The following is a 70,320-nucleotide window of genomic DNA, read 5'->3' as shown; positions in this document are numbered from 1 at the left end:
GGAGCTTAAGGACAACGCCGAGCAGGGCCACCAAATACACCCCGTTCTTCATGGTCTACGGTTCTGAGGCTATCCTCCCCACAGACCTCGAGTATGGGTCACCTCGACTCAAGGCTTACAATGAGCAATCGAACAAAGAAGCTCAAGAAAACGCAGTCGACCAACTCGAGGAGGCTCGCGATATGGCCCTCCTCAACTCTGCTAGATATCAGCAGAAACTCCGACGCTACCACGACAAGCACGTGCGCAAGAGGGACCTCAACATAGGCGACCTTGTCCTACGACGCCGGCAAAGCAACCAAGGACGCCACAAGCTAACCCCACCTTGGGAAGGCCCGTATGTGGTGGCCGAGGTCCTTAAGCCGGGAACGTACAAATTGGCGGACGAAAAGGGGGCAGTCTTCACCAACGCATGGAACATCGAACAGCTACGTCGATTCTACCCTTAGAAGTCCCAGATTTACGATCCTACTTTTCGTACGAAGACTTTGTAAATGAACGCATGAATAAATAAAGTCTTCCCTTCGAGCAGTTTCTTTGTGTACCAAAAATAGTTACGAATTATAGTCTCGACGTTAAAAGGGGGCGCCGACCATGACCTATCATAGTCCGCACCCCCTCGGGGGCTACCAGAGGGACGACCCTTCCCCAAGCGTCGAAAAAGCCAAAAAGTTTCTCTATTTTCTACTTAGTAAACCTTGAACGGTCGAGTAGTCGAGGCGCCTCAAGCCCCTCGAGGGCCGAGGGATAGCGAGCCCGAGAATACCTACGCCCCCGGGCTATGGAAACTCTACTCACTCCCTTACCCCCGAGGCGATTGAGGCCGTGTTTTACGAGAAATCGAACAAGGAACACATGCGTAGACACAAAGGAAATAAAAGAACCTCGAGTGGAAAGACAAACAAACATTTAACAATCACAAAAGTATTGTATCACTCTGAAACAGGATTAACTAAATTTTATACAAGGGGCCTCAGGCACCCCGAACAGGCTCGCAGGCCTCAGTCCATGGTACGACCCTCGCCACCCTCACCTCCGCCCGAGCTAGCCTCAGGAGGGAGCACCTCAGGCTCGAAGAGCTTGGCCAACCTTTCTCCAGGAGCCTCCGCGTCGTCGATCAAGGCATGGAGCCTCTCCTCGTTCTCCGCGTCGGTCTTGGAGATGTCGGTAACGAAGCCATGGGATACCACCTCCATGTCGTAGGAGAAGCCCGAGCAGACAACCGCCATCGCCCGCTTCACCCCGATGTGGAGGGCATCCCGCACCCGATCTCGCAGCGTCGCGCCTATGTAGCACAACTGGTCGATCAGGGCGTCGCCTCGAGCGTCCTCCCTCGACTCATCCATAGGCTCGACCTCCCAAGAGGTCGAGAGATCGCTTATCGCCGTCCGCACTCGACGGTTCAAAGCAACCTCAGCCTCGAGTTGGGCCTTAGCGTTGCGAGCCTCGGCTTGGGCGGCCAGGAGTTCGTCCTTGAGCCTTATAAACGCCAATACAGAGAAGGCTTAGAAAAAACTCAAACACACCTCGAAGAGGAAATTCGACAAAGGAAACATACCTTTGATGCTCTCCTCTAGAGCCGTGTTCTCGCCAACCAATCTGGTATTGGCGCGCTCGATCTCTCTGTTGGAGCGCGCCAGCTCAGTATTGGCGACGCGGAGATCTTCAATCACCTTGCCGGCCTGGGCGACGGCTCCGCTCTTCTCCAGCAGATCTCCTTTCAGACGCTCGACGTCGTCGGAGAGACTGCGGGATCGAGCTCGCTCCATCTCGAGGTCTTCGAGGGCTTTCTTCTTCGCGTCCTCGGCGGCACCTCTGGCGACCTCATTTTCCACGCAAGCCACCTTCATCTTCTGGAAGGTATCGCGGAGGGAGTCCAGGTCGGTTTGGAGAAGGCCCTTTTCCTTGTCCAGATCGGCGATGATGTTCTTGTGGGACAGGACCTCCTCACGGGCTCTGGACGCGGCCTCCTCGACTGTAAGAGTCCGCTCTCGTAGCCGCACCGCCTCCTCCTCCGCCTTCTTCGAGACCTCTCGGGCCTCGGCCAAAGCAGCCTCCCTCACCTTCTTCTCCTCCTCGAGTGCTATAAGATCTTTGTAAGCTTTAAGCAGCTTTTCCTGCGACTCGAGGAGTTGATCCTTGAGGAGGGGAAGCTGCTCCCATCCGCCCCTCGTGGCGTGAATGAAGCTAGATTTGATGCGAGAAGTCTCTTTCATGTCCTACGAATCAAGAATCAGGAGGATTAGAACATAGAAACCCAAAAGCACCACCAAGATTGGAGCTCGAGAAACGCTTACAAAATAGGCTGGGCCAAGCCCGTTGTTGATGACGTCCGATAGGAGCCCCACCACATGTTTCATCCAAAGGCGGAGCTCCTCGACGTGCTCCCACTTCTCGACCTCCTTCTTGTCGTCGAGGAAGATATTGGGCTCGGACGGGTCGCTGGAAGCTCGGATACGAATCCGATCGGGACACCAGTTCTCCATCTCCCGATCGGCCCGCACCTTGACACCGCGGAGAAAGTTCTCGACGGTCTCGAGAGAACCCCCGTGGCGCAAGAACAGGTCGGCGAGGCAAGGGAACCGCCCGTCGTCATCCACCGTCTTCCACGTACCGTCCTTGCTCCCAGACGACCCGATCTCGTCTTCCTCAGAAGGAAAACGGTCCTCCCACGCTCGACGCTCCCGGAGGAACCCTGGGGCGATCCCGTCCATGCCATAGAGCGTCCCCTTGATCTCGGACTCGGGGTCGGTGGGGGTGCGCATCATGCAAGCAAGCGCCACCACTCCGTCCGCTCGACCCGACTCTGCCCGGATTGCGGCGGGCGCCCCCGGGAGAAGCCACGCTGGGGTGGGAGGCCCGTACACCGGCAGATCTCCCTCTTGATCGCCGGGCTCTTGCGACGCCTGCGGCACCGATCCGGCCAAAATTCGAGGCGGGGATTCGAGTGGCTTGTTCTCTTGGCCCCCCAGCTGCTGCTGCTGCTCGTCCTGCTGATGCAGCAGTTGCTCCTCCGGCTGGGGTTGCTGCTGCTGCTGCTCTAGTGACGGCTGCGCCGCCTCGCGCTCCCGTGCTCCCTCCTCCACCATCTCCCTTTGCGCCTCGAGGGCTCGAAGGCCTACGGGCCAGGGGGTCTGTCCTGCGACGTTGGGAGTCGACGCCTCTTCCTCCATGGGTCGGACGCCCCCAGACGCTTCGTTACCATCAGACGTGTCGCTGATGGTGATGGGTTCCCCCTCGACCCCCAATCGAGGAAGCTCGGGGGCTCCCTCTGACACTCGCGTCTGAGGGGTCGCATCATGAGTTGGTGGCGACGGAGTAGGCGCGGGACGAAGCGACGCCGCCTCGACGCCGGCTGAAGGTTGGGTGCCGGACGGGCCTGCGAAACAAAGGGCAAGGATCAGACGTCATGATAACCGATGTAGTAATATCGCGACACCCAGGAATTAACTACGAACCTTGTTCCGTGGGGGCGGCACCCGTTCTGAGCCTCTTGGCCATCGATGGTTGGGCCTGCTCGGGGGCCCGTTTCAGCCTGAGAAAAAGTAAGCATGTGAGGAAAGGTGAGAGAATGAGGGGACAAAGACCACAACAGCAAAAAAGCTTACCCCACGGGCAGAACGGCTCGCCTTCCGCTACCCCGACCAGCGGGCCTCGAGCCACCCCGCGTCGGGGCGCTAGGCCCCTCGAGGGCAGAGACTGGCCTAGGCACATCGGGTCCCGCTTGGCGGGTGCCGGGACTTGCGCTCCTACGGCCGGCGTCTCCTTTCTCAGAAGCCGCCGCGCGACCGCGGGTCAGCGGCCTCGACGCCTGGGGTCTTGCCGGACCACTCTCCTTGGGCGCCAGGGGAGGGCGCGGTGCGTCCCGGCCCGCCTTGAGCGCGGATGGAGCGTCGGGCCGGGGACGACGAGACCCGCTCGGACCCTCATCCGGCACCTCCGTCCGGGGGGTATCGACGTCATCTCGAGGGGGGCCCTCGAGGAGCCGATCGAGACGCGACGCCATCCCCTCGGAGTCGTCGCTACTCTCGTCGTCGTCGTCGTCATCATTGGGGGATTCTTCCTCAGGCTCCCCCCTCTGCCTGGATTTGGCTCGACGCGCCTCCAATGCTTGGCGCTCGAGATTCTTCTTCTTCTCCCCCTTTTTCGCGGAGTCCTTGGCAGACTTCGACTTCTCGGCGGATTGGCGTCGTTTGTCGCGATCGACCTCGTCCTCCTTTACTGGAGGCCTCGAGGACCGGACGTCAATCCGGCCCTGCCAAAACTAAGGTAGACTTAGAAAAAAGAGAGGGGAGGGGGCAAAACCTAGAATCGAGGATGCGCGCAAGAAGAAGGCGTACCAGATCGATCGAGCCCGCGTCGGGTCGCATGGGGAAGCCGTTGACGTGTTCCGGCTTGAAATCACCGGCGATTGCGGCCCTGACTCGGGCCGCGACTTCATCATCCGTCGGAGGCTCGCTGGACATCCGACATGCCTCGAGGTCCCGAGAAGAGACGCCGGGGCCCATCTCGTCCATCCTCAGCGGTCGCGACATCAGAGGAAGAACTCTCCGATGATGAACCGCCGAGAGGACGAGGGCGGCGGTCAAACCTTCCTGGCGTAGCTTCTTCAGGGCGTCGAGGAGAGGGTCGAGCCGAGCCTGATGAGCTTGGATGACGCCGTACGTCCAGTCCGCTGGGCGCTCCAAGATCAGGCGGCCCGAGTAGGGAGGTAGGAGGTTGTCGTCGTTGCGCAGGTAGAACCATTGAGAATCCCAACCGGCATGGTTGGTCGACAACCCTACCGGGATGTACTCCCGCGGCCGGTCCGTCTTCCCCGTCTTCTGCACCAGGTTGAGGCAACCCGCTCGCACGGGTTTCCTCACGCCCGTGGTTCCGGTAGAGGCGTGGAACAGCTCGCCCCTGTAGAGGTGGAGCCACAGCTCCCAGTGCGGCATCATCCCTAGGAAGCCCTCACACACGGCGGCGAAGACCGCCGCCACGGTGATGGCGTTCGGGGAGAAATGCTGCAGCTCCACCCCGTAATGGGAGCAAAGGGCCCGCATGAAGCGGCTTGGAGGCGCGCCCAGACCGTGGCGGTGGAACTTGGCGAACGACACCACGTAGCCTTCGGGTGGCTGAGGCGCCCTGTGGCTCGCTGGCGGCGCGATCCACTCTGGCGACGACGGCGAGGTGCGGCGGCGCAGCAGTCCCTCCTTCTCAAGCTCTAACAGCCGGCGCTCCGTCATCGACGACGGGCGCCAGTCATCGGCGGCGACGAGTCTTACAGGCATCTTGGCTAACGTGATGGTGGGTTCGCTGCGGCTCGAGGGGGCGCGTGCGCGTGAGATGACGAGAGAGCGAAAGCAGCGAAAGAACGAGAGCGAGAAGGCGGAAGGGAGAGGAACGGCGGTGACGCGACGACATATTTATAGCCAGCTGACCGCCAACGGACAGATCCGAGAAGTAAGGTAACTCCCCCATAAATGCGCCGCCTGACATCTCTCTCTCCCTCCTCACAGGCCGGACTCTCCGAATTCCTCGCCGATACGGTGTCGCAACGTCATCCGCCTAAAAAGACGCGCCCAACGGGCAGAAATGCGAATCGCCACGACCGTTTCCTTCCCTCGTAAGCCAGGGGACATAACCGCAAAAGTCTCGAGAGGTCGATGGCTGGCCCGCCGAAAGGGTTCGACAGCCGATCTCGAGCGCCAGAGTCAGGGATCCCCAGCGAGTGGTCGAGAATCGAGGCCCGCCTCGAGGGCTCGCTGGCGATGTTCAGGGTAGGATCGAGACAGTCGAGAGGAATCCCGCCGAAGGGAGGCATCGAGCCACTGGACTCTATCGAATGAGACCGGTATCCCCGACCACGTCGACCCCGCTTTATGAGGGCGCCTCCGGGCTACAGCTGACCCCCCTCGAAAGGGGCACAGGCTCTCACTTGGACAACCCGCTAGGAACTCAATCTGGGATGAAAGACGCTCGCTCTATCGAGAGTACGTCGAAACCCACGGGCAGAAAACGAGCCGGTCGGAATCTTCCACCGCTGGAGTCGAAAGCATTTCTGCGAATTAGATAACATAACCCTCGAAGGAGTCAAAAACTCCTCCGAGGTCTCGGGGGCTACCCCGCGGGGTCGCTCGCGCGCCCTCACGGAAATTCGACCGTAAATCAAAACCTCCATTCGAGCGCTAGCGCTCGAATGAAGGCTCGGGGGCTACTGTCGAGGGTATTAGTAAGGGGTACCCTCAGCGATGCGCATTATGAGATTGCCTGTACGAAGGTTGGGACTCCCAATTCGACGCCTTAACCTTACTTACGCGTCACCAACGACGGTCGCAGCCTCGAATACGGAAATAGCGTCGAGCGAATCGGTCAGGGCTCGAGCAACGACTACCGTCGAAGACGGAAGCAGGCTCGAGCGAACCGAGATACGTCGAGCGTTAGGACACTGTCCGCCGCCTGACGCGCGCACGCGGGCTGGAGCATTAAATGCACCTGACGCTTCCCACCTAACACACAGGTCATGGGATGTGTGATAGGGAGCAAGCTTCCGTCCCATCGTTCTTTTTGCAGCTTTCCCACCGAACGACCCAGGCGTGTCAGGACGCAAGAAACAAGGATGGAACGTCTAATCGGGACCTCCTCGAGATATCCAAGGTCAGCGCTCCAGATACCAGCGTACTACACGGCATCCGACCCTCGACCGAACAAGGCCCCTACCTGGGAACGAGTTGGGCGTCGACTAACTTCATCACAGCTACGCCGTCGGGTCCGGCATCATACCATACAAGCATGCGACCTCGGGACTGGCACAAGGCGGCTGGCAGGGAAGAATGCAGGAGCACGCGTGATCGTCACCAAGCTATCAGGATGGGACGGCTCGAGGCCACGCCGTACGGAAGCCGCGAGTAGGTCAGCGCTCCATGCGGCTATCGATCCCTACCCTAACATCTATGTATGTACCCTGTGTCTCTCCTTGGAGCTATAAAAGGAGGGACTCAGGAATAGAACGCAAGCACACACACGTAGTAGAGCTACACACTTCATACCACGCTTGTATTCGCCCCTGTACAAGCACTTAGGTGCAAGATAATACAAACTCTCTCCCCCCGCTGGACGTAGGGCCTTCTCTTGCCCGAACCAGGATAAATCTTCGTGTCTTCTTGCATCACCATCCGGAAAGGGAAGCACGCATACAAATTTACTCGTTGGTGTGACCCCCCGGGGGAAAAACACCGACAGATATAAATGCAAAAGCCCTATCTAGAGTATACATTTAGAGTCTATTTTGAACACAGGAATTTACAGATAGGAAATTTACTGGAATCAATTTAATTTCATAGAAAAAACACATGAATAGGGAAGTTTTACCGCATTCCAAACAGAACTCTTGTGCATGCCCTCTGGACTATATAAAGCGAGACATGAGCACCCCAACAACATCTCATGCATAGCAATCCAACACCAGCAACACATCTAATTGGACATAGGGTATTACGCTAGATAGTGGCCTGAACTAGTATAAATAGTTGTTTTTTTGTTCACCATCGAATTCAAGCACACACTAGAGCCCACCAAACATTGTTCCGGGTAGCCCCATAACCTGTTGCTAGTCATTAGACACCGATAACAACTAAGCAGTCAAATAAATGAGGCTAATGCTATGAGAGATGATATTGTGAGGAGGATGTCGATAGATTATGAAAGAAATAGAGGCAAAGAATATGATGTCAATTGTTTAGTTGATAAGCCATATTTATGTACTGATGCTTTTATGAGAGATGGAAATATCCATATTTATGTTGTCTTATTTTGTAGGAATCATTGTAACAACATAAACATGCAAGTTTCTAAGTCACATACTTATGTCCCTTGACATCTTCTTGATACCAAGTTTTCATATTTTATTTCCATCTCATGATTTATTTTGTACCTCTCGCAATTGTTCTTTTCATCTCAGATTCGATGACACAAAGAGTGTCTCATTATTATGGGCAAAATGACTGGTGTACAGAAGGATGGAATACAATTGTGAAGGACTTCAATGGTAACTATCCTGAAGCAATTTTTAGTAAATCTATTCAAGATGACGAGGCTCAACTGAAGAAGATTACAAAGCAATCAAATGCATTTGCAAGTGAAGCATCAATAATTAACATATCGTCTAAGATTTGGGATGAGATAATATATACAAGTTGAATTAATGCAATTAATTTAGAAGTTGTATGTGTGCATCCTGAAAATAAAGACTTGTGTGATGAATTCGAAAATAGTTGCATTGAGCTTTACACACCATTTGTTAAATGCTACTACATTAAACCATATGCACTTATTTGTATTTACTGAGATTACTTAACCTGGCTGTAAGTAAATTTATTATTATTAGGATGCAAAAGTTTTTTTTAGCAAATTAGGATGCAAAAGTTGAGGCATGAAAAGATGAGCTTTCTATTAGTTGATTCCTGGACCTATTGTATGAAGGTAGGCTACACACATTTTCGTATTATCATGAGAGAGATTCTTTGTAGTCTAACTTTGATGTCCTAAAAGACAACTTGCTAAAGGGAAGCTTTTAGTACTTATAATAACCTAATCCAACACCATGTAAAAGTTCTGAAGTTGGATCAACACAGAAGACACATATAGACTTTACGAAGAAAATTAAAACCCATGGCAACAACAATAGGAGGTCACTCTTATTCATCAGATGGTGAGAGACCGTGGTCTCTGTTAAGATTTGATGAGCCTAGCACTCATGGTTGGGAGAGCGAGTTGGTAGAAACTCAATGAATGGAGATACAATCTACTCATCACCAGAAGAAAATATATATCATCTCATCATATGGTCAAATACATTGGTAAGCAAGATGGTGAGGGACCATGGTCTCTATTAAGATTTGATGAGCAACTCATGGTTGGGAGAACGAGTCGGTAGAAACTCAAGGAATGGAGATAGATACAATCTACTCATCACCAGAAGAAAAGATCATCTCATCACATGGTAAAAAACATTGGTAAGCAAGGTTTGGGGACTGGATGGAGACAACATGATCATGACAAAACAAATGATTTTCAAACAATGATGACGATGAACAAAAGCAGCCAAATGAAGACCATATGCAAGCTCAAGGTTAGGGACAACTGAACCAGCAAAAAGGAATAGCAAAGAGAAGAAATGATGGAAATGTAGTGCCACACATACAAGAAACTATGTTAGAGTTCATGTGTTCTAAAATTGAACAAGTTGTTGCAAAAAGCACAAAACTTAAGGACAATAATTTTCAATGACAAGATGCTTAGTTGTGCTAAAGGAGATGGTTGATCTGTAGACGATGTAAAGATCCCTGCTTCTGAGGTTTTAAAGGATGCCCTAAATAGGATATGAAACAAGACTTCATGCTTTGTGGCTAACTAAAGAACTGAATAAGCTTGGAACACAATCAAACACAAGTCTTAAATGAATGATTTTCATTTTCAGTATGTCTACTATAGTTGCAGTAGTTGTTGCAGTGTTTATCTCTAATCTGAGTAGTGATAAAATTGTATACGTGCACATATATGTCACCATAATATTATGCGTTATTTTCTGGATTAAATCAAACATTAAAATGTCTAATTTTCTAACAGTTCGCACCTGCGTCCTCTCCCACCGCTGGCGCGGCGTCTGGAAGCGCCTCGCGCTGCTCTTCTTCGACAACGTTCAGGCGCCCTGTGTGTCGTGCTTCTCGGATCTCATCGACGGCCTCCTGCGCGGGTACGATGCCGACAAAGTTGACATGGGGGACCTGTTCGTCTTGGTCTACCGCCGCGACAGCGTCGACGGCCCCGTCGGCTTCGTTGCCACCTTGGCTGACCTCGCCGTCGCTCAACGCATCTCCGGCAGGTTCGGCCTCTACTTATCCCCTGCCACATTCAACCTGCACCCGGAGGATGACGCCGTGGAGGAAGAGGAGGCGGTGATGCTCCAGCTGCTGTGCTTCCCGAAGGTGACGGAGCTGTCCATCACCTTCATGGGGTTCATCTCTGGCGTCCGGTTCACCGGCAGCGGCGAGGAACTCAGCCAAGTCGTGTCCCTGTGCTGCCCATGCATCGAGAGGCTGGAGCTGCACAGGATTGGTGGCCTGAGAATGCTCACCATCTTCGCGCAGTCACTGGTGAGCATGGTCCTTTCCAGAATCCTGGTGCTGGAGCAACTCCTGGTGGCGGCCGAAAACCTCCGCCACATGCTGGTGGACAAGTGTTTTGTGCTAAGCAACACCGGATAGCAGGGGTTTGCCGTGTGCGCTAGCACACGGCAAAGCTCAAATTACACACGGTGAAGGCTTTACCGTGTGTTACCCACGGCAAAGAACATATGGTAAATTCTTTCACGGTGAATCTTATTTTTACTCACGGCCAAATTATGGGCACACGGACGACCTAACGGCGGGGTTCGCCGTGTGTCACATCTTATTTTTACTCACGGCCAAATTATGGGCACACGGACGACCTAACGGCGGGGTTCGCCGTGTGTCACCATGCAGACACACGACAAAAATCTAAAGTCCTGAATTTTTTTGCGGCCCATGGGATTCAAACCCATGACCTCCCTCTTGTGTTTCTTCATTTTTAACCACTGCACCACACTATAACTTGTGTTTATATTGCATTTGAGTTCCTCAAATATTATATCAAATCATGTGTAAATTGATAATTTAATGTCTTAAATGATTTCAAATCAAAAAGTTGTTAACTACAAAGTTTTATAACTTTTTGTAATCTACAATTTTCATTTAGGGAGTTTCTCCATCCGAGGTCGTTTACAAAATTTGAATTTCAAATTTGAGAAATTCAAACGTAGTTTTTGCATGACAAGATGATTCCAAAATAAAAGTTGTCAACTACAAAGTTTTATAATTTTTTGAGATCTACAAAGTTTATTTAGAGAGTTTTTTCATCTGAGGTTATTTAAAAAATTGAAATTTTAAAATTTTTAATTAAAATGTTGAAAATAATTAAGAAATAGTAAACAATTCCGAAAAATTTCCAAACTTGGACAAGACACAACCTATATGGTGTAGTGCCTATAGAAAAAGTTTAAAATCAAACTCAAATATAAAAGTCGAATCTACTCTAACTCATACTTCTTCACTCATATCTATGTGGAACTTCTTCGAAGATTGTCTGGTTTCTATACATCATACATGACAACTTGTTCGAAATCTTCCCAAACTTTTTTATGGCCTCTATGTATGATAACATGACATATGTACAAGTTTTAGGATTTACGGAATAAAATAGCATTTATTAGAATTTTTGAAAAGTACCGCATGTTCCGCGTCGTGTCTCCTAACCACGGTATTCAAAAGTCATTTCTGTTTCGAATGTGTATTCTCAGACAGGGTTGGGTAATATGAATATTATTTTTTCGATATTTTTTTCCAACTATTTCACTAACTCCTAGTTCAAATTTGAAGGCAACCGGAAAAATGAAAATAAATAATGTTAATTGTAAAAATATAGCAAACATGTTTCAAATTTTATGAAATTTGAGTATGGAGTTACAAATGGTGAATGTGTAGAGAAGAAAAAATTTGAAGGGCAAAAACTGAAAAAAAACAAATTGTTTGTCATGTGTCGCACCCCTGGCACACGACAAAGTTTGTGTTTGCCGTGTGCCAGCCTCAAGCACACGGCAAACCTAGGCTTTGCCGTGTGTCTAACGGCCGCACACGGCAAACGTTGACGGCTGATGGTGGACGTTAGCGTGGGTTAGTTTTTACCGTGTGCTCTGTTTTTGCCGTGTGTTGCTCACGGCAAAAGTTTGAGTTCACCGTGTGTCTGGTGTTTGTCGTGTGCAACACACGGCAAAGGACAGATATACCGTGTGTCTGGTGTTTGCCATGTGCGTAGATTAGACATACGGCAAACTTGATCTTTGTCGTATGTTGCTCACGGCAAACGGAAGCACACATAACAAAGGCCGGCTCTCCGGCTGCGCGCCGGCGTTGGGACAGCTCCTTTGGGAGGACCGCTGCCCCGAGGAGATTCGCCACTGGATGCTACCTAGCTCCATCCGGAGCCTCGTCGTTGCCGAGCTCGAGCTCAATTATCTGATTGGCGCGGGAGGCCGGTCTAATTTCGCAAGGATCCTGCAGCTTTTCAAGAGTGTTGATACTCTACGCCTCGAATTCCCTAACGCACAGGTACGTATATATGGCATATCTACTGATCTCGTTAAACGCACATAAGTTGCAGTTTGCAGTAGCGCTAGCTAGATAGACCGCTAGTAATTTATGTACTATATATGAAATGTGATGCTATTTTGAAAAGAATTTTTTACTTTAATTTATACATACATCGTCTCTGCTTGATCATTATATCTGGATGGTGACAATGATGATCTGTAAGAAAACACTAACTCGACTGATTTTACTTGGGATGCACGTGTGTGTGTGTGTGTGTGTGTGTGTGTGTGTGTTGTGTGTTGTGTGTGTGCGCGCGCGTGTGTGTGTTTGGTACACAGCTAAATAATGTGTCTATCTAATAAGATAGCTATTCATTGTTTAGAACCTCTTTGCAGGATCGTACAGATGAATGAAGACAGTCTTATAGAGAATGTAAACCTTTTCTTGTTATTCAGAGTTGCAGTTCATGGGGAATCACACTAGGCACACGTTTGGCCCAACAATTCTAAACATTCTCAGCACTACCGGTAGGAAATGTAGTTGTGTGAAAAAGGTGACGCTTCAGATGTTCGGTAGAGAGGTACGTATGACTTTTATGGTTATCTATCCTCTTTTTGTTGATATGACTGTGTCTATCAAAGTCAATTCTCAGGTATTAATTAGACTATTGTTCTAACTTTATTGTTTTAGGTTGGGTACATCCCATACCATACCCATCTAACTGCAACTGTCGTCAACTATCAGTCTGGACAGACAATGCCATCACCTTAGACTCTCTAGAATGGGTGGCAATGTATGAGTTTCACGCCACACAAGATGAGAGGAGTTTTATATACTACATTATGAGAAATGCAAAGCGCCTCCGCAAGGTTTCTATACTATTCTCTTTGGGTGTCAATCCAACAAGAAGGTTCTTCCACAAACTCTGCAAATTATGCATTATCAGGATGCAATGTTGAGTGCTACTCCCATTGAAAGTTAGGCCTACATATGCGTGAAGACGAGCTCGATCAGCCTATAAAATAAAGGAACTGAACTGGTGCCTTGTCAGAGTTATCAAGAACTACATAGTCTTTGTTGTTTTCTTGTTATTGGTGCTTGTTGGAGTATTTGTTCTTTTGAGAGATATTCTCAGTCTATTTTGATTGTAAGATCAAACTTACTTTTATCGCTAAGTTAATGCAAAATGGTCTAGTGTGTGCTATATTTGAAGTCATCATGTACCATTTCAATTTGTTCGAATGCTATCAAGCGTGACTCTTGAACATCTACAATGTTCCATGACAGTTGTTGCTTAATTAGAGTAATTTGTGTGCACTTCATTTGAGGATTTCTATGGTGGATCAAGGTATACAAGCTTTGGCGCCTATAGTCTTCAGAAAGGGAATCAATTCCCTGATTATTTTGGGAACATGGATGATTTGGAAGTAGCAAAATGATTCTGTAGTTCAACAGGTTATCACCAAATGTATAGAGAATCCTAACACATATAGAGGAAGCACTGCGGTGTTTAGCTAGAGCAAAGGAGCTTGCACGGCTCTGTGTAGCAAATGATTATTAAGCCCATCACCATTAATTGTTAGTAGTTGGTCGTGTTCACGGGCACGAATGTAACTGAAAGTTAAGGGGTCTTTGGGTGGTGTGCTTGCTGTACTTTAGAGCATCTCCAACAGTTGGAGAAAACTCTAACCCCAAAAATTAGTTATTAGGGAGATACAAAACATGTTTTATGGTTAGTCTTTTCTCCAGCAGAATGAGAAAATTCAATCTCCAATGAGAAAAACAGTGGATTGGGGAAGAAGAAGTATCCCCTTTATTTGAGGGATGGGAGGCTAGGATTTGAGGGTCTGAGAAAAAAAAATTCTCATTAGGGTTGGGTTTGGGAAACTGCTGGAGTTTATAGGGTTTTCAAAATAACAATTTTTTCTCATTAGGGATTAGGAAAGGGGAATTGCTGAAGATGCTAAACTCTTCTTCTTAATGAAATGATACGTAGCTCTCTCCTACATACTTGATTAGAAAAAGTAATTTGTGTGTCACATTAATTAAACTAAGGTGCAAAAACATATGTTGGTCTGAGCAACCAATGGTTAGTAATAAACATCTGATGCAAAATGGTTCAGTAGATGACAACATTGACGATGTAGCTAGCCAGAAGCTAGTATGCATCCGCTTACAATTGAACCTGGTATCGATACTTACATTTTGATGGTTATACATGGTTATAAATGATTGCTAACTTTTATCTGGATACTATAGAATTATATCTTGTCAATAGGTATACAAGTTCATGTGGCTGTTTTAAAATGGCATACCCTAGATTCTTATGTGGTGGCACCAAACTAAAGCTTCCAGCCATCAAACTGATTTGTGCACTGATCCATGCTTGAGAGGGTTCTCAGGTAGAATTCCTGCCCGAAACACAGGTCAATGAAGCCAAGAATGTAGAAGAAGAGGCTGGGCTAGCCGTCCCAACGCAACGCGCATCTAGTAGCCATTTACCGCAAGTGCACGGCTATCAGAGTAGCTTTTCACCAAGAAGTATTCCTACGTATCGAATCCATAGCGAATAAGGAGTGACAAGAATCTAGAATTGATGGTTTTCTATGGGTTGTGGAGATGAAATGAAAGGTGGACTGCTATGGACTATACTAGAACTAATATACTTGAACAAGAGATGGTAAATAAAAGCCATTTACTTCGGGCACAACCGCCTACCAACCAAGAGGGTTAGCTAGACAAGGTCTGCCCTGAGCCTACAATTTAATAATTAAGCCTATTGTGATAGAATACAGAGGATGGATAGGGCTGTCACCACCTGCTACCTATCACAATCTATCTGGAGACTTAGTCGCAAACACATGTAGGGTATAGCCTGAGCACCACGCTTAATCTATGCACTTACTATTCTAATCTGGATCATGGTGAAATAAGACTAGAGCACTCTAACCAAGTTGTGAAACCAGTAAACAATAGAAATGCAACAAAACTTAATGCAAGAATGGGAACATAATTACCATAGAAGATCCATCGAGTAAAAGAAGAAGAGGTTACCGACAAGCTCGGCTCCTCCTCAAGCTTCTCCTCGCCTTCTCTCTCTTTCTACTCTAGAGAATAGTTATCCTATGCTAAACTACTCTCTCTAGAGCTTCTTCGTTTGTGTGTCTTACAAGTGAGTTCACGCCCCTATTTATAGTTGAAATGAGGTAGGGGTACTTATAGGCAGCAAGCAAGGTGGTAGAGCTTACTTGGGCATCGGGCGACCCACAAGGGGCATCGCTCGACATCCATCTCCACTGACCTACTCATCTTCGGCCTTGATACATTCCCAAAGTTGGTTGTTTAGACGATGGCGGTTGAATAGGTCGGTAATAAGTCAATTTGGAGCCCTAAGTGGATGACAAGTGGGCCTTCAATCCTGATGAAGCAAATCTTGTCCATTAGTTGAACCAACCTTGGATCAATGCTCCACAACACTCCAGGACCCCATCTCATGGATCAATGACATAGTAGGGTCCTAGGTGGTGTTGGGTGATGGCCCATGGTGGGCCCTGCCCCCCTAGCCACGTGGATGGCTTTTTGCTCTGTTTTGCCTATTTTGTCCATGCAAGCACAATTATTCAAGTACATGTGGAACCAAGTGGAATCTAAACATAAAATGTTGTTTCTTGCTTGATTTTATGCATTTTACAACTCTTTGTTGATGGCAAAAGATGGTGTTAAGAGCTGTCAACATGTTGCTAGTCATCAGAAACCGACAATATGATTTAATTGAGCTCAAGTTTTCGAGCAAATGACTGACTATTTTCTTCGATGTTTCACTAATACCTTGTTCCCCAATCTTTTCCCTTATGCTAAGAATGTAAACTTGTCACTCAAAGGGGCTATGGCTGCAGAAAATGTGCCGCATCTTTTCAAGCCCCCAATGACCTGCTTATGAAGAATTTTTGAAAGTGTGGGATCTTTTGAATTCTTTACGGGGTGCACAATTTCCTAATGATATGTGAAAGTATATATATGTGGAATTCACTTCATAAATTTAACAAGTTTTATGCTCACCACTTTGCTTCTCTTTAACACCCACTCCTTTTCTTTGGATGTGGAAATCAAAGTTCACGACTAGAATCAAGTTGTTTATGTGGCTCCTCTTCAGGGATCATTTGAACACCCTGAGGAAAAGGAACAAATTTTTGCAGGAAGTCTACAACTATCATGTGTCATGAGGGTGTTGAGGAAACAACCATGCACCTCTTTTTTAGTGTTCTTCCAGCATAACCAGGTGGTTTATGTAATTGTGTTGAATATGCAATGGACAATCCAAGCGAGCTTATTTCAAATGATCACACAATAGAAATCTCACATGGGAGTGTCTTTCTTCATGGAAATCCTTATGATTGCAGCGTGATGCATTTGCGAAGAAATAAATGACTATATCTTCACTAACAAGCAGTCACCAGTTGTTATTTGGAAATTTCTTTTTGCAAGAGAAGTTAAGTTTCACTTTTTCCGGCTGCCATAAACTCTCCTTGAGACCATTATGTTATGGCTTGACTCTTTGTAATAGCTTATTTTCTTCTTTTAGTTCTTGTAACTAGGTGAGTCCTTCTCTCCTAACTTGGGATAGCTCCATTAGTATCTTCCTTCAATGTCGATCACTTGATGTTTACGTTGTTTTTGTTCAAGCCATTCTTGTATCCAAATGTACTAAAATATTGTATACTAGCAAAACACATTGGTCAATTTGATCGTGTTGTCAATTAACCACCAAAATTATATAGGGCTCATGCTAGGTGTTTTTTTCCTTACAACTGTGCTTATCAGAAAAATAAAAGATGAAGCGAGCTTTGGCAGTGCACATTAGATGCTAAACCATTGAGTAAGATTGTCACATCCGGCTTGATTTAGAATTTGACCCGTGGTGGCCGATGTGTATATTATGAGATAGTTGTGGAGGGTTTAGTCCCAACTTGATTGTTAACGGTGGGTTAGACCACCTTGAGGGTTTAGTCCATTTCACTATCCTCGGGTTAATCCTTTTACATGAAGTGAGGACGAAAGCGTAAGTGGGATGGTGGTAGTTGTGGTTCGCTCAGCGTGAAGAGTGGATTTGAGTCATTTGGACTCTGGGGCGTTATAAAGATCTTATCGAAGACTGAGCCGAGCGCCTATTTCACCTATTTTGTGATGAGTATTGAGTTTCCTTGACCAAACAAGCTCTTGGTTGAGATCCTTACTTGACCAAACAAGCTCAAAGGTTGAGATCTTTAATTTTAAACAATCGGTACTTTCTTTTGAAAAAAAACTCTCTCCTATATACAAGCGTGCAGAGCTGTATGGAAAAAGAGAGAATTATGGGCCTATTTGGCACAACTTAGCTTCACTAGTAAAAATTATTTTTTTTTATTACGAGCAACTTTCTAGATTAAGCTGAGCTATTTTAAAAAAATGGTTGGCAAAATAGCTTCATCAACAACTTAATGCTTGCATGAGACAGAGAAATGGGAGAGAGAGTTAGAATAAGCTTTTTTTTAGCTCTATCTCAATTATGTTTGTGCGAGGAAAAGAAAAACAGCTTCATCCATAAAGCTAGATGTTTAATTAAAAAAATAGCTCTATGTAAAAAAAAAGCTTATGAAGCTCCGTGCAAACGGACCTATGTGTATGAACGTGTAGTCGCTCGCTGCACAAAAAAACTTCCCGTTCACACCACACAGCTTATAATACTTCCCATTTTCATCTCAAGAAATACGCGCGTAGAGCTGGATGCAGAACGGACGAACGCCAACCGTGCATCTTAGAACGGACGTCTTCCATGAACCTAACGGCTCCTGAAGATATATGCGGCCGTGCGCGCGTTCCCGCCAACTCATTCCCCAGCTGGCCAGCTTGATCTTGACGTGAGCCGGCTGTTCAGAGTCACACCATACCATTTCTGCTCGGACGCCTCCGCTACAAAAAATCCCTGTGATCTCCCCCTCCTCCGATCCTCACAGCAGCAAGCAGCCGCCACGAAACCCTAGCTAGAAGCTTTCCTACTTCCGATCCACCAAGTAGATCGATCGACCACCGCCATGGCTCGCATTGGTAGAGTAAGATTCTCCCGTTCCGGCGACGGCAAACCGGGAGATAGTCGGGATCGGATCAGCGCGCTCCCGGACAGTATACTCCATCTGATCCTGGTACTGGTACCCCTGGTAGACGCTGTCCGCACCTGCGTGCTCTCCCGCCGCTGGCGCGGCGTCTGGACGCGCCTCCCGCTGCTCTTCTTCGACGACGTCCAGGCGCCCCGAGTGTCGCGCTTCCCGGACCTCGTCGACGGCGTCCTCCGCGGCTACGCCAACGACGACGTCGACATGGTGATGGGGGACCTGTTCGTCTCGGTCTACCACCGCGACAGCGTCGGCGACGACCCCGTCAGCTTCGTCGCCACCTTGGCCAACCTCGCCGCTCAGCGCATCTCCGGCAGGTTCGGCCTCTACCTGTCCCCTGCCGCAGTCGACCTGTACCCGAAGGAATTACTCAAAAACCTATACCCGGACCCGGAGGAGGAGGCCGTGACACTCCAGCTGCCGTGCTTCCCGAGGGCGACGGAGCTCTCCATCACCTTCATGGGCGTGGACCTCCGCATGCCGACCACAGAAACGTTCGCCAAGCTGACCAAGCTGTTCATCTCCGGCGTCCGGTTCACGGACGGCGGCGAGGAAATCAGCCAAGTTGTGTCGCTGTGCTGCCCGTGCATCGAGACGCTGGAGCTGCACAGCATCAGCGGCCTGAGAATGCTCACCGTCTTGGCACGGTCACTGGTGAGCATGGTCCTTTCCAGGATCCTGGTGCTGGAGCAACTCCTGGTGGCGGCCGGAAACCTCCGCCACATGCTGGTGGACAGGTGTTTTGTGCTAAGCAACACCCGAACCGTCATGTTCCTCTCCGTGCCGGCGTTGGAACAGCTCCTTTGGCAAGACCGCTGCCCCGAGGTGATTCAACACTGGATGCTACCTAGCTGCCTCCGGAGGCTCGTCGTTGCCGAGCTCGAGCTCAATTATCTGTTTGCCGCTGGAGGCCGGTCTAATTTCGCAAGGATCCTGCAGCTTTTCAAGTGTGTTGATACTCTACGCCTCGAATTCCCTAATGCACAGGTACGTATATATGGCATATCTACTCTGGTTAAACGCACATAAGTTTGCACTTTGCAGTAGCGCTAGTAATTTATGTACTACTCATTAACTCATATATGAAATGTGAAGCTATTTTGAAAAGAAATTTTATTTACATTTATACATACACGTCGTCTCTGGTTGATCATTATTGTATCTTGATGGTGACAATGATGATCTGTCAATCTGTAAGAGAACACTTACACAATCGATTTTACTCAGGATGCATGTATATATTATAAGCTAGAGCTAAACAATGTGTCTAATAAGATAGTTCATATTGTTTGGTACCTCTTTGCAGGATCGTACAGATCAAGAGAATCTCATAGAGAATGTAAACCTTCCTTGTCATTCAGAGTTGGAGTTCATGCTGAACCACACTAGGCACACGTTTGGCCCAACAATTCTAAACCTTCTCAGGAAATGTAGTTGTGTGAAAAAGGTGACGCTTCAGTGCAGTAGGGAGGTACGAACGACTCTCTTATGGTTATCTATCTTGCTCCTCTTTTGTTGACATGACTTTGCCTATCAAAGTCAATTCAGGTTTTAATTAGATTATTGTTCTAACTGTATTGTTTCAGGTTGGGTACATCCCATGCCCCTCTAACTGCAACTGTCGTCAACTATCAGTCTGGACAGACAATGCTATCAACTTAGACTCTCTAGAATGGCTGGCAATGTTTGAGTTTCGCGCCACACAAGATGAGAGGAGTTTTATATACTACATTATGAGAAATGCAAAGCACCTCCGCAAGGTTTCTATATTATTCTCTTTGGGTGCCAATCCAACAAGAAGGTTTTTCCGCAAACTCTGCAAATTATCTACATCATCAGGATGCACTGTTGAGTGCTACTCCCATTGAAAGTCAGGCCTACATATGCGTGAAGACAAGCTCAGCCTATAAAATAAAGGAACTGAACTGTGCCTTGCCAGAGTTATCAAGAACTACATAATCTTTTGTTGTTTCCCTTGTTATTGGTGCTTGTTGGAGTATTTGTTCTTTTGAGAGATATTATCTTTTTTATTGTAAGATCAAACTTTTATCGCTAAGTTAATGCAAATGGTATAGAGTGTGTGCTATATTTGAAGTCAACATATATCATTTCAATTTGTTCAAATGTTGTCAAGCTTGACTCTTGATCATCTGCAATGTTCCATGATAGTTGGTGCTTAATTAGAGTAGTTTGTGCCATGCTAAACTAAGGTGCAAATATATTGATCTGAACCACCAATGCTTATTAAGATCTGGTGCAAAATGGTTTGGTAGATGACTATGATGACGCTCTAGCCAGAAGCTATATAATGTGCATCCGCTTACAATTGAACCTGGTATTTTTTTTTTCAAATGGTCGACAGCAGATTTGCCAAAATATATTACAAGGGTAAAATGAAAAAAAATGAATACAAATGTGCCCCCTTGAAAGGGACGACTAGATTGTACATACTTTACCACCATACAAGAACCTGGTCGTATCAGTGCTTACAGTTTGATGGTTTTGTTGCAGTTTTCAAATGATTGCTAGCTTGTATCTGGCTATGCTGCAGAATTAGTATCTTGTCAACAGGTGTACATATCATGTAACTATTTTAAAATGGCATGCCCTAGATGCTTATGTGGTGGCACCGAACTAAAGCTTCCATCCATATATAAAACTGATCTCTGCACCGATCCAAGCTTGAGAGGGCACTCAGGCAAAATTGTTGCCCAGAACAAGCTCACATCATCGGCTCCATGTTGAGGTCTTGGAGCAACTGATGTTAGGCGCGCGCGAGGTCTGACATGTGTTACTTGTGAGAAAGTTTCGTGGTGAAGGACACTCCAACGTAATAATCCTTAAGCATGTCGGGCATGTTGGCTGGATCGATCTTCACATCCATGTAGCTTTATTCGTGCTCTATGCTATTATTTTTTTAGTAAGAATGATAGTTTTGCAATTGCAAGAATTAGGAGAGGTCATTGTTAGTTTATATATTTTTTACTAGCTAGTTTATGTGTATAGCTGTGAAAACTACTGTATACAAGTTTTCTAGGGTGATTTTGATGCTTAAACTAACCTATTTGTTAGATCACATGCGAAAATGTGTGCCCTAAACCTATATCATGTAATATTTAGCATTTGTTTGTTAATATTTTCAATTCATGAACATTTATCTATCTCTTATAGTCATTTAAAAGAGGCATGTATGGTGGTAGAAATAGTTTTAACTAATACTACTTGCATTGATGATTTTAGTTCTAATAGTTATATTCTACTAATTCAAACCAATGTACCTTGGATCATTAACCAATTGGCCCACTTGTTAGGCAGATTCTCATTGATCTATTGAATTTTATTGGTTTTTCATTCCTGGTCAAACATATATAACATTATTATATTGATATGCTGGATCCTCTTAGTAACAGGAGCACATGATCCATCGTCAAAAACATGAGAGATAATAGTGATGAACAAGGGTGGCATTCTAAAAGTGCATCTAGGCCCTAATAAGTGGATATTATATTAATGGATTGGATGACAACATGATTAAGGAACTAATGAATTTCATAAGAATTCTAGGTATTTAGTCCTAGGTAAAATCGATATGATTGGGATCAAGTTGCTTGACTACATCTTGGATGCTGCACTAAATAGTCCCCAATGAGAAAAACAATGGATTGAGGGAGGAGAGGTCTCCCCTTTATTTGAGAGGTGGGAGGCTAGGATTTGAAGGGCTGAGAAATTTTTTTATTATTGGGGTTAGGTTCACAAAAAAAATTTGGGTATACATAACGATTTTATCGTGACCTTCTAACAAATCATCACAAAATTTATTCATCTGTGACGGTTTAAATCTAAGGTGATGAATATATGATGATATATTAAATTATCGTCATAACTGGACGTCATGGATCATTTTGGTCATCCATGACAGACTCATTGGAAGGTCATAGATCCAACATCCAACATGTCATGCTGATGTGAGCGTGTACATCGTTCCTACGTGTCCTGCTGAGTGCCATGGGCTTGCACTGGGCTGGTGGGACCTAGCTGTCAGTGAGTAAAATGTGCCAAAAAAATCTGCCGCGAGATTGAACCATAGACCTCTAGGTGGCAAGGGCTTGCACTGGACTGATGGGACCTAGCTGTCAGTGAGTAAAATGTGCCAAAAAAATCTGCCGCGAGATTGAACCATAGACCTCTCGGTGGCAGGGGCTTGCACTGGACTGGTGGGACCTAGCTGTCAGTGAGTAAAATGTGCCAAAAAAAATCTGCCACTACTGTGGATTGATCTGTACGATCCATAGTAAACATGAAAACACACTGGTCTATGGTTTTAACTTATAATTTCCTCGAGTTTTGCATATTCTGTATTTTCCAGGGTTTATTTCAGAAAAGCTGAAAAGAGGGATTCAAGTGTAAAATAAACACGAAACTTATCCGCTACGGGAAACATCACGGGAAGACTCAGGAACCATCTAAAAGACACCTGAAGCAATGGAGGGCCATGTCGCCGCCAGGTGGGGCCGGCCGGCCCCACCATGGGACTGGGCGACGCCCTAGGGTTAGGGTTGCGGCCTCCCCTTCTGGAATGTTCCTCCACCACCTCTCCTGATGCATCTCGGCCCTTGGTTACGTCGGTTTGATCCTGCGGCGCACGCGCATCCCGCCGGACTATAAATACATGGGTAGACCCCCCTGGGAGGAGCCAATTCATTATTCATCAAGGCCTCAAGCCATCAAGCATCAAGAGCCTTCTAGTTAATCAAGAGCCTTCTAGTTCATAGTTTTAGTTAGCTAGATTAGAAGTGGAGGAGATCTAGTTCTTCATCGGGATCTAGAGCCCTTGCGTTGGTCTAGAGCGCAAGAGTTCGGTAATAGATCTAGTTCTTACTTTATTGTATTCATTATATATATTAGGGAGACTTTACTCTTAATAGATTCATATATTCTTAATTAGAATAGTTATTGTCTACTTTGATTATATGTCTAGGATAGTTGGTTTGATCTTATTGAATTCATATAATTGCTCATATAATGTTTACCTAATCGATCGTTGGGTAGACGGTAGACAATATGTAGACGTGGTGTCTAGATATCCTGTTTATCTACGAGTGCACCCTGACGTGCCGGGACGTGTGGTAGTCCGCACAGGTAACAGCTACGTTGGTTCCTCTGTAGTCCACCCTCCGTACGTAGGGCTAGCATGGGCACGGTCGCGAAGGAGGTGACCCTTGTGTCTTAATACCCTCATTAGTTTATGCCTCTTTACATGTGATTATGATGTAGGGTTAACTTAACAATGATTTCTAGATGTAATTGCACTAATTAGAGTTATTCATTGATGTAGTTATAGAATTATCTTAGATCTAACTCCTTAGTTTATCCAATGGCTAACTATGATTATGACTAGTAGATGCTCTGATGATTATCCATAATTATGATACTTGATGATTATGCTATCACCCATATTTATCCATATTTATCTTGTGACCTCTGCCTGTTATGAGTAGATTAGATGACATTGGTAATATCACTTATTCATCCTATATAGTCTTTTATCAATATAATAGATTATAGTTTATTACATAGCTTTCCCAGTAGTATAAATATAAATCGACAACCTGGATGAACTCCCTAGGTAAAATGCTACAATGGTATAATTATTTGTCCGCTTGCAGATCCCATTTATTTTACAATCATGTTATATTCATATCTTAGATTGCCTAGCCACATTAGTACATGTAAATCTATAATAATTTCTTAGCAATATAATTAGGAATGACAACCTATTTCATGTTTATAAATGTTAGTAATTAAGAAGTGGCTAGTTGCTAAATGACAAGTAAATTATATACCGAACATTTCTGGTGTTGTTGCTAGGGGTAGGAGTTATTTCTGCTTTTTAATAATGACGGTAGTAAATGTCAACAAAAATGTTTCAAATTCCCCGTCACATCGAATCTTACGGCTCATGCATGAAGCATTAAATATAGGTAAAAATGGTAACTAATTACACAGTTTGCATATAATTTACGAGACGAATCTTTTGAACCTAGTTAGCCTATAATTGAACAATATTTGTCAAATACAAATGAAAATGCTATTGTTCACATTTTGCAAAAATTTTTGCAAGTAAACAAGGCCTAGGTCTCAACAGCAACGACCTAACCACTGGGACTAATATAGATTATTAGGAATAACATGTATATCATATGCATGCATACTTTCCATGAACCTTATTCTGAAATGTTTGCTCGTTTTGAGCAATATGATCTATGGACTCCAGCCAGCGACGGAGACGTTTACAGAAGACCACCACCGAGCCCCCATACACTAATCCATCATATCTTTTACTTCCTGTAAATACGATTTTGAGTAAGTCTAACCCTCGACTATGCACTACAGGAAACCCAGGCTTCGCCAAGTGCCCCAGAGTTCGCCGAGTGCCAAAAATCGGGCACTTGGTGAAGAAGGCTTCGCCAAGTGCCTGGTTCTTGGCGACGCCAGCACTTGGCGAAGAAGGCTTCGCCAAGTGCCAAGCACTCGGCGAAGAAACGCACTTGGCGAAATGGCCTCTTCGCCAAGTGTCAAGCACTCGGCGAAGAAAGGCACTTGGCGAAGCCTGACGGCATCCATCCCCATCCCTTGCCGTCGGCTTCGCCAAGTGCCTCCGTCTGGCACTTGGCGAAGACGAGGCTTCGCCGAGTGCCATACACGTGGCACTTGGCGAAGAGGGGACCCTGGGAAATTGCCTGGAAGCGCTCTTCGCCAAGTGCCACGTTGCTGGCACTTGGCGAAGACCTCTTCGCCAAGTGCCAACCCTAGCACTTGGCGAAGTCAAAATTTTTCTTTTTGAGTTTTGCTCCCAAATTTTTTGTGGAGGTTTAGTACCATATATTTAGTAACTTGTCAACGTTTGGTGCATTTTGAAGTTTTTTTTCTATATTTTTTCATTTAGTTGCGACTCGTTCCATTTTTTCCGACGAATTCGATTTGAACTGCAGGTGCATGGAATAATAGTGTCTTATGGTTACAACGTTGCTATTCTTGCTTGTGTGGATGCAATTAGGTCAAATCCATGTCCTGGCACCAAATGTCGATGAGCGTGCTCGCGGGGCAACGCTTCCAACTTGCGTGCGCGGGGTTTTTTAATTATAAAAAAATCAAATGAACACGGAAAACCACGAAACTTGTCCACCGTCCTTGATATGGTATGGGAAGGCTATGATAAAAATTTGAAAAAATTTGGAGCAAGTTTGCACGTCGGACGTTCGGAAACCCAACATCTCCACATATGATCTGCATTTCACTCAAAAAAAAAAGAAAACACAACACACACGCCACACACGCACTCACCCGCACACACACCACACACGCACCCAGCGCCGCCCGCCCGGCACGCACGCGCCCGGCGCCGCCCGCCCCGCCCGCTCCGGCCAGCGCCGCCCGGCCACCGCGGCCCTCCCCGCGCCCCGCGCGCCCCTCCCCGCGCCCCGGCCCGGCCAGCGCGCCGCGCCCCCGTGGCCCGAGACCCCGGCCCTCCCCCGCGCGCTGCAGCCAGAGAAGGCAGCGGGGGGCAGCAGAGGTAGGCCGGGAGGAGAAGGGAGAAGGGAGGGAGGCCAGTTGGAGAAGGGAGAAGGGAGAGGCCGGGAGGAGAAGGGAAGAAGGGAAGGAGGGAAGGAGAAAGGAGAGCCGTGCCGCCGTCTCTCTAGCACCGCCGCTCCATCGTCCGACACGTGCAACCTCCCCGGAGACGAAACTTGGTAAAGAACTAAGTTTTTGGTCATTGGGCCCTTGATGTGATTGACGTATATGGTTAACGGCCTTCGTGCCGGGATTGGGGATGTGTGGGCCATCGTGCCCCGACTATGGACGCCGGCCATCGAGCCGGCTAGCTATTTTCTTGCAGGTTTTGAAACATCCCCGTACAGGGGAGGTTCTGTCGAATTTTTTTACTTATGGTGTTTTGTTTGTTCTATTGCTTAGCAGGACCTGTCCGAGCGGAGTCGGAGCACCTAGGCGTTGCGGCTCTACCTGCACCGCACCGACTCGCCACTGCGTCAACTCACCACTGCGCCGCTATCCTTTCAACTCCGACACCTTAGGTATAAATAACCCCTCGACCTTTACCGTTGTATTATGTAGACCGGTTTAGCCCAGTTAGGCGTCTCCCGTCCGAAAGAGATATGGTTGGTGGTATGTTGATCAGTGCATATCCTCCTTGACCGTATCTGTTTCGGATTGTCCACATACTTTGGACAGCCCACGGATGCGTAGATGAGTTAGCTTCCATGCTCAGCTCCGGTCCGAGTCGGAGTTTCGGCAGCACCTCCGCGTTGTTCTCCGGATACACACTCTCCTTTCTAGGACGTGTATCGGGAGAACAGCGGGGAGGTGCTGCCGAAACTCGGACTCGGACGGGAGTAGAGCATGGAAGCTAACCTCATCTACGCATCCTCGGGTGGGATTAGGACCTATCCTTCACCTATTACATTGTAGTGATGCCTTATAGATGCATTTCGTACTTGTATTATTGTCTCACGCATGTGTATGTCAGAGGATGGAAAACCGTGAGTGGATGTACACGGGCTTCGCATGTAGGACCACAGAGTGGGTTCAAAAGTCCATGGCGTTCTTGGAGCATGCATTTGGCGAGGCCGCTAAAGGGTCGAGAAGGATGCCTTGTCCGTGCAGCAAATGCAAGAACATGTCTAGATTCGAGAAGAGTGAGATGTGGAAACATATCTTCAAGTACGGGTTTGTTGAGAACTATACCCGCTGGATCTACCATGGTGAAGCCAGTCGAATTAGAGAGGAGGTGGTGAGAGAACGTCTAGAGGAGTATGATTGTGATGGTGGGGTGCCAGACATGATGGAAGACGCGCATGACGCATATTTTGGGGAAGGAATGGAGGACGAGCCAGAGGAATCCGCAAAAGCGTTCTATGAGATGCTCAAATCGGCACAAAAGCCCCTGCATGATCACACAAGGGTTTCGCAGCTGGATGCCTTGGGACGCTTGATGGGGATGAAGTCGCAGTTTAGCATGAGTCGAGAGCACTTTGATTTCACGTTGACAATTATTGGCACCCTTCTTCCGGAGGGTCACATTCTGCCTAAAAACACGTATGAGTCAAAGAAGCTTCTTCGTGCACTTAAGATGTCGTATGAGCAGATTCATGCATGTAAGGAAGGGTGCGTCCTGTTCAGGGGACATCTTAAGGAAGCAACACACTGTCCGAAATGCAATTCCTCTAGGTATGTTGAGGTAAATAGTAGTGCTGGCAGCTTACAACAGAGCCGTATCCCCCATAAGGTCCTACGGTACCTTCCTTTCATACCGAGGATCCAACGGCTGTTCATGATGGAGGAGTCAGCGAAACAGATGACATGGCACAAGAATGGCAAAAGATACAATCCAGACAAAATGGTCCACCCGTCGGATGGTGAGGCATGGAGGCACTTCGATGGCAAACATCCCGGTAAAGCCATGGAGGCACGAAATGTCCGTGTAGCGCTGGCGACAGATGGGTTCAACCCATATGGAATGATGGCGGTCCCGTACACTTGTTGGCCCGTGTTCGTGATCCCCCTCAATCTCCCCCCCCCCCCCCGGCGTCATGTTTCAACCGAAGAACATATTCTTGTCGCTGATAATACCTGGACACCCGGGGAACAATATGGGTGTGTTCATGCAGCCTTTGTGGGATGAATTGGTCCATGCTTGGGAACACGGTGTACTGACATTCGACCGAGCTACAAAGAGGAACTTCATAATGCATGTGTGGTACCAGTACTCCATGCATGACTTCCTGGCGTATGGCATATTCTGCGCTTGGTGTGTTCACGGGAAGTTCCCATGCCCAATATGCAAGACGGCTGTGAGGTTCACTTGGTTGAAGAGTGGTGGGAAGTATTCTTCGTTCGACCAACATCGTCAGTTCCTTCCTCCTAACCATCCATTCAGACGAGATAACAAGCATTTCAGGAAGGGTGTTCAAGTTCGCGACCCAGTTCCTCACATGATGAGCCCTGCCGAGGTCCGTGCTGAGATAGAGGGTCTGAAAGTTGATGAAGTCAATGGTGGTTTTATTGGATATGCAGATGAACACATGTGGACTCATACGTCGGGCTTGACTAAGCTGCCCTATTTCGATGACCTTCTTCTTCCACACAACATCGATGTAATGCACACTGAAAAGAATGTCGCTGAGGCACTTTGGGCAACACTCATGGACATTCAGGAAAAGTCAAAGGACAACGTAAAGGCCCGATTGGACTTGGAAACGTTGTGCGATAGACCAAATCTAGTGATGAAGCCTCCTGCGGCCGGCAAGAGATGGAAAAGGACTCCAGCTGATTACATCCTGAAACGGGAACATAGGAAGGAAGTTCTACAGTGGATGAAAACATTATTGTTCCCTGATGGGTATGCGGCGAATCTGAGAAGGGGAGTGAACTTGTCTACCCTGCGAGTCAACGGCATGAAGAGTCATGACTTCCACATATGGATTGAGCGGCTCCTACCCGCGATGACTCGAGGATACCTACCTGAGCCTGTGTGGCGCGTGTTGGCAGAGTTGAGCTACTTCTTCCGCCAGCTCTGTGCCAAAGAGTTGTCTCGGGACGTCGTTCGTGACCTAGAGAGTGTAGCACCTGTGTTGCTATGCAAGCTGGAGATGATCTTTCCACCTGGGTTCTTCCTGCCGATGCAGCATCTGATTCTGCACCTACCGTACGAGGCAAAGATGGGGGGGCCCGTGCAGGCCCGTTGGTGTTATCCAATCGAGAGATGTCTAAAGGTTATGAGGAAAAAGTGTAGAAACAAAGCCAGAATTGAGGCTTCCATCGCAGAGGCATCCATTCTTGAGGAGGTGTCGAACTTCACAACCAATTACTATACGGATAATCTTCCTAGCGTGCACAATCCGCTCTCCCGTTACAATGACAACGAGAGTTCGTCGAACCTGAGCCTTTTCAAAGGGCAACTCGAAAGAGCAAGTGCAGGTACCCCCAAGACCTTATGCTATCTTGAGTGGCGCAAGATCATGCTATACTTGTTGCTCAACCTTGATGAAGTGCATGAGTATCAACGACAATTTATTCATGAAACCTGGACCAAGGATTGGGAACCTTCTGCTCAAGAAGAAGATCACCTTCTCAAAAATAATTCGCCCGATTTCATTTCCTGGTTTAGTACGAAGGTATCGTCTAACTTACCATGTTTGATCTTTTTACATTCCACTTTGGTTGTATGAGCAATTACTGTAACGATCTATACCTGTCATCACCTCGCAGGCCATCAAGGATCCTGATATTGATGATGAGTTGAAACAGGTTGCTCGTGGCTGCGCCTATAGGGTCAACTCATTCACAGTTTACGATGTCAATGGGTATCGCTTTCACACGAGAAGTTATGAGGAGAGTCGGCCCAATCGAAGCACCACGAATACCGGAGTTCGTACGCCCGGCACCGATGATCGCGACTATTATGGCATAGTTGAAGAAATATTTGAGGTCACGTTTGAGGGTGCAAAACCTCTCAATGTAGTTATATTCAGATGCCATTGGTTCGATCCAGATGCCGTCAGAAGAGCACCTGAGATTGGGCAAGTCGAAATTCGACATGATCGCGTGTATCATGGAGATGATGTCTATATTGTGGCTCAACAGGCCACACAAGTTTATTATCTCCCATGGGCGTGCCAACAGAATAATAATCTCAAGGGTTGGTACCTTGTGCACTTGGTATCGCCACGTGGTAAAGCGCCTGTCCCGAACGATGACGATTACAACTTTGATCCTAACACATATGTCGGAGAATTCTTTCAACCTGAGGGGCTAGAAGGGAGGTTGGAGATAGATATTCGTTCACTAATGGATATGGAAGTAGACAACGAAGTTGATGAGGACGAGGGATATGAGGTGAATGATGCTAGGGACTTACGATTGCTTGAGCGCTTGAAGTCGCCGAGTGACCATGACGAGGCTGTTAGTAGCGAAGGCGAGGGAGAATCGTTCGACAACATTGATAGCGATGAGGACTAAATTGCATGTAATATTTAATTGTTATTCGTAATTATGTTTATTTCATTTTGCATGTCTTTATAAGTACTTCTTGTGTATTTGTACTAATTGGCTTAATCTTTGTAATTGCAGGCACTCGGCACAATGCCGGGAGGAGGTAGGAGAGCGGGCAGCAGACCCCAGCGACAGGTCGCGTCCCTCTACCAGTCGAGGGACGCCGACGACGGTGCAGAGCCGTCGGTGAGGAGGACGAGGAGCCGCCGCACACGTACGAGGGAGGAGCCGCCCCCGCGGACACCCCCGGGTGACGAGGACGACGACCACCAGCGGGGGGACGAGGACGACGACCACCAGCGAGGGGGCGAGGACGACGACCACCAGCAGGGGGGCGAGGACGACGACCACCAGCAGGGGGGCGAGGACGACGGTGAGACGACAGGTGGAGGGGGTTCCAGTTCCTCTGGTACCCGCAAAGTCTACCTGCGCGGGCCCTCTAGGCTCCAGGCTATGCCCCTCCCGCACCAGCGCCCGGTGATCAGACCCAACGGCAACAAGTAAGTAACCATGTATATTTGTACTATTGGTTCGTACGACATTTTTAAACTCAAACCTCATACTAGCAATTATTCTTAATTACTTGTGCAGGAACTGGATCGTTGTGTCCGGAGAGCGAGGTCGCCACATCAATGGCACGGTGACTCTGCTCATTCGGAAACACTACCCTGGCAAAGTCTTCCATGCCGGGGTGGACGGGCCGCCGTACTCGTGGGAGGCCTTCTACACCGCTCAGGACCAGTCGCTCGGCATCAGCATTGCTGAGAAGATCAAGCAAGACTTCTGGGTGAGTCTTCATCCTACTGCCTTGGTCAATACTACGCACTTGTCGATACTTCTTCAAATAATGAAAGGTTACATCGCGTTTGCATGCAGAACTACTACAAGTGCGACGAGGGGTACGAGGACCAGGCGAATGCGGTGCTGGACGTGGTCGCCAAAAACCGCCTCTCGGAATTCTACCACGAGACGCGGCTCTCTTGCATCATCAAGCACTACGGGGACGTGGAAAATCGACGGGTCGACAAGCAAGAGGCTAGGGAGATGGTGTGTCAGAGGACCGACCTCACCAAGGAGCAGTACCTTAACGTAAGCACAAATCATTTGTTATGTTTTCTTTCATTCCAAATTGGTTGACTTGAATTCACCTTATGATGTATCAAACACTTTTGATGGCATGCAGGTGTGTCCGGACTGGTGCGGTGCATACCACAACTGCTGGGAGGACATTGTGGACAAGTGGCTCTCAGAGGAGGCCTATGCGAAGCACATGGAGCGTCGGGAGTGCCGCTTGCAGATGCCTGGGTTGCCACACCACCAGGGCCCACAGCCCCTCGCCCAGTACGCCGAGAGATGGGTATATTACTTGTGTTATTCATTTTTTAATTCTAACGCTCAATTTTCATTACTTGTGATCGTCTTTGTGTTTTCCTCGCAGTCACGGTCGCACGAGAACCGAGAGTGCAACGAGTACTTGGCGTACGCCCTGGCACACAGGGGCAAGGCGACAGCTCCGGACAACGTGTACGACCCAGCTCACGGGCCCGAGGCGTACACCAACGAGAACGCCTACACCAAGCTCACGGAGTACACGGCGGCGGCTCGCGAGCGCCATGGGGCCGACTTCGACCCGACCGCCCAGCCCCTCGACACAGACCTCGTGATGAGGCTGGGAGGAGGGAAGCAGCACGGCCGGTACTGGATGGCCAACAGCGCCATCTCCTCGTCCTCCGTGGACAACCTCGCCACGATTCGGTCGAGGAGCACGAGCAGCTCCGTGCCCATACGACCTCGGCAGCAGAGCTCGGCGCAGATGGTGGCGGCCTTTCAGGTGACTTCACTTTCTTTCGTTGTCCATTGCTTTATGTATTCGATCATTTCCTTTGCATTGTTTAAACCTTGTGTGTCGTATATTGCAGGCTCAGATGAATCAGATGCAGAGTGACATGCAGGAACAGATCCAGGCCCAGGTACAAGTTGCCACTGCAAAGGTCTTGGAGGAGATGGTTGGCTACTTTGGGGCGATTCAGATACCAGGTGCGGTAATACCTCCCATCCCTCCCTCGTTACTACAGCAACTAGAGGCAGCGCAGGCAGCGCAGGCAGCCGCGCAGGCAGCGCAGGCCCAGGCAGCTTCGCAGGCGCCAGGTGGTGGGCCAGTGGTGTATTTCGGGACCCCGGTGAGTACCTTCAAAGTCATTGATTTCTTTAGCTTTTGCGATCATCTCACAGTTACTAACGGATTCCCTACTTCGTTGTGCAGCCACAGTCAGCGGGTTCGAACCCGACTCCACCAGAGGTGCCTTCTCCACAGGGGCCTTCTCCACAGGGAGGGTTGCACGGTGCCCCTCCTCCACAGTACGTGTACCCTGGCGCTGCTCCGCAGTACACGTGGCCCCCTCGGTGCCCTCCGCAGTTCACTTGGCCAGGGTACTCGACTCGCCCTCCTCCACAGGCCGGGGTCTACGGTGGCCCTCTTCCGCAGGCCGGGTGGCCGACTCTCCCTCGTCCGCCGCCGGGTGCCTCTACTCAGCCGCAGCAGGGTGACCCTGTGTGGGACCAGTGGGCTGATTCACACTCTGCTCACCATGGGGAGCCGTAGGTACCTCGCACGTCTCTTTACTTGTTTATGTGTTGGACTTAGTTGATGGATTGTGATGGACTATGTGATGGACTATGTGTTGGACGTGGTGTTCGTCGAGGATGGACGATGTGTTTATGTGATTGTGATGGATGATATGTGGTTGTGGACATGTCGATGGTTGTATTGCGATATATGTGATATATGTGCTATATTGTGATATATGTGATGAGTAATTGTCGATGGATACGCTGTCCTAATAGCGGATTGCGCGGAAATAGCCCGGACATTTTTTAAAAAAAAATAAAATTTCCCAGCTTCGCCAAGTGCCGCACTTGGCGAAGGCCTCTTCGCCAAGTGCCGCACTTGGCGAAGCTGGGAAAGCCAAGTGTAAAAGTCACGGGCTGAGGGGCTTCGCCAAGTGCCACGTGGCTGGCACTTGGTGAAGGCAGAGGCTTCGCCAAGTGCCTGCCACGTGGCACTTGGCGAAGAATACTTTTTTTAAAAAAATAAAACATTTCTTCGCCAAGTGCCACGTGGCCGGCACTTGGCGAAGCCTTCGCCAAGTGCCAGGGTCCCACTTGGCGAAGAGGACGGAGAAGCCACCTGCCGTTATCTTCGCCAAGTGGGGATTTGGCACTTGGCGAAGGCTTCGCCAAGTGCCGAAATTTGGCACTCGGCGAAGAGCTCTTCACCGACAAGATCTTCGCCGAGTGCTCTTCGCCGAGTGCGGAACTCGGCGAAGCCTTCGCCAAGTGTAAAGTGGCCTTCGCCAAGTGCGCCAGGCACTTGGCGAAGTCCTGTTTTCCAGTAGTGATGTCTGCTTGTTTTTTTAGCTTCTGCAGACAAGTTGACGAGTGTGAACTTGTCTATCTGCCTGCAGGAATAAAGGATCGATGTATTGCTGTACGATTTGAAGCACAGCCTACGTAGTTGGTGAAGCGAGATCTACGGCATGCGGTAAGTTTGTGTTCGTGTTAATTTCACCCCTCATATATTCAATTGTCTTTTGCTTGTTATTACATTATTGGCATAACACAGTTTGGTTCTAAACTCAGTTAACATTAATAGTAGCTAATGTCGTTAGGCATTGTTTGGTTTGGATAAACTGTAACAAAATTTGCAATGCATGTTTTGGTGCTACTATCGCGTAGCGGTAATATTGGATAAGATGTCAAAGCACTGTATTGGAAGCTTTTTGGCTGTTCTATTGTATTTCAGCATTACTAAGATTGGTTTGTGTTTCATGTCTGGTATTCATAAGTCAGTTACAACCTAGCATTATGTGTATAGTTTATTTTATTGAGGAATTTAGAGACATACTTCTGTAAAGGCTTTGTTATTTGCCAGATGTATATCTATTGTGCACTTTAAACATAAAAACTATAAAGGTAAAGTCGAGTATACAATATCTGTAAGATCTCGTCAGTTGTACAATATCTTTTTTACTATTGGTATGATTAGTGTGTCATAAGAGGGGACATTAGTGATTTATTTAGATTACCGGTCCTAAACAATTTGATAGCTATAGCTAAACTCTAAAATTTTGGTTATTCCCTAAACAAGTAAGTACATCGTAATCTAAATTTTGGTTATCGCCTAAACAAGTGGTCCACGGTATTCAAAATTTGGTTCTTATCTGTCACTATTTTATTATTTCGATGGCTAAGAAAAAAATAACAGAAGAAAAAAAAAAGAGACACCTTGGCCTTTGGCGGGCATTCTAAATACACTATGCGCACATCCTGAAATTTTGCGGCGAGCGGCCTTCCCACTTTCAATATTTGGCTATGAATTTACCGTAGCAAAACCACTATTTATTGTAGCAAAACTGCCTTCGAAACTGCTCTAGGGAGGTAAAATGCACGGTTTGAAAAGTTGAGGAAGGTGATTTACCTGGTTTTGGAATTAAGGGAGGAAAAACGGACTTTCGTAAAAATTTAGGAGAAAAAGTAGACTTTTTTCTTTGGTAAAATAGATAGACAAAAATAAATAGGAAAAAAATTGTGCCCCACGACGAGGCCCAACACTCAAGTTGGCCCAGGGTTTGGTAAAATAAATAGGAAAAAAAGTCGTGCTCAGCATCCTACCCATGACGTGGCCCAACATTTGAGTTGTCCAAGCATTTGGTAAACTAAATAAAAAAAGGTGTCCTCAGCATCCTGCCCATGGCGGAGCCTAGCACTCAAGTTGGTCCAGGATTTGGTAAAATAAATAGAAAAAAAAAGATGTGCTCAGCGTTCTGCCCATGGTGTGGCCCAACACTCAAATTGGCCCAGCATTTGGTAAACTAAATAAAAAAAGGTGTGCTCAACATCCTGCCCACGGCGTGGCCCAACACTCGAGTTGACCCGCTATTTGGTAAAATATATATGGTTTCACCTCCTAAACTTCAGTCACTATCGCATTGGATATTTAGACATGCTTGTAGTATTAAATATAGATTAATTATGAAACTAAATACATAGATTAAGACTATTTTACGAGATGAATTAGTTCATGATTTGATAAGATAGTGCTACAATAAATATGTGTTAATATTAGATTAATTAGGCTTAGTAAATTTGTATCGTAGATTACTGATAATCTGTTTTTTATTAGGATCTGAACATCCTACGCCGCACCTCCTAAACTTTAGTCAGTGGATCTATATAGAAAAAAGATACGTTGAGGAAGAATCGAGACCACGGCATGACCCAACACTCGAATTGACCTAGCATTTGGTAAAATAGATAGAAAAAAGGTGTGCTAAGTGGGAATCAAACTCAAACCAAACTTCCCAGCTTACCACTGCGCTAGTTGCTCGTGAGTGTAGAAGAGGATTCTATCGTTATCCTCAACTTAGTTCACGCAGTGGCAGAGCTAGGATTTTGCATCTGGACGTAAAAATTTCAATGCAAATATGCAATTTAATTATTATGTTGCAAAGATTCACTCTAGATTTCGTCAATCAAAATTATTTTAATTTCTTCTAAACTAAAAGAAAATTAAATATCTGGACGTCGCTGGAGTCTAGAGTAGAGAATGGATCTGGGAGATGGGGACATTGGAGCCGCCGAGGGAGAGGGATGCTGGGGACCGAGGAGCAGGGGAAGGGTGCTGGCTGCGCCATATGACTGATGGCTGTTGCGAGCGCTTCCGACTTCTGAGTTGATGCACCGCAACCCTAATTAATTAAGGTGCCATGCCTATATATATAGATGAAAGAGTGTCGAATCACCGATTCGCCAAACAGGAGAGCGGAGACGAGATGCAGTTTTCCAGTGAGGCCTTTTTTTAGTTAAAAAAATTCAAAATTTTCCATCACATCGAATCTGTACGGAGTATTAAATTAAATTAAGATAAAAACAAAAATTAATTACACAGTTTGCCTGTAAATCGTGAGAGTCTATGATTAGACAATATTTACCACAAACAAACGAAAGTACTACAGTATCCAAAATACAAAATTTTTGCCAACTAAACAAGGCCTGACTTCCAAACGAATATCCATGGTTCTTTTCTAATTCAACTTAATGAACTAAATTGATATTTTCTTTCCTTATTTTTTTATTTAGTTTATTAAATTACATTAAAAAAGAATCGCGGTATCCATTTGAAACACCACCCCCATCTCTAACTGATAGTAATTGTGCTTATGGACCAATTTACAACATACTATACAATTATACATTTATACATATATTTGCTTTTATTGCAGAAAACATGGGTATGCCATAGAATACAGAGGCATACCCCCTGGCTCCTGCCCATGAGTTCACGGACTCAATCCAGCGGTGACCATCATGGACACCTGACACGGACTCATCAGACATGTAACATTTGAATTACGCATTTTGCTCATTATGACTTATCTGCAATGTTTGATTACATATAGAAGTTGAATGTATAGCTATTTTTCTCTGACATGGATGGTGTGAAAGAACTTATGAGTTTCATTCAAGGGAAATTCAACGAGAATGTCGAAATTCTTAGCCCCTGTGTAGCAGTATCAATGTTATTGAGCATCCTATTGATATGCATGAACATGTTAGCTAGCTAGTCTAAAAGAAAGTGTAACTCTCACTTTTAAGTTCGATCAATCTATAAAAAAAAATATTAGCATTGATGATACTAAATATATATTATTATATATAAGTTAGTTAATTATAAAATATGTTTTGGAGACATGCACGTCGATAATATTTATTTTCTACTCTGTGTCGGAATCGTACACGCACAGACGATCGACAGACCGAAGCAAATCCATACTGTAATAACCTACTAGGGCACGTCTCTCTATATATGTGGAGGTAACAATTAAGGAATTGAAATCGATAGGACCCGATCGATCGATTATGGGCACCGCCGCCGATCCATCCTCCAAAAGGCGGCTGATGAGAACAACAGATGAAGACGACGTCGTCGGTGGCTGCCGACGGGGAGCCGAGGACCGCATCAGCGGCCTCTCAGACGATCTCCTCCACAGCATCCTGCTCCAGCTCCGGGACACCGCGGAGGCCGCGCGCACAAGCATCCTCTCCCGCCGCTGGCGCCGCGTCTGGGCCTTCCTCCCCGAGCTCTCTTTCGGCTACGACGGAAGCGAGTCGGTGCCGGCGGCGGCGGCACAAGCGCACGACCGCGTCGACGACGCCCTGGCCGCCTACTCGGCGGCCACCGTGAACCTCCTCGAGATCACGATGCCGTACGCGTCGCCAACCGGCGGCGTTCACATCCACACGGACCGCGCCGCTCCGTGGCTGCGCTTCGCCTCGGAACGCCTCACGGGCAAGCTGTCGCTCTCGCTGCCCTACGACGACGGGGCGCACGAGGAGGAGGAGCTCCTGCTTCCCCAGTGCGAGAGGGTTACTGCTATATACTTGGATGTCACGTGCACCCTCCGGTTCCAGCTGCCACCGGCCGGCGGCGCGGTGTTCACGGCGCTGGCCACCCTCGAGATATCGAGCGCCGGCGTGGACGGCCGTGAGCTGGAACGCTTTCTGTCCACCTTCTGCCCACACCTGAAGGAGCTTGTGCTAAGCTGGATCAGGATCACCCTGCGAGATGGAGATGGAGATGGAGATCCTCCTGTCCTGTCCATTCGATCAGACTCACTGAGGCGTCTGGACACCAGTGCCATGGGATCATTTAAAGGCGTGCTCAAGGTTGCCGCCCCGGAGCTCCGATCTTTTTGTCCGTCGTCGTGCGGCCAGCGTGATCTTGACATCGCTGCCCCTAAACTCTCCGAGCTGCTCTGGATCAGCCCTTGCTACGACCCGGCTCGCCACCGTTTCGCAGAATCTGGGCGCCATCTCCGGCGTCTTGTGACCTCAACCTCAATCCGCCATGCTGCAGTGGCGCTCATGCGCCGATTCGACATTGTCGACGAGCTCAACTTTGAGGTCTCCATTTCAGAGGTGCACCACCTGCCACACCCCACGTACTCCCTCCGTACCCATATTAGTTGTCGTTTTGGGTGATACTTGCGTTTTCACAAAGATGTCGTCCAAGCCATTGCATACAGTCTGTGGACGCGTTTGCCCCTGTAACCGCATAAACACCAAAAAAAAGTGCACCCACCGAGAGTCGAACCGACAACCTCACTGGTTGGAGCCTCAGCGTGGCTGCAATAGCCATCTAAACCATGATTGTTTCACATAAAGAATATACCTGCAACCATATTTAATAGGGGCAGACATGGAAAAAATACCTCTAATTAATGACTTCTTGGTAAGCACAATTATGTCCTAAACGTCAACTAATCTAGGTATGGAGGGAGTATACATCCTCGCTCGAGAAGGAAAATATAGTTCTGTCGATTCAACTCTCTGCCCCTAGCTAATTAATGTTCTTGTTTTGTTTATGTGGATTTAATTTTGCAGGGGGCACAGGACTACGACAAATACCTAGAGGACATAAACAATCTTTCCAAGTGTCAGGTTTTGGTGGTAACACTCACGGTGATTAAGCATTCACTCATGTCAACACTGCAACATCTTCTCATGAAATGTGTTGGCATAAGAAAGCTTGTGGTGTCTTTGAGTTACACTATGGTACGTACCTGCATACAGCTAATTCATCTATTTATTTATTTATTTATTTATTTATTTATTTATTTATTTATTTATTGTCGTTTAATTGTTCTTCAGTTTTCTTATTATTAGACCCATGTCTACATAGTGTTATTATTACACCCATAATATTGTACACATATATCTCTTTTATTATTTACATGCATGCATGGCTTCTTGATGTGTATCTGTACTTGTCTTAAATTGCTTATATTCTTGCAATTTTTTCAGGAAGATTATCCATGCAAGGCCTCGGAATGCCCATGTGGTCGGCAACAGCAGACTAACAGCGTTGTGTTGGATTCAATCGAAGAAATAGAAGTGAAGGGCCACGATTCGAAACATAAAGTGGAATTGGTGAGGCTATTGTTCAAATGCAGCACTATGTTTCGAAAAAGGGTGGCCATTGTCGCATATACAAACAGCAGGTATATGCGCACGGATATCATCAAAAGCATTCGAACTCGAAATAATAATCAGGTTGAATTCACCACACGGTGCACATAAGTTCGGACTTCATTCGTAGCGCAAAGCAATTAAGGGTTTTCGGAGCATTAACAGTTTATAAATTTACTTCTACTCATTACTGGAAACACACGTTTTGCCGAGTGCTCGAGACACTCAGCAAAAGCGTTTTTACATGGCAAAGGACGCTCGATATATTTGTTATCGGATACTCAGCAAACTCTCAGTTTACAGAGTGTTTCGTTTTATTGAATGTAACACTTGGAAAACAAGAGCTTTGCCAAGTGCTTGATATAAAACCCGCGGCAAAGCCGTGGACACTTAATAAATTTGGTTTTCCCGATAGTGTGACTACTAGTTTTGTTTTGTTTGTTTTATAAATTAATGTTTTGTTTTTTTTATATATATAATGGAAAAACGATACGCGCAAAAAGTACACAGACTCCCGCTCCTCAATTCCCAAAGACTGTAGCCGCCTTCGCGCTGGGTTCCTTGCCACTGTTTTTAAGATGTAAAAATATTGGATGATAAATCGAGCAAGTAAGATTAGAGCAAGTATTATAGTGGGCTGTAAGCTGGCTAGATGCTGAGGTGGAGGAGAGAAGGGAGGAGAGAGAGGAGAAGTGGGCTGTAAGCTTAAAGCCACTCTGGGCAAGAACAAAAAAAACTTTGTGAAAGAGACAAATAGACCATGTATTAATAGTGAATAGCTAACTATTGTATGAGTGGGCTGAGAGAAGGCTATAAGAAACCTTACAGCCAGCAAGTGAGTTGTATTATTAAACTTACTCTTATTCCGTTTTGGAGTTTCTAGGTGTGAGTTATGATGACAGATGGCCAGCCACGGCTCGGCTACCGCCGTCGCCTGCAAGGTTTGTCATAATTGGATATTCGACCATTGTTTTATATATGAGAATATTAAGGTTTTGTTTAATTGTTTAGATGTGAAATGTTTTTGGATTTCGCTACTGTAGCACTTTCGTTTGTTTATAAAAAAATTATTTAATCATAGACTAACTAGGGTTAAAAGATTCGTCTCGTGATTTACAGACAAATTGTGTAATTAGTTTTTGTTTTCGTCTATATTTAATGCTTTATGCTTGTGTCACAAGATTAGATGTGATGGGAAATCTTGAAAACTTTTTGGTTTTTAGGTGAACTATATAAACAAGGCCTAATTATAAGGTTCAGTAGGTAATGCAAATGCTTCGAATATGAGCTTTTTTTATGCCTCGAAAGAAGAATTATTATATTAGATAATAGTTAAGTATATTAATATTCGGCAGTTGTAAGCTCAGGGTTTGCACAATGATGGGGGATACTATTGACCCAGTAGTGAAGCCCTTCTCACTGACGGTTTGGGCGAAGCTGTCAGTGACAGGGCTAGTCTAGCTAGCCAGTGGCCACAACCTCGGCAGTGAGGAATATAGGGCTTGTTTAGTTCACCCCAAAAACCAAAAAATTTTCAAGATTTTCTGTCACATCAAATATTTCGGCACATGCATGAAGCATTAAATATAGACGAAAATAAGAACTAATTGCACAGTTTAACTGTAAATCGCAAGACGAATCTTTTGATCCTAGTTAGTCCATGATTGGACAATATTTGCCACAAACAATCTAAACAAAGGCCTCAGTACACAATGTGGGGCCTTGCTTAGTTCCCGAAAAATTTTGCAAAAGTTTTTAGATTTTTCGTCACATCGAATCTTTAGACACATGCATGAAGTATTAAATATAGACGAAAATAAAAATTAATTGCACAGTTTGGTCGGAATTGACGAGACGAATCTTTTGAGTCTAGTTAGTCCATAATTGGACAATATTTGTCAAATACAAACGAAAGTGCTACAGTGTCGATTTTATAAAATTTTTTGGAACTAAACAAGGCAGTAGTGCTATGCCAATGGGAGGTCATAGCTTGACCGGACAATGGCAGCATGCTATCATTGTCGGTTATGTGGATTGACCTGCAAGTGTCTTATGCTGTTGGATCCAACTATCCTCATTGCTTCTGGTTATAATTAGTCCCCATATGTGCTCTTGTAGTCCCACGTATAAGAGAAATCAAACACATATCTAAAAATAGCTTCATTATAAGTTCTTGGAGAGTAAATATACAAGTTTGCATGGAATCATATTTTTAGTGTATATGTTTGCGACAAAAACTTTAAATGATTATATAAAAAAAGGTAACTTTCAATAACACCATATACAGCCCCGGAGAGGTCCTTGGAGCTATCACCGAGGAAGCAAACCTCTAGAAGCTAGGCCTTGTTTAGTTTCCAAAATTTTAGGATTTCGGATACTGTAGCATTTTCGTTTTTATTTGGTAATAATTGTCTAATTATAGATTAACTAGGCTCAAAAGATTCATCTTGTGATTTACAGGCAAACTGTGCAATTAGTTTTTATTTTTGTCTATATTTAATACTTCATGCATGTGCTGCAAGATTCGATGTGACGAGGAATCTAAAGTTTTTGGTAAAATTTTTTGGGAACCGAACAAGACCCTAGCCTCCTTTAGGTATCTGCGTAGTCTAACGGCCTTAGACAATTTGTCGCACAATGTGTTTTATGTAAATTAAGTTTCTAGTTTTCTTCGGCCCCTGTTGGGGATCTGTCTTTCCTAAGTAATCCCTGGATTACTATGGAACATTGTAACCTTCGACATTCCACTTCTGCTTAATGAAACATGTGTCAAGATGACGCGCTCGTGAAAAATTATATAAAGAAGGTCTATAGATCGCTCACAAAATAGATACACCTCAAACATAGATACATTTAACTCAAGTCAAACCTTAAAATTTGCACACCTTAATTTTGAACTTGTATGCAATTGAAATTTTTGTCACAACTTCTATAATTAATTCATAGCTGCAGTTTCTATAATCCAATTATGATAAAAAATATTATGGTGGGCTAATTATTGTATGATTGAAGTGTAGTAACAAGTTTGTAACCATTGGATCATGACTTAGTTTAGGGAGGTGATTTACTCAGTTTAGGAGTTGGAGAAAAAAAGTTTTTTTTTGTAAAAGTTGAGCGAGCTAACGTGGACTTTTTTTTCCAAAAAAGAAAGAAAGAAAGAAAAAACCAGGTCTGGATTTGGGCCTTGAACCACGGCCCTTGACGTGACCTGAAACACCTGAAGTACCTAAGCCCTTACCATGAAGACCAGCAATGAGCTCCACCCGGAGGCCCAGCAAACAGCCCTCCAGCTCAGCAAAGCAGGAAGCCAGAAAAAACCCAGCCCCGGCGGCTCTCCAGTTTCCAGTCTCGTGCGCCTCTCTCCCTCCCTGTCGCCCTTCTCCCAATCGGCTTGGTCTCTCGTCGCGCACGCCCCATGGCCCCCTGCTATGCTAGTGCCAACGGAACCCTAGGCCGCTAGTGCCGCCGGAGGAACCAAATCGAGGGGCAGTGCAGGAAAATCGATCCATCGAGGGTGACACCGGCAAATCGTGGCGGCACATCGCCGGCCAGCGTTTCCGGGTTCCGGCTGGGCGCTGCAGCGCGCACCGCGCGGGATAGGCGGAGTGCCAACAGGCAAACCGCGCAGTGACCAGGCAGCTAGCAGGTTACTTACTTCTGTCTTATTTATTTATTTATTTATTTATTATTATGCTGTTATGTCTCTGAATTTTGATTGCTAAATTCCCCATTTTCTATTTAAGGGGACTTTTTTAGATTTTAAACTTTGCACAATACTGATTTTGTAGGATATACATATCGGAATTTAAAAGTAGAAGCATAGTCTATGGAACAGAGGTCCCTGCACTTTTATTAGCGTGCCATTTTATGAATGATGGATAAAATTCAGGGGCACAATGTCTTTTGAGTAATTTGCTGCCTGTTCTTTTTATTGAAATGCTTTCTTGTAATAGATGAAGTGAATCGAGTGTTGTTGTTTGGATGATAATAGTATACTATGAATATTTTTGTTAGCAAAAAAAAGGCAAGATAAAAAATAATTCAAGTTTTACATATGATTTATATGGGGTGATGATTTTTTATGTCATTGATTGTACATGCACCTGGAATACAATAATTTTTTGTACTCTAATTGGAATTAGTCTTTTTGTGTGCATATCATATTGTTCTCCTGCATTAAAAAACGCGAGTATTAAAATAACATTGTTTATCTTTTTAGGTATGCCCCTTCAATCAGGCACATCTTCCTGCTCAGATGATTCCGATGATAGCAATGCCATTGACCCAATTGGCATATATACTATGGAAGAATACATTGCTGAGCAAAGTGTCCTGCACAATTTACTTGAGCGGATCGGTGTGAAGATTCAGGCCAAAATCGAAGCACAACAAGCTGGTACATCTCGCCGCCGGAGTGGTTTTAACAGGAAATTCATAGAGAGAGATCATGGAGAGGGTCATCAACGGCTTGTCGCTGATTTCTTTTCTGAAGATGCAGTCTATAATGAAAAATTATTCAGAACAAGGTACCGAATGAGAAGGCCTCTCTTTCTACGTATCGTCCGTGCCCTAGGCGATTGGTCTCCCTATTTCACTAAAAGGACAGATATTTGTTATCGCCAAGGGCTCTCACCTCTGCAGAAGTGCACAGCGGCTATTCGTATGTTATCTCGTGGCTGCCCATCAGATGCTGTTGACGAATATGTACAGATTGGTAAGAGCACAGCAATGGAGTGTTTGGAGCGGTTTGCAGAAGGGGTGATTGACAAGTTTGGCGGAGAATATTTGCGTGGGCCTACTAGTGTTGATATTCAGCGACTACTACAAATTGGTGAAGGCTGTGGCTTCCCTGGCATGTTGGGAAGCATTGGTTGCATGCATTGGGATTGGGAAAATTGCCCTCCTAAATGGATGCGTCGACTTAATCATAGTGATCATGGTTTCGCCACATTTGTTCTTGAAGCTGTTGCTTCACAAGATCTCTGGATATGGTACGCTTCTTTGAATGTTGTTGGGTCCATCAGTGACATCAGTGTTCTTGATCAGTCACCGGCGTATAATGAAATCTTGAAAGGGCAAGCTCCCCAGATGCAATTCTCCATCAATAAGAGTCAATACAATATGGGTTACTACCTTGCAAATGAAATCTACCCAGAATGTAATGTATTTGTTAAGACAATACCCTTCCCTCGGACAGAAAAGGAAAGGTTGTTTGCACAGCATCAAGAAGAGGCAAGGAAGGATGTCCAATGTGCATTTGGAGTCATGCAATCTCGTTTTCCCATTGTTCGTGGTCCAATACGCTATTTCCCACGGGCAACTCTTGCAAAAATCTTTCAAGCTTGTGTCATACTCCATAACATGGCAGTTGAGGATGAGAAAGATATGGCAAGTGCTTGCTTTGACTCAGGTGAAGTTATGGGAACATCAGCTGTTCTACCGTCAAACATCAAAACTGGGCCTGCCAATTGCTTAGCCAATATACAACAGAGGAATGCTACTCTTTGTAGTCTACCAACACATGACCAACTAAGAAGGGACTTAATCGAGCACATCTGGCAGCAGTTTGGCCCATTTGGTGACAAGTAAAATAAGTTCTCCTAGTCTAAAGTTTATAATGACATCCTTTGATGCACACTAGCATGTGCTGCTACCGTTGATGCTTGGAACTGAGGGTGAGGGAGATATATATGCTTGGAACTGTATTTGGCATCCACATACTGAGTAGCAATAATCCCCCTTCAGTAGCCTTTTACCACTATTTTTATGTGATGCCATCCTGAACGCTCAAAATTGTCAACAAGCAAGAGATATTAGTCTCACAATGTTTTTTCTCTTTTTTTTTACTGGGCCATCATCGTTGCTGTTATTGTTTAATGCAGTCTACTTTAGGCTACGAGCAGTACCAAACTACCAGTCCGTTTAAAAAGATTTTATCATGAATTTATATTAGCTGCAGAGATCGCTGAGACTGGACTGCTTTGCAGGTTTTATGGGATATACCACTGAAAAATGTTATGGTAAAACAAATGATTTTACTTGGCAATCATCAGCTCTTCATGGCGTGTTAGATAAATAATGTTGGATAAGGCATTTCAGGACTTCAACTTCTAGGTCTTTTTTTTGATAAGATAATGAATTGAAATGTGACCCTTACTGTAAACCTAAGGCTGAGTCTAAAAGGTGCAGCATTTCCTTGCTCTTTGTATGCAGTTGAGACTGATTTGTTCTGATTATTATTTCGTCAACATTCATCACCATGCAGGGTTTACTTTCTTTGTTGACTAACTCCCTTGTCTCAAATCACATTATGTTCTCCATCAAGCTGGCCTTCTCAATTCCCTTTACCTAGCCTGCAATTAGGAGACGGAAGCGTACTTTTTGTTAGATTCTGCACGACTACATTTTGGGCTACTACGAGTGGACGTTTGTCTGGATTTGTATGTGTGTACGTCCTTCCTCTGCTGGACTTTTTCTTGTACGCACTACCCAACGTTCGCAAGATTGTGCAGGGGACTCGAGAGTATTTCAAATGTTCAGTCCTCCCATGTACAATCAAATGCTACAAACATAACGATCTTCGTAGTCATACAGTCAATAGAGATGTCATTCAACTCCCCTATTGGATTTTGGTATTCCAACATATCTTTACCAGTCATTAAAGAATAAATTGTAAACGTTATCTGAACCTTTTATTCTGTGTTACTCTTAGCAATAGGTTAGAAGTTGATGTCAGAAGTACATGTGTCTGTACTTTTCTGTTAATCTGTTTATAACATATGTATTCCAGTACGCAGTGAAGTAAAACAAGAGGGCTCTCTAGTTTTAGTTAATTTTACATTAGGGCTCTACTTTTCTGTTAATTTTTCTCCCTCAATCATCTTCTTCCTCTCTTCACCACCCCTGCTCTAGCAAACCTTAGCAGGCCCGCGGCGGCCACCTTCTTCCTCTCCCCCTCGCCCTCCTCTCGTCGCCAAGAATGGCCCAAGAAGACTCCAAAGCTTTAGGCATGGCCCAAGTGAAAAGCGATATAAATTTTGGGCCTGGGGTTACGGCCCATATCAGGCGATCTGGCTTCAGAATCCCCTCCTCTTACCCTAGCCTATAACCCCTCTCCTATATCCACCGCCGCCGCCGTCGTCTCAGGCTCACCTCTCATCTTCGGGTTCGCATCGCAGCGTCTTCCGCCCAGGCTACCACCATGGTGAGATTTCTCCCCCCTCTCCTCCCACGCCACACGCTGACGGTTGGACGCCCGCTTGAGCGGCGGCGGACGGCGCAAACTGCTGACTCGTTCGTCTTTCTCTTTTGTTTCCTCGGCAGCCGAAGCAGATCCACGAGATCAAGGACTTCCTGCTGACGGCGCGGCGGAAGGACGCGCGGTCGGTGCGGATCAAGCGTGCCAAGGACGCCGTCAAGTTCAAGGTGCGCTGCTCCAAGTACCTCTACACCCTCTGCGTCCACGACGCCGACAAGGCCAACAAGCTCAAGCAGTCGCTCCCGCCAGGTCCGTGCTCCGTAGTCCCTACCGACTACATCCATCGGCTACTACTCTTTTTGATTTGCTTACTTGCTGATCTATTGGGCCTTCCGGATTCGAGCCCCGGACTGGACATTTGACGATTTACGATTCGTATGTGATGATTGGTCAGCGGTTACTGAGGGGGTGTAGACCGTTTGTTGTTGCGCGAGAATGATATAGATGTAGCAGTCCTATTCCTGTAGTAGACAGTAGTAGTATAATTCCTATTCGTAATTAGGTACACTTGGATGTGAAGTTTCCATGGCATGCCCTCCAGCTTGTTTCATGATCATATCACAAGCTCTTTGGAAAAACATCTATGAAGATAGAGGATGTACTTGTCCTATTTCTGTGTCGTGTGAATTTCATTTAGTCTGATGTTCCATTTTGTCTGAATTCTGAAACATTTTGGTCACAGTAACTACATGTGAATTTCATTTAGTTGATGTTCCATTTTGCCTGAACTCTGAACATTTGGTCACACTAGTTACAAGTTATAAATTAGAGATTCAGTTATTCACTTTCTTGATAGACTGCCAGTCATAAAATAGAGGGTATAGTGTCTGGACATTTAGTTATTCACTTATTCTGTATAGACTACTTGTCATAATTCATAAATTAGAGGACAGTTATTGTGCATAGTCAGTGCTTCTTTCACAATTAGAGGCAAGCATCTTTTTTATTCTTATGGATTTATTATGGCTTTATGTTACCATTTTTCTATGGTACTAATATATGAATAGGATAGTAGTGCTTGGGAAATGTGTTGATCATATTTGTGCAGCTTGTTGTGATGTCCAGAGATGTTTCAACTGAACTATGCATTTCATGGTTACAATTGTCACTACGCAATATGCATGCCCAGACCCCAGAGATGTATTGACTATAAATTATTCAGAATAAATACTATGGATATGATCATCCTGTTTATTTGTTATAATCTTTAAGTTAAACATGTTTTTGCATCTCAAGTCATTGTGGTGCCAGGTCAATTATTCCTTTTCTGCGAATGCCTCTATGATTGCTGTGCGTGCAATTTGGCTGCGAAATTGATCAACTATATCCACATTTACTGATTACGACTTCCCTTTTGCAGGTCTGACTGTTCAGGAGATTTAAGTATCAAGCCACAAATTGTGCTGTTTGTGGTATCGAGGACATGTTTGCTCCAGTATTACTCTAGTATGTAGGTGATTTCATGCTATGTTTGAATGGATTATGAAGTTGTGTTTGGGAGATGTAGTATTGGAAGTGATGTGTTGAACCTATGAGCCTGTGGTGTAATGTTACTCCCCACCAAAAAGATGGCTGTCTATCATAAGTTAAACTGAATTCTGCTATATTTGCTGCCATTTTTGTCTGGTTCCTGCGTTGTTTTTCATCTCAGTTTTTGCTGCTGCGGCAATTGTGAACTTTTACGTGATATAATGGTGGAACGGGTTATATGTTGCATGTCTTTCTTGCATGCTAGTATTTGTAGTATTAATCAGATAAGAGTTGAGTGAAATTTTTATTTAGATAAGAAAATCGCATAGTAGTTTGGCATAGTGCGCCCTGTGAACTGTGTCCCTATGTAGGAGGTGGCGTGCTTAGAAAATCCGGATGTTCGTGGCCTGGTATACTTAGATTTTCACATGATGGTAATAGTCCAGGAGTTTTGATGTGGAAGTAAGATGGCCCCCATGTGCGTACCCCAGTAGTTTCACGAAGATGGCTTACCTGTTCCTGGAAACATACAGAATTAAGATGTTTTAATGCCCTGAGAGGTTTTGGTACAAAACCCAGGTCTGGTTTGCTCTTCCCTTAGACAATATTGAAAAAATGTGCGTGCTGGATTCCTGTTCAGCGTTTGAGCATCCGGAATGTCAGTCAGAAGAAATCATACCGGTGGAGTAAACCGCAATAGTGATGCAATGCAGCAATGGTGGTGAGTTCGGCCCATTGTCAGTTGGGATTTGAGAATTTTCACAGAGCTTCAAACTGTGCGCTTTTTTTGGAGAACAAATTTCGCATGCTTGTGAACGCCAGTGACATCTGCGCACAAACTTGTCGCCGAGCAGTGGCATGACGATCTGCCAACCGGTGAGCGGTGGATGTGATTTCATCTGAAAAAGGAAACAAAAACGAGAGAAGTTTATTAATTAATCTTAACTAAAACAATTGATATTGCTTAATACTCCCTTCATCCCAAATTGTAAGTCATTCCAAGAATCTTGGAGAGTCAAATTTTTTTAAGTTTGACCGAATTTATATGATAAAATAATAATTATTATGATACCAAATAAGTATCATTAGATTCTTTTTTAATTATATTTTTATAGTATACTCACTTTACGTTACAATTTTTAGTATTTTTCTTTATAATTTTGGTCAAACGTAAAAATGCTTTGACTCTTTAAAATTTTTAGAATGTACTTATACAATTTAGGATGGAGGGAATATTTTTCTAGCCGTCGGATCCTTATCGCTCTGGTTCCTCCTCTCCTCCTTCCCCAATCCGCTCCTGCTCGCCCTCCGCCTCCAAAGTACAAACACCGTCTGCTTCTGCTCGCGCGCTCCTCCACCGGCGCCCGGCCCCTGCCCGCGGCCCCGCGCCAGCCTCGGCGCATCTCGCGGCGACATGGTTGACTGCCCGCGGATGCTTCTGCCGGCCCCTCGCGTCGCTGCCGCTCAATACACGCCCTGCGCCGCTGGAAGTTGGTTGAACCAGGAACCCGCTCCCTTCTCCATTTGTTGCAGCCGCCCCCGCCGCTGCCGTCGGTGGAGCTCCGTTCCCGGTGAGTTCGCCTCATACGCTACGCTCGTGTAACCAAATCATATAGTTTCTGATATCTCTGCAACCAAACCAGTGTTGCGCAAGATTAAGCCATGTTTTAGTTTAAGAGAGGATTACAGCTGATTCAGCTTGTTTGGCTCGTACAAAACATTTTGGTGATTTATGCGTTATTAGCTGTCTTAATTCTCTGGATGAAACATTGACAGACTTGGGTCAACACAGTGCGATCCTCATCCTCCGGGGCCGGAGGCCAGTCAAGCGTTGCGGATGAGCCGGAGGCTGCAGAATGGGCCTTGCAGGGTAACCGTTCTGCTCACATACTTGATTTGCTGTAGTGGTGGTTTCTGTCCGACGCTCAGATCGTAACAAATATCATTCGATATATCTGCAACAGATTTCTACACCTTGCGGAAGGATGTTGAGTTAGCTCTTGAGCGTGTCAATGAAGTCAGGCAGTCTGCCGGTTTGGAGCAGCTTGAGGAGGATATCGCTTCGCTTGAGAAGAAGTCTGCTGATAGTTCCTTGTGGGATGATCCTTCCAAAGCACAGGAGATACTTGTTTCTCTGACAGAGGTCAAAGACAGAGTAAAGCTTCTCAACGATTTCAAGTTACAGGTTTGACCACTCACAGCATCAAAGATGAACTGAATGTACTATTTCACAGTTTCTATGATAATAATGATGACATATTTGCTGCATATTTGTACAGTTCATGGTAGCTAATTAACAAAAAAAAGAATCTTCTGCATATATCCCTGCAACAGTTTGGATTTTGGAATTATAGATGTTATCACTTTACGTGGAAGAAGAATGCCATATGTCAACAATTTGGTATGAGCGCTACTAGTTCTTGTTGTAATGTTCCTTTTCTACTTGTAGGTTGAAGAAGCTGAGACTATTGTGAAGCTTACTGAAGAATTAGATTCTATAGATACTGGTCTTCTTGAGGAGGCCTCAAAGATTATAAAGGCATTAAATAAGGCATTGGATAACTTTGAGATGACACAGCTTCTTTCTGGACCATATGACAAGGAAGGTGCTGTAATTAATATTTCTGCTGGCGCTGGTGGCACTGACGCTCAGGTAGGCATTCACTGTGTTTAAATCTTTTCTTTGTAGTGATTAAGAATAAGTCTAGCTTCATACAGTCAACTAAAAGTCCACTAGGACATCATTACAGCCTCCAATATTGCACTTTGACTAGTAATATTATTCTAAATGTATTATCTTAAATAGAAATAGTTATATATTATGAAAAGATTCTTCATGAGGACTCTAGTAGTATCAAACTTGTGTCCTCAGTCTAATATGAAATTTGAGATATTGATGGTAAAAAATAAAAAGTTTGACTTAGAACAAACCTAGATAGACTTATATGTACGATCATAGGAAGTAGTTAAACTCTCTTTAGGCAGGATGGTTGTATTCATTAAAAAAAAATTGAACAGTACTTTTAGTTTGGAAAAAATATCTTATGTATTAGTCATTCCGTACTTTGCATAGGAAGAAATTAAACTTCTTACTTTTGGTTTTTGTATTATTAAGGGTTATTTGGATTGCTACCATTACAAATATTAGAGTTTTGATAAATACCATTACTAATTCACCTATTCCGAAGACAGCCATTACAATTCTTTCTGTCTTTGAAAAATGCCACGCTATACCTCTTGGAAGGCCTTGGGCCCAGCTGCAGCATATGAAACATACAGGTACTTCCGTATGGACTGTATTGCCTTCAGCTGCTTCCCTGGCGCTACTCAGTGACATGTAGGCCCCACTCGTCATCCCCTTCCTCGGCTCTTTCTCGTTTCTCTTCAATCGTCGCCATGGGACCTGAAGTAGCACTGCTCCGCCTGCTTGGCCTCCTCCTCTGATGCCACGCCGAAGAACAGGAGCAAGCAGAGACAACGTAAGGACATGCCCCTAGCGGCGGTGGGTCACATGTGCATGTTGCTAGCGACGGCGGAGGCCATGGCTGGTGGCAAGGCGCATCCAAGGGCTCTGAGTTACAAAACTCGCTGAAGACGCTCCTGAAGGCCGCGGGCGACGGGGAATGGAGGGAGGAGGAAGGCAGCCGTGCCATCGCCGACGAGCACGCGTAGCGAGCTGCCACGCCGTTAGGCTCACGCGCAGGGGCTGCTATGGCGAGTGCCGGACGACGAGGCACTGGCTGCGCCATTGCCGGCGAGCACGCGCAGTGGACTACTGCGCCGCCGCCAAGCTCGCGCGCGGGAGCTGCTGTGGCGAGCGTTGGACAAGGAGGTGGTCATGCCATTGTCGGCGAGCACGCGCAGCAGGCTGCCGTGCCACCACCAAGTCGCGTGCGAGGGCTACTATGGCGAGCGCCGGACGAGGAGGCTGATGTGGCGAGCACGCGGGGGGGCTGCACTGCCAGCAGAGCTCACGACGAGCAGTCGTCGTTGGGGGGAAGAAAATGCCGTGAAGAAAAAGATGAGGAAAGAGATGACCAGTGGTGCCCACCCGTCAGTGACGTATAGAAGAGGAAGGGGAAGAGCAATTTTGTCCATATAAAAATACAATGACGCCATGCACGTCTACAGGTGGGCCTAATACCTTCCCAAACGTACACCATGGCGTATTTCAAAGAATCGAAGCATTGCAATGGTAAGATTCACAATAGGTGAATAGTAATGGTATTTATCAAAACTCCAAGAATTATAATGGCACCAATCCAAAAAACCCTATTAACTATAGGTTTTGCAATTGCTTCCATATACAATTTTAAGTCTTATCTGTCCCGATAAAAGTGTTACCTTGATACTATGAAGAGACACTCTAACAGAATAAAAGTAGTGAAACGATGAATATTGCAATTTTGGCTGTCGGCAAAAGTACACAGTACGCACAATGAACCATGATACAGAGATGACATTGTTGATGGTTACTCCATGCAGTATTTATAATGATACACAACTGTATTCACCTCATGAAAGAATATCAATGACTGGATTTTTCATTTAAAATCATTTGTTTGCTTATTCTAAGTGTGCTTGCATCCTGCTTTTTTTTTTTTGTTTGATCTGTGCAGGATTGGGCTGACATGTTACTAAGGATGTATGTGAGGTGGGGAGAGAAGCAGCGTTACAAGACACGAGTAGTTGAGAAATCACCTGGTGAAGAGGCTGGTATAAAATCAGCAACTGTTGAACTAGAGGGAAGATATGCTTATGGCTATATCTCTGGTGAGAAAGGCACACACAGGATTGTCCGTCAATCGCCATTTAACGCTAAAGGGCTTCGACAGGTAATATTTGCATTTCACAGTTCTAATTGTGTAAATTTAATAATTTATCAGCATTTTTTCGTGGGCTAAAGGGTTTGTACCTTTCCAATTCTCAGTCTTCTGCTATATGTGCTACTTTATGCAGACAAGCTTTGCTGGTGTTGAGGTTATGCCTCTTTTACCAGAGGAATCCATGGCTGTGGACATACCTGAAGAGGACCTGGATATAAGCTTCACAAGAGCTGGAGGTAAAGGAGGCCAGAACGTGAACAAGGTGGAAACGGCTGTTCGTATGGTTCATATTCCAACTGGAATAGCAGTTCGTTGCTCAGGTACAATTTCAGACCAGCTTGCATCTGCATATGCTGAACAACATGCAGTCTTCAACATTGGGTCTTAGGTTGACTTTGACAAGATAATAGTTATGAAAAAAGCAAAAAAAAAATGTAGTAAATGAATTGGTGGTAAGCAAAAGACGTTAAAAACTTATTACCAGAACTGCCTACCCCTGCATAGTTGATAGGCAAATTTTTCTCAGCTTTTACCAATGCTTGATTGTCACTCTCGCAGAAAAAGATATTTACGATTTCGTATAGCCAGGATGTCAGAGATATCTTTGAACATTGAAATCAAGAATTCAAAGTAACTGCAGGTTGTCGGATAAATCTGACATTTGTTTTGTGACATACCAATATCCAACTTTGCAGAGGAGAGGAGCCAGCTGGCCAACAAAATAAAAGCCCTCAACCGGCTCAAAGCGAAGCTGCTGGTGATCGCTGAGGAGCAGCGTGCATCAGAAATCAAGCAGATCCGTGGCGACATGGTGAAAGCAGAGTGGGGGCAACAGATACGCAACTACGTCTTCCACCCCTACAAGCTCGTCAAGGACGTCAGGACAGGGTGCGAGACGTCGGACATCACTGGCGTCATGGATGGAGAGCTAGATCCCTTTATCAAAGCATACCTTAAGTTCAAGCTCACTGCGGCAGCTACCAGCTGATTTTGTTGAGCATAGCCAATGAGTGATACCTACATCCACTGTCTTATGTTGTTGTTTGAAATTTTTCATCTTTTTTTCCTCTCTTGATTTAGTAGACTTTCATAGCACTAGCAATGTAGCATCATATTCTTATTTATTGATTTAGGAATCAAAGTGGAAAGATGGGTTGTGGTTCGAGTTTTACAATAAGAGTCTCATCGAATTGCATGGCCTGATAAAGACCTTGTGCTAGTTCCATAAATTGTGTTGAAATGAATATATGGCTTCGGGTTGGTATGAGAGGATTGCTATAGGAAATTTTAGGATTTGGTTCATATCCAGGATAAATCATTGCCCCATTAATTACAACGTGCCAAAATGGACTTTTTTTTTGTTCCCATTTATTGCAGGAAAATGAGCTTTACATTCCCATGAAAATTTCAGGAATCTTCCATCGCTGAGTTTTAAAATGTTTCTCTCGTACAAAGATTAACCTGGTAAGTTATCACGAATGCAAAACACATGTTATCGTGTTCACATCCAAGCAGGAGTCAACCCATGCTTCAGAGATTGTTGCGTCATTCCGAGTCGTCTATCGAGATCGAGCATATATCCGCGACATGGCGTAGGCAGTGCGGTAGCAACAGATACGTGACACGTGACTAATCAAGCAGAGCATTAGACAGTAGACATCTTGCCACAAGAATCTTGCAAGTTATGCAATTTTTCATAAACTTTGTGCATACCAACCTTTGGTTATTTTTTACTTGGGCAAGACGCGGTCTCCACTCTCCGGTACCAAAAATATGGCCACCAATTTTCAAAGTAAATGCTGCTGCAGAAGAAAACATGGCACTTGGGAAGTGCTTGTTCATTGATATCACAATACTTCACCAAAATAATTGCAATAATAACCATAGCAAATAACAAGAGCGCTAGCATGGCGTGGCCCCTACCCTAATCACCATCTCCTCATCAATTTAGAACGTTCACTGCAGGAAACTTAACTAGAAACGTGTAACTACTTGATGTATGACCAAGGAGCTAGCTAATAGCCATCCTACATTCCTACAATGCAGCAACAGTATTTGTTGTCCCGTAATATTTATGTAAACCATATTACCTTGCAATTCATGTTCTGGTCCATGTGATTTCTTTCCTCGGAATGGTTTCCCAGCATCCTCCCATAAGAGGGAACTCAGCCTTCATCTTCGCACCAATGGCATCCATATGTTGCAGTACTCGCGCAAACGAAACAGGCATCCCCTCGAAATTCAACCATGTTCCAATTTCGCACCCAAGACTGCCATCCACGCCTTGGTTTAATTGAGGGAACAATGATATAGATATTCTCTCAAGCGCCGGTCGTGATGCCCAAACCCCAAAAAGAAGATCAGCAACCTCCATCTCGCGGCCTGTTCCCATGAACCCACTGAGCCTTATCTCTCGAAGTGAACTTAGTTGCTGTTGATCTCTGCATATCTTCCACATGCCGCAGTCAGTAATTTGCCATGGCTTTTTCAATTCAGTTTCATCGTTATCCTGATAGGGGGTCACAAGTCTTATTAGTCAAACTAAAACCAAAGATATGTGTGAACTGTGAAGTGCTACTAATTTTAGCCTTCCTAAGCACGTATACAATTCAACTACAGATACCATTCACATTATTAGGAATAAAAAAGATAATTTGATAGGTTGCAAATAAGAATTAAAATAACATCATGTACTATTTTTCAGTAACATCACTTCTAGTTAAAACCTTTTTTATCTTCAGAATGGTGCTATGCTGTGTGGTGAACTAAAATGGAGGAACTGTTGAAATTCAGGGAAAACCAACTACATTAAAAAGATCTTCTAAGGAGATAGATCTCATCACTGCCTAGTGCCTAAGCAACTTATCTTGCAAAATATTTTATGAACTATGGAGATGTAGATACTTACTGGAACCATAAAAGACCCTGCATACAACCTTGAGAACTGGTGCAGCATCGACAGGTCAATGTGAAGTTGTGTTAGATTGGAGCATTGCTTGAGGAAGGATAAGATAACTGGTGCAATGGGACACCTGATAAGCCGCAAAATCGCAAATATCTGCAGCGAGAGTGCTCTGACTTTAGGAAGGTGTGGTACATGCTCCAACTCCTGCACAGATGAAAAAAAATGGCATGAGAAAATACATGTCTATGTAGTGTAGGACGAGACTGGGCTACATAGCGAGAACTCGAATCTTAGAATTCCAGAACATGAACTTAAACAAGCGCTGATACCTCTCGGGTTAACATGGCTGGAGTTTTGGCCCTTTTGATCTGTACATAAACCTTTTTCCCCTCCTTAATTGAAAGGCAGAGCTCCTGCCATTAAGTTCAAAAAAAAAACATGGCTGGAGAGGTGGAGTCTGGGATGTCAATGCAAACAGTGAGATGGTCGGCTAAGCACATCTCCAGTAACCGCACAGCGCTAGCAGAGTGGAACTCTTTACCAGGCAAGTAGAAACGGAGACCAGACAGACGCCGGATGCAATGACTGCCATTCAGGAAGCTGAGGTGCTTCGGGAGTGAGCCGGACCAGCTGACATCCTCAAGTCTCGGCCCCGAGATCTCAACCACGGTGTCCATGCCCCACTGCAAGAAAGACTCGAAGCAGGAGAGCACACCCAGGGTGCGGAGATTGGAGGACGCCACCTGCAGCTTGGTAAAGGTCTCGACGCGATCGACCTCGAGCTCCTCCAGCAGGTCCAAGTGGAGCACGAGCGGCCACAGGGTAAGTCCCCCATCTGCAGCCAGGCCCCCACTGACCTTGCTAAGGCGCAGCTTCCTCAGCTGGGTGCAGCAAGATGACAGGAACACGCCGAGGGGTCGCACGCGTTCCTGCAGCCTCACCCTCGAGAGGCTCAGCTCCGTCAACCCGCAGAACGACGTCGGTGCGTCGGGCTCCGGGAGGACAAGCGGGCAGTGCTGGAAGCAGACGCCGCTCAGCCTGAGGGCGATCGACATGGCTCTCAGGCAGCGAGGGAGAGTCAGGCAGTGCAGCGCTCCCGGCGCCGTCACGGTGACAGAGACCGATTCGACGGCGCGCTCCATGGCGTCGCGGAGCCACGCGTCGGTGGCGGGACCGAGGTTAAACTCGGATTCGATGGTCACATGTAGCGCGGGGATGTCGGGTGCGCCGTACCGCGCGAGCGCCTCGCGCGCGAAGCCGAGGAAAAGGTCCCGGAGCAGGTGGTCGGAGAAGTTGAGCGCGGGCGCGTGGGCCCAGGCGCCCCGAAACCGCCTGGAGAGCACTGACGTGCGCACGGCGTCCGCGGCCGGGAGGAAGGAGAGGACAAGCTCGAGGATGCCGTCGGGGAGGTCGCTGAACCGGTCAGCGCCGCCGCCAACTGCAACCTCGCGGTTTCCGGGCATCGCGAGTCTCCTGTTGGTGGACGGGAAAGCGAGATGGGTGGCGAACGGAAGGAAGCGAGGCACGGTAGGGTTTCTCCACGCCGGTGACGACGGCAAAGGAGAGCCGGCGCGGCGGGGGCCCGGGGGTTTTGGGTCGCCGGGATTGGGGGATTGGGAGGAGCGATGGGGACGAGCGGGCGAGGCGGCTGTGTGGGCTGGCAAGAATGTTTGGCGGCCATAGCCCACGTGATCAAAGGGCAACTTCGGCCCACAATAGAATCCATTACAACTGGAGCCCAGGCCCAACTTCCAGCCCATGGTCCTGCGGTTGAGAGTAGGATTCGCGGTTGCTCTTGCCGTATATGAAATTTTCATTGTTTTTTTCCGTCTTTGATTTATAGTAGACTTGCATATCGCACTAGTAATCTAGCATGGTATTTATTGATTTAGGAACCAACGTGGACACATGGTTTGTGCTTCGAGTTTTACAATAAGAGTTTGATCAAATTGCATCATTCGATAAAGACCTTGTGCTAGTTCCATAAATTGTGTTGAAATAAGAGCCTTGTTATTGGGAGTTTTAGGATTTGGTCCATATATCGAAAGTAAAAAATCATGGGGGTTTGCATCGGAAGCACCCTAAACCCTCATTAATTACAACACCCAAATTGGCATTTCAATTGTTTTTTTTTAATTATTGCAGGAAATGAGCTTTACGTTATTATGAACAGAACACCTTGGTTAACAGTCGTGTACTCCGTAGTTGACATGCCCCAGCTTGGAAATTGGAAGAGAATTCCCATGAGAGTTTTAGGAATCTCATGGTCCATTGCTATCGCAGAGACGCAGACAGCATCACGATCCATCCCTTGAGACGCTGAGTTCCAAATATGTTTCACCTCGTACAAGATTATAATCTGATAAGTTATCAGAGTTTCCAATATGTTTCACCTCGTACAAGATTAATATCTGGTAAAAGCTATCACGAAGCAAAACACATGTTATCGTGTTCACATCCAAGTAGGAGACATCCCATGCTTCAGCCATTGTTGGCGTCATTCCGACTCGTGCATCGAAGCATATCCTTGCGACATGGTGAAAGCAGAGCGGTGGTAACAGATAGGTGACTACACGCCTCTGTTCTTTCGACGTCTTCCCCTACATTTTCTGGAAGGCTGAAAGCGCGCAGCTACGTTAGTTGTTTTGGCTCAGCACGGAGCCTTGCAGAGCACTAGACAGTAGACATGTCGCCACAAGAATGTTGCAAGTTCTGTATTTTTCATAAACTTTGTGCATGCCAAGCCTTGCTTATTTGTTACTTGGAATGGACAAGACGCGGTCTCCACTCTCCAGTAGCAAAAATATGGCCACCAATTTTCAAAGTAAATGCTGGTGCAGAAGAAAACATGGCACTTTGGCAGCACTTGTACATTGATACCATACCACAATACTTCACCAAAATAATTGCAATAATAACCATACCAATAACAAGAGCTCTAGCACTCAGGATAACTGGTGTGGCCCTAGCCAATCACCATCTCCTCATCAAATTTGAACCCTCATTGCATGAAAACTTAACTAGAAACGTCTGACTACTTGATGTGTGGTCAAGGAGCTAGTAGCCATCCTACAATGCAGCAACAGTATTTGTTCTACTATAATATTTTTATAAACCATATTTACCCTTGCAATTCATGTTCTGGTCCATGTGAGTTCTTTCCTCGGGAACGTTTCCCAGCATCCTCCCACAAGAGGGAACTCAGTCTTCATCTTCGCACCAATGGCGTACCACAGTACTCCGCAAGCAGAACTGCCATCCACACCTTGGGTTAATTGAGGGACCAATGATATAGATATTCTCTCAAGTGCTGGTCGTGAAGCCCCAACCCCAAAGAGAAGATCAGCGATCTCCATGTCGCGGTCTGTTCCCATGAACCCGCTGAGCCTTATCTCTCGAAGCGAGATTAGCTGTTGTTGATCTCTCCATGTTTTCCTTTTCCACATGCGGTGATCAGTGCTTTGCCAAGTCTTTTTCATTTCAGTTTCATCATTACCCTGATATCCAAGGGGGGCACAAGTCTCATTGGTCAAATCAAACTAAAATAAAATTCTAAAAATAATTGTGAAGTGCTAGTACTAAGTTGAGTGTTCCTAAATATACAATTCAACCACAGGTACCATTCACATTATAAGGAATAGAAAAGATAATTTGATAGGTTGCGAATAAGAAATAATAAAAGAGGTGCCTATTATCATGTCTCCCTCCGTTCTAAATTATAAAAACATTTTGGATTTTCTAGATATATTGATTTAACTATGTTTCTAGACATAGTGCATATCTGAGTGCTATGTATCTAGAAAAGTCAAAACGTCATAATTTGGAACAGACTGAGTACTATTTTTCAGTAACAGTATTTTCTGTTTAAACCTTTTTATCTTTAAAATGGTGGTACAGTGCGTGCCTACATGGTGGCCTAAAATGAGGGAACTGTTGAAACTCAGGGAAAAACTACATTAAAAATCTTCGAAGGAGATACATCTCACCACTGCCTAGTGCCTAAGCAAAACATGTCTTGCATAATATGTTATGAACTATGAAGATGTAGATACTTACTCGAACCCCAAAACACTCTGCATTCAACCTTGAGAAAATGTTCAGCTTCGACAGGTCAATGTGAAGTCGTGTTAGATTGGGGCATCCCCTGAGGAAGGATGAGATAATTGGCGTAATGGGACATCCCGTAAGCTGCAAAACCGCAAACATCTCCAGGGAGAGTACTCTGACGTTAGGAAGGTGTGGTACATGCTTCAGCTCCTGCACAGATGAAAAAAAAAATACCATAAGAAAATACTTGTTCAGAAAATGATGAACTTAAACAAGCGTGTGCTGATACCTCTCTGTTTAACATGGGCGGAGAGGTGGACTCTGGGATGTCAATGCTAACAATGAGATGGTCGGCCCTAGGGCACATCTCCAGTAACCTCACAGCGCTGGCAGACCGGATCTGTTTCCCGGGCAAGTAGAAAGAAAGACCAGACAGACGCAGGCACCGGATGCAATGACTGCCATTCAGGTTCAGGAAGCTGAGGTGCTTCGGGAGTGCGCCAGACCAGCTGAAAACCTCAAGTCTCGGCGCCGAGATCTCAACCACGGTGTCCATGCCGCACTGCGACAAAGACCTGAAGCAGGAGAGCACGCCCAGGGTGCGGAGATTGGAGGACGCCACCTGCAGCTTGGTAAAGGTCTCGACGCGATCGACCTCGAGCTCCTCCAGCAGGTCCAAGTGGAGCACGAGCGGCCACAGGGTAAGCCCCTCATCTGGGGCCAGGCCCCCAGTGACCTTGCTAAGGCGCAGCTTCCTCAGCTGGGTGCAGCAAGATGACAGGAACACGCCGAGGGGTCGCACGCGTTCCTGCAGCCGCACCCTCGAGAGGCTCAGCTCCGTCAACCCGCCGAACCACGTCGGTGCGCCGGGCTCCGGGAGGACAAGCGGGCAGTGCTTGAAGCCGACGCCGCTCAGTATGAGGGCGATCGACTTGGCTCTCAGGCAGCGCGGGAGAATCAGGCAATCTAGGGCTCCTCCCCGCGCCGTCACGGCTTCTCCCCGCGCCGTCACGGAGACAGAGACCGATCCGGTGGCGCGCTCCATGGCGTCGCGGAGCCACGCGGCGGTGGCGGGGCCGAGGTTGCACTCGCAGCCGATGGTCACGTGGAGCGCGGGGATGTCGGGCGCGCCGTACCGCGCGAGCGCCTCGCGCGCGAAGCCGAGGAACCGGCCCTGCAGCAGGACGTCGGAGAGGTTGAGCGCGGGGGCGTGGGCCCAGGCGCCCCGAAACCGCCTGGAGAGCACGGCCGTGCGCACGGCGTCCGCGGCCGGGAGGAAGGAGAGGACGAGCTCGAGGATGCCGTCTGGGAGGTCGCTGAGCCGGTCGGCGCCGCCGCCAACTGCAACCGCGCGGTTTCCGGGCATCGCGACTCTCCTCTTGGTGGGAAGGAAAGCGAGGGGTGGGTGGCCGACCGAAGGAAGGGAGGCACGGTAGGGTTTCTCCACCCCGGCGACGACTGTAGAGGAGCCGGCGCGGCGGGGGCGTGGGGAGGGGAGGGGAGGGGCCGAGCGGACGAGGAGGCTGTGTGGGCTGGCAAGGATGTTTAGCGGCCATTTGTAAAGCCCACGTTCTCAAAGGCCGATGTCGGCCCACAAAAGAATCCATGAGAACTGGAACCCAGGCCCAACGTCCAGCCCATGGTCCAGCCCAGCAGAGCTCGCCGCCCGGCCGCCGAATTTCTTGTCCGTGGCTCCACGGCGCTGCTGCTGCTGGTGGCGGCCGCCGGCCGGTAGCCGGTACCAATCACTGGACCGCCTCTGGTCGGCCGGAGATGTCGCTGGCCGACCGACGGGGACGGGGTGGGCCCGCCGCCGTACGCCTTCGTCTCTACTGCTAGCTACTCCTACTTGCATCGCATTCGCATGCATGTAAAAAGTACGCAACGGCTGCTGTGATGCTGTCTCGGTGGAAAGAGCCAAAGCGTCGCGCAGTGAGGCCCTGCCCAACATTGGGGTCCTGATCCAGCATTTGGAGCCCACTCGCCGGCGACCACCCTACCCCAGCCAGAGGACGCCGTCGCTGTCTGTCTCTCTGCACTGCTCGATGATCGCCCCTGCTTACACCGATGCAGGGTACGTTAACAGCGACTGTAAAAGTAAATGGGAGGACTTTTGGTGCCTGAAAATCAATATCTCTTCGGAAACAGCTCTGAACCATCTGATGAAGATCTAATGGATTTAAATTCACACAAAGAAAAGGCAGAACAAAGGACCACGACGTCGCCTGAAGAAAAGGCAGATTTCATGCACTCGTTTTAGGAGAAGTGTAAAAAAATAGTGAATTTCTTTTAAGCCTCCACAAACGATGTGATGCAAAACAGAGGTATATAAAATATTCAGTCATTAACCCTGTGGACCCTCACCATCACTAATTTTATCAAATCATGCACTTCTGATGCTATTAAGAAAGAAAAATAATCTTGTTCCACTGTCCTCTATTCCTCTAAACCTTGACCCACAACTACCATCAACTGGACGTGGCCTAAAATCTTGCGATTCCAGGCACCTGAACAAACGAGAGAGTACAGAAAAACAATTTTGATTGTTTTCAGCCAACACTAAAAAGTTACAGGCCCGCATCTCACTGATCACCAGAGATTACTACTGTGGCTACCTTTTGCAGGTGCAATTTGTCGACTGAACATTCAAACGACGCATAACTAAGTATGTATAGCCCATTCTGTTTTTCTGCCCGATGCATCAGGCTTTGCTCACAACACAAGCAAGATTGCAAGAAGCAGTGGGGAGTGGTAAACATATCGAGGTGATTCCAAAGCATTTGTTTACTGCTATGTTCATGCCCCATATGGCCCTGTGTGCCATTTGACCTGACGAGCACCAAGTACAGACAAATTGTGTTTGATTCTCTCAGTTCAGACACACGGACACCCACGTCCCACAGGCAGGCCAGGCCATCAGCATTAATTAGTGCATAGTGGTCAAGAATCCCACTGACAGCGGTTTGGGGTCGCTAATTCCGATGTCAACCTGCATGGGCACGCACGGATAGGCCATGGTTTACGTCACCCGCAAGCTTGTGTTGTGGCTGATGAGAATCTCAAAGCCACTAGCAAGTAGGAGTAGCAACACATCTACTTCGCCGCTCCGGCGGTTGGTGGAAACAACGCTGCCGGACAGCCGGAGTGCCCTCTGCTGCATGCTACCTATGCCCATGCTTGATGTGTGTCCCTTTTCTTTACTGCTTTGCTCATAGTAGCTCGGCTCGTTATGACTTATTAATCATTATACAAAGAAGGTAGAAGACTAGCGTGGTTCGGTTTGTTAGCGAACTCGAGCTAGCTCGTTTGGCTCGTACTAAAAATTATAATCAAAAGTTAGCAACAAACACATCACATGCATATTTAAAATAGAATAAACAATATGTCGTAGGGTAGGTCGATGAGGTGAACTGGGTGGGGCCAGGGGTCTATTGGTCTACGTTTTTAGTGTTTAATCATGTTGAGTCATAGACAGAGGGATATATGGACTGCTTAAAGTTGTATTGGGTTAGACCGAGGAATACATGAGCTGATTGCAATTGTTGTCATGTGAATTCTCTTGGCTCATTTTGGCTCGCGAGCTGCTCGAGCTAGTTCTTCAATTAATCGAGCTAGGTCATTAACTAAAAGTTCAATCTGAGCCGAGCCACTAAGGAACAAGTCGAACGAGCTAGTGAGTTATGAGAGTTTTTCGTCTAAGCCTACTTATAAACTAGACAAAAGGAGTAATTTAGAAATAATTAGTCAAAGGTTTGTGCTAGTAGAATTAAAACACACCTTATACCCGGAGGGAGTAGAGTACTATGGTAACACTATTACACTAACTCATCGAGTGATTCCAGAAACTCATGCCGCTATACTGCGTGAGGTTTGACATTTTGGGAGCGAACGAGGACAGACGAATGTATGTGTTTGCTTCACTATCAGTTCATCTTCGGTAAAGTTATCTTTGCATCTTCATCATACACATGGACACCACAGGGAATAGGCAGCACAGGACAGACAGCAGTATATACAATATACGTATAATATAGTACGTACCATCTGCAACAGGAAGACATTGCTAGCACTGCTGCTACCTGCTACATTGTAGATCTCCCCCGTTTAGATTAGGTTAGACTAATAAGATCCGTTAAACAATCTTACTGACAATGCTTTGCGGCGCGTATTCCGGGGCGTAGCCTACATACATGGGGCACGCACGGATGGTCCAGCGTTTACGTCACCTCTGCAAGCTTTTGAGAACCTCAAAGCCACTGATGCAGTACGGCCGGCACTGCTTCAGTGCTTCTCCAGTGGACCTATGCTGCAGTGCATTTGAGAACCTGTGCCCATGCTGGTGTTGTGCCTTTCTGCTCCGGCTCCAGAACCCCAGGCCAGGGCCAGGCAAGCAATGTTCCATTGTTTTGATCTTGCTCCCTTCCCAAGCAAGCAAATTTTGGTCCCTTTTGGGGTCCTTCAAAACCTGATGCTCCCTGACCACAATATATAGCTAAAGCGTGGCCCTTGGGCCTTGGAGTAGAATAGAAATAGCGTTTGTCTTTGGAATCTGGTTCAGTAGCCACTCACAAGTTAGGGTTAGGTTATGTGTGTAATTCATTGTTTTCTAGGTCAGTTTCATTGGGATTCTTCAAGCACTCTTTCTTCTTCTCCGCCGCAGTAACTTTGGATTTCAAAATTGGAACCTCCCATACTCACCGGTGAATAATTCTGGAGACTGCTAACTGCACCACGTGTTAGTGTTGGCTTGTTGGCTATCTGCACCATGCTGCTGTTCTAATCGCTTTTGTTTGACTGCGTGCTCTGATCCTCACAGACACGGCGTTGGAAAGTAATCCAAGGCCTTGTTTAGTTCCCAAAAAATTTTACAAAATTTTTCAGATTCTCCGTCACATCGAATCTTTAGACGTATGCATGCAGTATTAAATATAGACGAAAACAAAAACTAATTACACAGTTTGGTCGAAATTGACGAGACGAATCGTTTGAGCCTAGTTAGTCTATGATTGGACAATATTTGTTAAATATAAACAAAATTGGTACTATTCACATTTTACAAAATATTTTGGAACTAAACAAACTGAAACTAGCCTGCACCTATATATAGCAGCAATTCAGAGTATAAGCTGTTATCTGAATGACTGAATTATTGTAGTTACTTTAACAAAGATGCCCTTGCGTGGTGTGGATATATATCCCCACCGCTTGAGGCCTTGTTTGGATATTGTCGTATTCAATTCAATCCATATGTGTTAGTGTGGATTGGAGTACAATTTAGTTCAAATTCTACTCCAATCCAAATCAATATACGTGGATTGATGTGAACCTAACTACATCCAAACAAGGTAGTGCCGTACTGCATTCTTCATGTGGCCATTCAGAGTTTTCAGACTGATGGTTTTCGATGGATCGGAGCAAATCGTAAGGTACGTCGGCATAGTTAGCTGTAAATTAAAGGTTTCAGCAAGACGATCGATCTGGACAACGACAGTGCATATGATGCATATGCATGGAACCAAACACGGATTAATAAAAAAGATGCAAGAGGAGCCACGTGTGGGCCCTTGAATGTAGGAAACAAGACAAAAGCATGGTGGGTGCCACCCTTGGTAATCATGGGGTTTTGATGGGTTTTGCAATTTCCCAAGCGGAGAAAATGGCCAGAGCCCACCAAAAGGCAGGTCAGCAGGTGAGGAGGTGAGCCAGCCTTCCGCGGTTTCGCCCCACACCACCAATACACAGGCCTAGTCCAGAAAACCTTTTATTTTAGATATTGTAGTATTTTTGTTTTTATTTAGTAATTGTTAAGACTAATTAGACTTAAAAGATTCATCTCGTTATTTAAAAGTAAACTATACAATTAGTTTTTGTTTTCGTCTATATTTAATGCTTCATGCATGTGCCGTAAGATTCGATGTCATGGAAAATCTTAAATTTTGTTGGTTTTTGGTGTGAACTAAGGCCTTGTTTACTTCCACCCCAAAACCCAAAATTTTTCAAGATTTCCCGTCACATCGAATCTTTATACGCATGCATGGAGTATTAAATTAATATAGACGAAAATAGTTGTTATTCTTTATTTTGGATTTTGGTCTCAAGAGCCCAAAAGAGGCTCAAGAGTCCATAACGAGAGCAATAAATTCTATATTTTGAATGAAACTAAATATAACCTTAAAATTTTTGGCATTTTGTATTTTATCATCCAAAATAATTAGCATTTTGCATTCTATGGGGAACTAATCAGGCCCTAAGGTAATATGGCACAAGATTAGATCAAATCGGTGTTATACGTGCTCACTCTGTCCTTAAATGTTTGTCGCCATGATTTACATGCCGACAACTTTGACTCGATTTTATAGAAATTGTGTGCAATATTTTTATCTCTAAATAATTTTATTAAAAAACTAGATTCAAATATCTATCTAATGATGCTAATTGTGTATCATAAATATTATTGTTTTTTAATATATATTTAGTCAAAGTTGTTTCTCGGAAAATGAAAACTACGGACGTTTAGAGACCGAAGAAGTACGTTTTAAGATTGCAGCACACTTCTATTTGGGACAGTGCTGGCTGTGATAGTTGGCTACTTGGGCTAGGGGAAATGCACAACCTGCGGCAGCTCATGGAGTCATAGGCTTTGTTTAGTTCCGAAAAGTGAAAAAATAATTTCGGTACTGTAGTACTTTCGTTTGTTTGTGACAAATATTATCCAATCATGAACTAACTAGGATCAAAAGATTCGTCTCGTGATTTTCAGCTAAACTGTGTAATTAGTTTTTGTTTTCGTTTATATTTAATGTTGCCACAGTATCACTACGATACACAGGAATAGGAAGAAGTATGAAGCCGCCCTGGGCTCCCAGCCCGACCGACTGAGCTCATCGTGGAGACCAGCGGCCTTTTTGACCATATGATGACTACTGTGGCATCATGTCCTGGCGAGGCTGCCACTGCGAGCAATTTGTCACGGCTAGAGGAGCCAGAGCCAGAATCGGAGCTGCTAAATAGGCCCTGACATCGCTTTATTTGGGGCTCCTACGTACATTGGTACTAGATCCTGCGACGCCACTAGCTTAGTTTAACGGTTAAGAATCCACTGACAGCGCTTTGGCCTTTGGGTGGGGCCGGAATTCCGAGGCCTTTGGCACGCACGGATGGCCCACCGTTTACGTCACTGCATGTTTTGTGGAGAATCGATCTCAGAGCCAATTGAGTTCTCCGGCGGAAACAATGCCAAATTGCCAATGTGCTGCCGTGCCGTTTGCTCCCTGTGCGGTGCGGCCCATGCCTTTGTGCTCCGGCTCCACAACCCCAGGCAATGCCCCCCCCCCATCTAACGCAAAGTTTGGTCTCTCTTTGGGTCTCCCAAAACCTGCACCGGCCCCCTCGATCGGCCCTGCCCTAGGATGCTTAGCTTAGGCTTTGTTTAAGTTCGTAAAAGTTTTGGTTTTCGGCTATCGTAGTATTTTTATTTTTATTTGACAAATATTGTCCAATCACTGAGTAACTAGGCTTAAAAGATTCATCTCACAAATTACAGGTAAACTGTACAATTAGTTTTTATTTTCATCTATATTTAATACTCATGCATACGACCAAAGATTCGATATGACGGAGAATCTTGAAAATTTTTGCGAACTAAACAAGGCCTTAGCTATCATGGGAGCATGGAGCACACCTTGCCACAACTGACTCTTTGTTCGCTTGAGTTTATTACCAAATCTGTCAGACATTCAGCAGTGTTTTTCTCTTAGAACAAATTAGTCAATAATATTTTCTGTCATGGCTTATTCAGCAGTGTTTTTCTTTTACAACAGATCAACCAATAATACTTTCTGCCAAGTTTTTCTAGAATAGTGAAATCTCATCAAGTCGCCACACATATTTTCTGGAATAGTGGAATCTCGTCAAATCGCCATAAATATTTTAGGTTATGTGTGTGTAAGTGCAACATTGGGCTGAATCATTTAGACTAATTGCTAACGGACACATGGTGCTGGAAAAGTAGAGCAGTAGTGGTAGTTTCTTTAGGCTTTCTTTGGAACACAGAATGTTCAAAATCTAGGAACAGGAGAATGTAGGACTAAAATGGCCTAATTTTCAAGATTTTTGTATATCCAGCCTCTAGAGACCAACCCAAGTATGAAGCCGGTATAGCTGTAACCTACTCCTTACATCCATAAAAGAATGTAATTCTCATATTTCAATGAGTCAAAGAGTTTAAACTTTTACTAAGATTATATGAAAAGGTACTAGCACTCATGAGACAATAAATACCATTAGATTAGCTATAAAATATATTTTTATAATAAGACATAAATGTTAATGTTATTTACTAGAAACTTGGTCAAACTTGAGCCGGTTTGAAGGCACACGTTTCCCATAATTGTATTCTTTACCGGATGAAGAAGAATACCTACAAAAGATAATATTTTTTTAAAAGGACAACATCATTTCTATTGATGAGCCAGAATGTCCAGCAAGTAGCAACAACTCCTAACCACAATAATGGTTTCATGTCCTTGCCTGTACACACGGACGGAGCTACGTGGGGGCCAAACTTGCTCTGGCTGTATCACTCTAGAGTTTTGCAGGTCGCTGCATGCAAGCAACTAATTCTTGCCTCTCTTGTATGCTTTGCTAGCTAGTATACTTGCCGATGAGTGGATCACAGCTTGCAAGTATACAAATCTGCGCATATGTTTATTCTTCTTTGACAGAATTCCAATTTTTTTTGCAGTCTAGATAGAAATGGGAAAAACAAAGATTTTTCACAGAATTCCAATTGTCTATACTACTATTAGTAATTACTGTAGCAGTGTACCTTTGAATTGCACACCCCCCCCCCCCCCCCCCCACCCACACACACACACACATTTATGCAACCTCCGTCACTGCATGTACATCTTGCTAAACATGTGTGAGACACACTTAGGGGTTTAGGCATCTCTGAAACTACACAGTGTGTTATGTACAAAATTGCTCCTACGAACCATCAGTAAAAAAAACAAGTGCTTAATTATTGTCCCATCTTTGCGATAAAGTAATAGATTTTGCTACCTTGCTAGTTCCGCGTTTGGCCTGACTGTCCTCGGTTAACACTACTCTGTAAGTATTATATGAAACCTTTGATTTTCAGTGAGGTTTTCAAAAGCCATAAACTTAGCTACAATGGTACATCGACAGTCCAATTGCGGGTCTGTTCACTCACTAATCAACTACTCCAAAAATCTTGGAGAGTCAAACTTTTTCAAAGTTTGACTAAATTTATATGATAAAATAATAATTATTACAATACCAACTAAATATCATTAGATTCTTTTTTAATTATATTTTCATAGCACTTTACGTTACAAATCTTAGTATTTTACTCTATAATTTTGGTCAAACGTGAAAATGTTTTGACTCTCCAAAATTTTTGAAATGACTTATAATTTGGGATGGAGAGAGTAAGAAACATGCATGGTCTTTGAGTGGCACACACACCCCACAGTTGACAATATGAGTACATGAGTGTGCTCTAAGGAACTGAATATTTTTTTTGTCACTATAATTGTCATAATAACTTCTCCGATGGATATGTCTCATTTGGCATGCATGTATAAGCCAACTTTAACAATATTTTAGCTAGCTGCAGCCGCGTAGCAAACGGCATACACGCACACGCATACGCATATGTGGCATGCTTGATGTTGTCGCCAACTGCTCGTTTTGTTTATTCGCGACACGTGTTCACACGTAATCAAAGAGATTGGGAGGAGACGAGTGCCATCTAAGCGATCATTTCCGTAGGATCTTAGACAGTCTTGTGCATGTCATGGATCCGATGCCTCTAATCTGCGCGTCTGTTTCGGTGCTTCTCCTAGCTAGTTGTATTATCAATCAAAGAGCTAGCTAGTTAAACAATTAATGGCGGTCAAAGCTCGATCATACTGTACATTAGGCCACTCGATCGATCTCTCTCGATCAGCTTCTCGCTCTGGATTAGTTTTTTTTTTAAGACGCTTTTGATTAGGTTTTCTGTGCAAGATGTGGCTTTTGAGATGCATGCATGTACACGTACAGCCCAACGTGCATGCATGCGTACGTTGCGTAGGCGTGAACTTGGATTAGAACGAACAGCTAGCACAACAATAAGCTGCCCCATCCAAACAAGTACGGAGTAGTAAACAACATGCATGGTTTTGGTTTTGTGAAGAATCCTGAGCTGAGCACATGTAAAGGAAGCGTGAACAGTGACCAACCTTGAACTTTATTTGGGGGACGATCGAGAGTGCGTGGAGAAATTGAGAAACGATATACTACCGGGCCATGACGTACGTACAGTACAGGACTCGATCGAAGTCGAACCCGGTTCCGGGATCGACAATGACAACGTGGTACAGTTGAGTGGCCCACCAGGCACGTAGGTAGCTGG

General features: G+C 45.7%; 7 protein-coding genes across 13 annotated transcripts; 5 read left to right on the top strand and 2 right to left on the bottom strand.

The window, feature by feature from the left end:
• LOC8084097 (putative F-box/FBD/LRR-repeat protein At4g03220) lies at nt 18,221-20,827 on the top strand. The gene is made up of 4 exons (XM_002462938.2): nt 18,221-19,285; nt 19,605-19,769; nt 19,885-20,058; nt 20,810-20,827. The coding sequence occupies exons 1-4, from the start codon at nt 18,221-18,223 to the stop codon at nt 20,825-20,827; spliced, it is 1,422 nt and encodes a 473-aa protein (XP_002462983.2).
• LOC8084096 (F-box/LRR-repeat protein At5g35995) lies at nt 37,286-38,407 on the top strand. Its single transcript, XM_021453601.1, has one exon. The coding sequence runs from the start codon at nt 37,286-37,288 to the stop codon at nt 38,405-38,407; it is 1,122 nt and encodes a 373-aa protein (XP_021309276.1).
• LOC8084095 lies at nt 42,695-45,337 on the top strand. Its single transcript, XM_002462936.2, has 2 exons — nt 42,695-43,040; nt 43,614-45,337. The coding sequence occupies exon 2, from the start codon at nt 43,616-43,618 to the stop codon at nt 44,981-44,983; it is 1,368 nt and encodes a 455-aa protein (XP_002462981.1). The 5' UTR covers nt 42,695-43,040; nt 43,614-43,615; the 3' UTR covers nt 44,984-45,337.
• Nucleotides 46,443-48,283, top strand: LOC8084094 (60S ribosomal protein L38). Its single transcript, XM_002462935.2, has 3 exons — nt 46,443-46,598; nt 46,718-46,901; nt 48,013-48,283. Exons 1-3 carry the CDS (start codon nt 46,596-46,598, stop codon nt 48,033-48,035), a joined length of 210 nt encoding a protein of 69 aa, XP_002462980.1. The 5' UTR covers nt 46,443-46,595; the 3' UTR covers nt 48,036-48,283.
• Nucleotides 48,905-57,527, bottom strand: LOC8081722 (F-box protein At5g03100). 7 transcript variants are annotated; one of them, XM_021453250.1, is made up of 4 exons: nt 56,183-57,526; nt 55,857-56,057; nt 55,039-55,457; nt 48,905-49,021 (listed from the first exon to the last, which is right to left on the bottom strand). In XM_021453250.1, exon 1 carries the CDS (start codon nt 57,314-57,316, stop codon nt 56,279-56,281), a length of 1,038 nt encoding a protein of 345 aa, XP_021308925.1. In that variant the 5' UTR covers nt 57,317-57,526; the 3' UTR covers nt 48,905-49,021; nt 55,039-55,457; nt 55,857-56,057; nt 56,183-56,278. The 7 variants fall into 7 exon arrangements, with proteins under 7 accessions (XP_021308925.1, XP_021308923.1, XP_021308924.1 ...); XM_021453248.1 differs by lacking the exon at nt 48,905-49,021 and adding an exon at nt 54,279-54,750; XM_021453249.1 differs by lacking the exon at nt 48,905-49,021 and adding an exon at nt 54,279-54,747.
• Nucleotides 49,412-54,212, top strand: LOC8081723 (peptide chain release factor PrfB1, chloroplastic). Its single transcript, XM_002462934.2, has 7 exons — nt 49,412-49,693; nt 49,915-49,992; nt 50,087-50,307; nt 50,572-50,775; nt 52,742-52,957; nt 53,082-53,268; nt 53,644-54,212. Exons 1-7 carry the CDS (start codon nt 49,537-49,539, stop codon nt 53,934-53,936), a joined length of 1,356 nt encoding a protein of 451 aa, XP_002462979.2. The 5' UTR covers nt 49,412-49,536; the 3' UTR covers nt 53,937-54,212.
• On the bottom strand, nt 58,709-61,412 carry LOC8084093 (F-box/LRR-repeat protein 13). Its single transcript, XM_021452624.1, has 3 exons — nt 60,190-61,412; nt 59,910-60,110; nt 58,709-59,350 (listed from the first exon to the last, which is right to left on the bottom strand). Exons 1-3 carry the CDS (start codon nt 61,264-61,266, stop codon nt 58,988-58,990), a joined length of 1,641 nt encoding a protein of 546 aa, XP_021308299.1. The 5' UTR covers nt 61,267-61,412; the 3' UTR covers nt 58,709-58,987.

Source organism: Sorghum bicolor, chromosome 2 (assembly GCF_000003195.3).
Source record: "Sorghum bicolor cultivar BTx623 chromosome 2, Sorghum_bicolor_NCBIv3, whole genome shotgun sequence".
In the NCBI taxonomy this organism is placed as follows: domain Eukaryota; kingdom Viridiplantae; phylum Streptophyta; class Magnoliopsida; order Poales; family Poaceae; genus Sorghum; species Sorghum bicolor.
This window is presented reverse-complemented; position numbering and strand designations above follow the sequence as displayed.

Excerpts from the sequence above, each read along its gene's own strand:
- LOC8084095 (XM_002462936.2), top strand. The coding sequence starts at position 43,616 with ATGCCCCTTCAATCAGGCACATCTTCCTGCTCAGATGATTCCGATGAT.
- LOC8081723 (XM_002462934.2), top strand. The coding sequence starts at position 49,537 with ATGGTTGACTGCCCGCGGATGCTTCTGCCGGCCCCTCGCGTCGCTGCC. Across the intron at positions 50,308-50,571 it reads TCAACGATTTCAAGTTACAG|GTTGAAGAAGCTGAGACTAT; the intron begins GTTTGACCACTC and ends TTCTACTTGTAG. Across the intron at positions 52,958-53,081 it reads ACGCTAAAGGGCTTCGACAG|ACAAGCTTTGCTGGTGTTGA; the intron begins GTAATATTTGCA and ends TACTTTATGCAG.
- LOC8084093 (XM_021452624.1), bottom strand. The coding sequence starts at position 61,266 with ATGCCCGGAAACCGCGCGGTTGCAGTTGGCGGCGGCGCCGACCGGCTC. Across the intron at positions 60,111-60,189 it reads CGCCCATGTTAAACAGAGAG|GAGCTGAAGCATGTACCACA; the intron begins GTATCAGCACAC and ends TCATCTGTGCAG. Across the intron at positions 59,351-59,909 it reads CAGAGTGTTTTGGGGTTCGA|GGTAATGATGAAACTGAAAT; the intron begins GTAAGTATCTAC and ends CTTGGATATCAG.
- LOC8084096 (XM_021453601.1), top strand. The coding sequence starts at position 37,286 with ATGGGCACCGCCGCCGATCCATCCTCCAAAAGGCGGCTGATGAGAACA.
- LOC8084097 (XM_002462938.2), top strand. The coding sequence starts at position 18,221 with ATGGCTCGCATTGGTAGAGTAAGATTCTCCCGTTCCGGCGACGGCAAA. Across the intron at positions 19,286-19,604 it reads TCGAATTCCCTAATGCACAG|GATCGTACAGATCAAGAGAA; the intron begins GTACGTATATAT and ends ACCTCTTTGCAG. Across the intron at positions 19,770-19,884 it reads CGCTTCAGTGCAGTAGGGAG|GTTGGGTACATCCCATGCCC; the intron begins GTACGAACGACT and ends GTATTGTTTCAG.
- LOC8084094 (XM_002462935.2), top strand. Across the intron at positions 46,902-48,012 it reads CAAGCAGTCGCTCCCGCCAG|GTCTGACTGTTCAGGAGATT; the intron begins GTCCGTGCTCCG and ends TCCCTTTTGCAG.
- LOC8081722 (XM_021453250.1), bottom strand. The coding sequence starts at position 57,316 with ATGCCCGGAAACCGCGAGGTTGCAGTTGGCGGCGGCGCTGACCGGTTC.